The 72,089-nt window shown below is 41.1% G+C and overlaps 2 protein-coding genes across 3 annotated transcripts; one reads left to right on the forward strand and one right to left on the reverse strand.

Annotated features, from left to right (window-relative positions):
* Positions 1–4,572: 4,572 nt before the first annotated feature.
* On the reverse strand, positions 4,573–24,150 carry mrps36 (mitochondrial ribosomal protein S36). 2 transcript variants are annotated; one of them, XM_012962955.3, is made up of 4 exons: positions 24,074–24,150; positions 19,915–19,978; positions 6,013–6,224; positions 4,573–4,882 (listed from the first exon to the last, which is right to left on the reverse strand). In XM_012962955.3, the coding sequence occupies exons 1-4, from the start codon at positions 24,122–24,124 to the stop codon at positions 4,865–4,867; spliced, it is 345 nt and encodes a 114-aa protein (XP_012818409.1). In that variant the 5' UTR covers positions 24,125–24,150; the 3' UTR covers positions 4,573–4,864. The 2 variants fall into 2 exon arrangements, with proteins under 2 accessions (XP_012818409.1, NP_001015969.1); NM_001015969.2 differs by having other exon boundaries at positions 24,086–24,138.
* A 178-nt stretch (positions 24,151–24,328) lies between these two features.
* Positions 24,329–41,929, forward strand: LOC100497061. Its single transcript, XM_031902035.1, has 10 exons — positions 24,329–24,487; positions 26,755–26,823; positions 28,287–28,413; positions 29,981–30,123; positions 34,373–34,483; positions 35,021–35,173; positions 37,164–37,803; positions 38,288–38,506; positions 38,657–38,832; positions 40,135–41,929. The coding sequence occupies exons 2-7, from the start codon at positions 26,767–26,769 to the stop codon at positions 37,437–37,439; spliced, it is 867 nt and encodes a 288-aa protein (XP_031757895.1). The 5' UTR covers positions 24,329–24,487; positions 26,755–26,766; the 3' UTR covers positions 37,440–37,803; positions 38,288–38,506; positions 38,657–38,832; positions 40,135–41,929.
* Positions 41,930–72,089: the final 30,160 nt, after the last annotated feature.

Consider the following 72,089-nt stretch of genomic DNA (forward strand, 5'->3'; position numbering starts at 1 on the left):
TAATTAAGGCTGATGTCCCAAGCAAAGATTAGTCGCCTGAGACAAATCTCTGCTACCGTGGACGACTAGCCTTCGGAAAACCAAAGTGATGTGTAGGCTTTCCACCAGCGCTTCCCTTTGTTGCCGGTGGAAAGGCATTTAGGAGAGATTAGTTGCCCATAGTAGCAAAGATCTGTAGATCTACTAAGAGATGAACATAACATCATTCCACTGAGTAGCGCCGAGGTGTCCACAGTATTAGATTATGAGTTTATACCATTTTTGTTATTTTTTATTTCAAAATGGTTACCCTGTAAACAGTATTAAATTACAAAGTAGCTGCAACAGAGAACCCAACAGTGGGCACAGTATATAAATAGCAACCAAAAACAGTACACATCATATTAATATACTAAATGTCTGTACCCTAGTGACCTTGATAAACTACAGAAGTGCCCACAGTACTACACATTTTAGAGGCTGCAACATACTTTACTGCAGAGCTAAACCTGGTAACGGTTAGTGTAGCTTCAACCTGGCAGCGCACAGGATAATACTAAGTGACTATAACCTAGCAACCATAATAACTGGAGAAATGAATATAGCTGCAAAGCAAATGAACTGTGGACCAGCACAGCATATTGCTAGGTGACTCTGACATAGCAGCAATTATAAACTGCATTTTACTGGCCTGGAAACAGTTATCAAGTATCTGCAGTTGTGCATAGATTATTGCTGAATAGCACAGAATAACTGCCACATAACAGCAATGACAGCTAAATTAACCCGGTGTCAATACATTAAGTAGCTATTGCTGATAACTGCAATTATACACAGGATATTGCAGAGTAACTAACGTTTAGCAGTGATCAACTGTACATTAAGCACAGTATTAATACTGAGGAAAGGAATAACCAAGTAACTGTACAGATGCAGAGTATTCCTGAATCGAGGTTGACATTATGTACACAGATTGCTTATAAGATAAAATGTATGTAATAAGATCAACTGCAAAAGTGTGCAGGACTTTAACAAGCAGCTGTAACAAAGAAATTATAGAAGCCCAGCCAGTATTAATATGCTGAGTCGTTGCATGCTAATGGACTGCAGAGCCAGTATTTAACACTGAAAAGCAGTAAATTTCATATTACAGTTCCTTTGTAGTGGTTATGAAGTCCCCACATCAACTAAAGCAAAAAAGCATAACATGCCATAGCTTTCCTTCAGAGCAAAATACTGCCAGAGGCACTTGTGCAAAAGTAGCATTAACTGGGGTGTAGGCTGAAAGCACCCCAAGCATGGCTGTCCTGCGTTTAAAGGAGACAAATTATATATAGTTCGTATTCAGTTATAATATTCACCCTCCCTTAAAATGTGAAATGATGCCGAAAAAAGGATGTTTTGAATCAGTCATTATATGAGAGCTACATAGACAACCTCTCAAGTCAGAAGCCAGAGTGAAATGAAAGATGGGAGTGTCGCTTCAGTCTCCCACAGGAAGTGGTCACAGCACTGACCGACAGGCTTTACTCAACAGTAGCAGGGAAAACCCCTCCCAGTTTCCTCCTTCTCTGTCTCTCTGCTTTAAGTCAATCAGGGCTGGCAGCTAACAGCCACATACTGAAGAGTCTAAATCTGAAGCTTGCAAAAGGGATGGGTAGAGCACAGTTTTCAAGCAGTTATGGACATATTTGAACCCAAAGGTATTAAAATAAAAGCACTTACTTGTATTTTACATGGTTCAGTGCAATGTAAAAATTTATGGTATATGTTGCCTTTAATTCCTTACAAACAGCCAAGGTGTCAGCCAACGAAACCTGCAAGCTGCAGGTGAATTCAGTAAGTTCTTAGCAGGCTGCTAATTAGGCTGCACAAGCCGCTTGTTCTCTTAATTTAGGGCAAATTGCAGAGATTACCTACCAACCTTGCACTCTTATAATCCATTTCTCTCACTGAATGTTTGGCAGCATTACATCAATGATCCAACCAAATGGTTTGGAAAGTGTGAACTTTAGGTAAAGCACGTATGCACAGATGACAACAGTATCCTGCACAATGCACGTTTTCATATAGCATATAGAGGCATAATCTGAAGGTGGATCGAATTAACATTTCATATTCAGGGGGCACAATCATCTGAATGGTGCCCTGTTATAGCCACAGCAGTTAATAAGATACTGCATTAACAGTTCATATTCATAGTTACATAGGGTTGAAAAAAGACCATTGTCCATCAAGTTCAACCCATCCGAGTAAACCCAGCACACAACCTATACTAACCAATCTATACACTCACATACATAAATATACATATTCAGTGGGAACAATAATCTCAATGGCGCCCTGTTGTGGCAACAGCAGTTAATAAGCATGAAGGTGGACTGAAAAATAAGCCACTGCATTAAACATTTCATATTCAAGGCCACAGACATCTGGGGTTTTCTCACCACTTGACACCGGTGGGAACCAGCTCAGGATCTTGTACTCTGCAGGCAGTGGTCACAATTTTGCATTTCATGCACATGGCCATTTGCAGGATATTTACAACATACCAGGCACTGAACATCAGGATTTACTGGCTTTTTCCATGTAAGGGATAATTGATTTACCCACACAAGTAAGAGGCTCCACAAACTGTTTTTCTTGACTATATTTACCCCCGCCTGCAGATCCAGATACCAACTATTAATTCCTCAATAATGTTGTATCAGGAGCAACCACAGAAATCTCCCCATACACGCTACCCTAATCAGACAGCAAATAATCAGGCGATGCACTCCTGACCTGCTAGGTAGGAAAAACATTGATGAATTCCTTGTGAGGGTTTTATAGGGTGTGGTTGAAGTTTAAGGGAGGTGTTTTTCCTACCTTCCTTAAGACGTAAGGGAAAAGATGTTTTGAATCAAAAATCCCAGTTCCTAGTTTGCATTTTCCTGCAGACCCAATGCTTTCCCAATATTAAAAAGTAAAAACATAGCTTCCAATGGAGTAAATAAAAGCAGAAGGGGAAAAAAAGATGCTATAGGGAGGGTGGGGATATCCCAGTGAGTGATGGAGTACATCCCGGCAAAGTTAAATCACGGTAGGTATGATGTAATATTTTTTCCTCATTGTACTATCTAGCAAACAGACTCCCAAGGAGGGGGTAGGGGAAAACAGGTTGTGTCTGAGAGGGATAGATTGGAAAAGAGGCTGTGTGAGACCAAAATGGGTATTTTTCTTAATATAAATATATTTACAATATTTTCTGGGGGAAGGGCAGCAGAAAAAAAAATTCAGGATCAGGACCTCTGTGGAGTCCTTGTGAAGGTGGTAGGCAGGCTCCCACTACATAGATCTGTGCAAAGGATATGTAGCCAAAAAATATGTAAGCCTGAACATTTTAAAGAAGCAGATATATGCTAAAATAATATACAGAATAAGCATTGGTCTGCCAGCTAGTGATACAAATAATGCTGGCATATCTGAACTCATCACTATGATTTGTTTCTTCTAAATGATAAAACAAGATGCTGATAAAACTGACCTGCTAAATTAACTGCCGAGAATCATGTTTATTCTGCTGTCTTTCATTGAGTGAGCAAAATGTGCTGATATAAATAGTAATACATTTTGGGAGATGGAATTCTTAGGTAGTGCCCTTGCACGGTGAGAGTCCAGAGGCTTCCAAGGGTAACATAGATGTCCTCATCTATAATATAATATCTTGCCACCATTGCAGGAAATCCAAAAGAATACAAACAAAGAATAATGTAATTCTGAAGGGCAAAACTAGCTAAAATAACATGTCCAAATGAAGCAGTTGTATACCAATTTAGTTCATAATTTGGAGAGTAGTAGTCAGCACCAAGCCTTGTGATTAGTTAGAAGTAGTGAAGGTTCCCCAATGGCCACTTTCCATCGGCATATCCTGGTACAGAAGAACAGGAACAGCAGTTCAACTAACACTTAAAGATACACATTGATCACTTAATTGTAACACATGAGTGTCTACTTAGCTACACTGCTGTTTTATACATTGTTGTAATATAGGAACATCTCCACTAGAGGGTGCACAGGGGATAAAAGGTGCTGTGTGTAATTGCCAATTAGCTTGATAAAAGGTCTTTTGTGACCTGAAACGTTGCTGCTATTGTTTGCCCCCAAAAATTTTGCAATAAAGGCATTTTAATCTACAAAGACAAGAGGTGCTGTTCCTGTTCTTCTGTACCAATTTAGTTCATAGCAAGGCAAAAAACAAATATACCCGTGTTGACATTTTAGGTTGACTCTCCCTATAATGCTTATATGGAATCTTGCCACAATTTAATCGCAGACTACTATGTGTGAAAATAGCTTTGTTTGTTGCCTACTGTATTTCTGGGTTGCCTTTTAACTGATATTTATTCTAATAATCAAGTTAATAATCAAGCAATATATATTGTGGATTATATACTGATTAATAATATTCATTGTTATTAAAATAATATTCATTGGTATTAAAAAAGAATAAAAAGAACACAAACTTCAATTGTGTTATGCCTATGCACTGTATTACTCTTTTTGCCTGATCATTTGGTAAATACCCAATGTAGTAAACATTTCTGGACTAAATTAAGACAAATAGTCAAATTCATTTAATATTTTTTTAAGCTTTACAAAATGCAAATACGTTTGTTACAGTTACTTCTTAAAGAAAAAAAAAGCCTTTTCAGAGATATAAGAAACTACAGAGGTTATTGGCTTCCAACTTGTGTAAGGAACTACCATTGTTATATATTACAACTACTACTTTACAATTGTTCATTGTTAAATATTTATAAAACTTAGAGTCTTGGCATGATGCAGTTGCAAACTTTGAATCTTGCTCAGGAATCTTCAAACTTTGAATCCTGCCCAGGATGACTTATTCAGGACCCCCACGCTGAAACAAACAAGTGAAATGTGTTCATAGAAATATTTTTTTTTGTAATCAGAATAAAGTTGTTCAAAATGTAGGATATAGAGTTTTTGCAAAAAATAAATAAAACATATATTTTTAGATTTTTATCAATGGTCTATTTTTTTATGTTTTATTTATTTTTTATTTTTATTTCCTAACTGCACAACTGCGGTGATATAGAAAGACTTGGAAACATATATTTTTAGATTTTTATCAATGGTCTATTTTTTTATGTTTCCAAGTCTTTCTATAGCACCGCAGTTGTGCAGTTAGGAAATTATCTCTCCAAAGCAGTTATATGATCACATACATATGGTGTTAAAATGAGACCTTTTGAAAGGGGAACGCTGACTTCTGAACCAAAATTTGTTAAAGAGCCTCACACAACACAGAAACCCCTCACTGTAATCTGTTCCTTTAAAAAGTATGAATAAATACCACTTTTATATGCTGAAATCCAGCTGCAAACCAGTTCTTCTCTTTATGCATCCTGGCAGGGGACAAGGTACAAAGCACCTGTCTGGCTGCTGTGACTTTGTTTAAACTTTAAATGGTATCAGTACCAAGATTAACTGGCCTCCTTCATTGTTCACACCTCAGATTCAGGCTGTAAATCCCTGTATTGCTTATACCCGTGATCCCCTGTTCACACCTTTTAGTCCCTGCATTGTTCTCAACTCAGGCTCAGACTGTAAGCGCCCACATTGTTCACACCTCAGACAGGCTGTAGGAGCATTGACAGCATTGTGTCACTGTATGTACTGCCTGCCCTATGCTGCCTGTGTGTGCCATACTCAGCCTGCCCTATGCTGACTGTGGGAGGTGAACCTGGCAGGGGTTTGTTTTGTTCTGAGGTCCCTAAGGTGTGTAATTATGTGCTGGGGGGTTTTGTGCTATGCAAAGGGAAGGCATATGGATTTAAGTGTATGTCTTAATATGACATAATAAACTTCTTTCACATATGAATGAAGGGTGATAAAACAAAACAAACCCAAACTGTGTTACTCAACAATGTAAAAACTTCATAAAGTAGGTACTGACCATGTCATGAACTGAAAGTAAGGCACGCATTTCAAAAATGAATACAAGACACCTAGCTTAATTTTGCTTACTTGAATATATTCCATTTCTTCATTGCTCACTATCTTTCTTCTGTATTTCTGAGGCAGTGGTTTTATTAAATCCGTTGTGTCTAGTTTACTTAGAACTCTGTGTACAGATGGGGTATTCTGAGCACCTGGCGAAGGGTTACCAGCTGTACCTTGATGTGGTATAACTGAGGGAGCACTAAAGGGGTAGATCATGGACTTTAAAGCTTCTTGTACTGAAAAATAAAGTTTATTTTAATTAAGTTATCTGTTTTAAACAAACCTAAACATAAAAATTAGTTTTCATAAAATTAGTTTTTTGCAGTTGTGCATTATATATTGGAACTTTTGAGCTATTTTAAACAATGTACCAGTTTTGTCAAAATATTTTTAGTGTTTGCAGCAGAGCACCATATAAAAAAAAAGCTGTAAAACAATTGTTAAAGCTTATCTTATTCCTTATAGGCATCCTAAAATAATCAGGACAAAATGAATTTAGAATTTACAACTAAGGGTATTTGTGTTTATTTCTATGTAAAAGCACCTTAAAGAACTGAAGATGCTAGCAAAAGAAGAACATTGTCTGTGTGTGCCACACCGGGCATTGACAAATAAAAAAAAAAAACAAAAAAAGCAGAAAACTTTCTAAGAGGTAAAAGAAAAGCATGAGAAATGTCCAGAGACCCTAATATGCCTCTGTCCACTATACACAATGTCTGCAGAGACGAAAACTGCAAAGAACTATTTGAAATGTGTCAATAATTCAAAGGGTGAAAGGGTATTCAAAGGGTCAATAATAATGTAATAATACAATTTAGTAGTTAAACCAAGTTGACCATATCTCAAGGTACAGGGCAAGCCTGTTTATCAACATTCATCATTAATCTGATTAACTAGATTTTCTTGGGTTGACAATAGAATTTAGAATTAACAGTTGCAATTGCCAGTAATGGTAGAAAGCAAAAAAAAAAAAGGAGGGGAAAGATTTGGGTCCCTTGGGGGGGGGGGGGGTGATGTATCATGATTATAGGTCAGATAAAGGGTTAATCCTATGTAGGTTATATCTTTTCTATGTCCTAGTGCTGGCTATATAGTAAGCCCATCTAGACCAGACCTTCTCCCATTGTTTGTGTCGGTCGTGGATATTGGCCGTCATGTACTCCATCTCCCTCATATCTCTCACCCTCGAGAGCATATCCCCAAGTTTGGGGGGTAGATGATTCTTTCACTTTTTGGTAATCGCAAGTGTAGTAGCTGTTAGAATAAAGTCTGTGAGCCTCTGCTCCACAGCTGTATTGTCTGGAATTGGCCTACCCACTAGAGCAGTGTAGATATCTAGCCGAGTGTCTTTGAACATAATACGGCATAGCAGGCCCCCTATTTCCTTCTACAATGATAAGATCGTGCAGTGCCACATTATATGCTGAAGAGTTCCCCGTTCGCCACAATTTCTCCACCATAGTGGGGAGCTACCTGGGAATATATGGCTAAGTTTTACAGGTGTATCATACTAGAAGATTGTGGAATGCAGAAGTCTGCCCACCCCTGGGTTAGAGTATATATGCTGAATAGCTCTGAGGAAAGTCCCTTTAATGCCAATTTGTTTAAGGAGTTCGAACATATAATCCCAATTGAGGCAATTGCCTTTTCGGCATCTAAGCCAAGTAATAGAGCGGGGGTCTGGGTTTTATTTAAGGCATCAATAAGATCTATGGACCTGCGGGTGTTATCCCCTGCCTGTCTGCCATAAATGAAACTCATTTGATCTTTTTGGTTTGATGAGTTGGGGCATAAGTGGACCTAGTCTGTTAGCTAGAAGTTTAGTGAACATTTAAGATCTGAATTTAGGAGGGCAATTAGTCTGTAACTACCATATAAGTTTGGGTCCTTGCCTTCTTTATGTAATAATGTGAGGATTGTATGTGGGATTGTATTATCGGTCATAAAGGAGTTGAAGAGTTTTACTAAGTGTGGGGTTAGAAGATTAGAGAAATTTTTTTAATATGCATATGTGTATCCATCTGGGATAACGTCATCCTCCGATATTAATTTATTTAACTTGTCTATATTGTGTTGCATGAGGGTGGTGTGTAATCTTGGATTCTTGTGCCTGGGCTACAGGTTGTAAAGTCTGGTGTAGTATTTCTGAAAGGCCCCTGCAATCTCCTTAGGGGAGAATGTTCTATCACTATTGGCCTTATCTATAGACGCGGTGCGGGCAGTCTGTTCTCTCAATTTCCTGGCTAGTAGAACTTTAGATTATTGAACCTAGCTTCAGAAAGCTTGGTGTCCATCGCAGATTATGCGTCTTCCAGCAGGACAATGACTCGTAGCACACTTAAAAAAGGACCCAGGGACCCAGTACTGTACTGAAGTGGGCAGCAATTCAGATCATTAAACATTTGTGTACAAATATTTAAAAAAAAAAGAAGCCTTCCTTTAACTCTTTTACTGCCAACGACGTATGGGATACGTCGTGGCAGTAAAAGGGCTTAAATGCCAACGACGTGTCCCATACATCGTTGGCATTTAAAGGCTGCTGCAGAGAGTTTCTATCGATGACAGCCCCCCTGGGCAACGTGCCAGGGGGGCTGTCATGAGGGTCCTGCAAAGCGATCGTGTCGCAGGACCCTCCAGGAAGCAGCAGACGTGATTCCTGCTTCCTACTTCCCCCCCTAGCGCCGGCCCACTGGAGGAGGAGGCGATCGGGTGCTGCAGACAGGTAAGGTGTTTGGTTTTTTTTGCATTTAAACACTTACACACACACACACACACTTACATACATTTACACACACTTACAGCACACATTTTAGCAGTTTTTTTTTTTTCCCATTTTTCACTTTTATACACTTATTTACACTCATATACACACTTACACACTATCACACAACTTTTACACATGTAAACACATGTATACACAAACACTTTGGTTTTTTTTTTGTTTGTTTTTTTTCATTTTACCACTTTGTTTTTAGTTTCTTTTAGCTAAAAACTGTTTATTTTGACAGCGTGACTATTGGATTAGATATTCTGACCACTAATTACACTGTCATGTGACTTATTTTGTTGTTTCACTGATTTGCACAATTTGTGGTTTTATCGCATTTTATCCCTGTATAAGTGTTCCTAATCTGTTTTTAGCGTAGCTTTGCCAGGTGTAACTTTGGTGTACAAAAATAACTTTGCCTATTTTGAATTCATCAGAATGTGTACTTTGCAAAAATAATGAGAATTTCACTTACCTCTTATCGTAAATTCCATTTCTTCTAGTCCCAACATGTCAGTACGCATGGGCAGTATTGCCCCCACAGCTAGGAGGTAGGACCTATATACCAAAGCCAATCAAAATTAGCCCTTACCTAGAAGACCATGTGACTTCCTCCTCACCACAGTTATACATTTGCCAAGCAATACAAGCAGCAAATAATTGGGATGGGAAACCCCGTACTGACATGTCGGGACTAGAAGAAATGGAATTTACGATAAGAGGTAAGTGAAATTCTCATTTTCTTCTTCGTCCCTTCCATGTCAGTACGCATGGGATGTACCAAGCCATGCCCCTAAAATATAAGGGGTGGGAACAATAATATCAACAGATGCTAAAAACAAATCAAGCATCACAAGAAAAAACTGACCATTCCCGGCTACAAGAATCCTCTCAGGGACCAGAGGGATTTCCACACTACGGTTGCCATAAACATCCAAGCCCGGCTCGGAAGGATCCTCTGCCAACAAGAAGAAAATGGTCACAATCATAACTCTGACACTGGGCAGCTAGCTGGTGTTACCAGCCCCGCAGCAACCGACCAGTTAACCACAACTCTGATGCATTATCCACTGGAGCTGCCTCTATGCCCCCGATCCTTAGCACTAACCTGGGGCCCTAGAAAAATAATCCAAGCACAGATCTGAAGCAATGAACAGTGAAAGGGCACACTAGCCATCAAGCCCCCCTATGGCACAAACAAGCTAGGGACTCCAGCCTGTAACAGAGCATGACAGGCTGAAACCCAACTTCCTACCACTCACTGTAGCTACCAACCTTGAGAGGCTACCTAACCAGCAATGTTAGGGCCAGGTTTAGGAACTGTACACGACCTGCAGATGGAAGTTCAGCTAACCAGTATAACATGACTGGAATCAACTGGAAATCATGCATGGAATGACTGGTGCACAGCCAGCCCATACCCAATGTACCATCTAGCCACCCTGCATGAAAGTCAGAAGCGCCATATACTATGCATGCTAAACAACCAGCGGACAAACCAACACCCTGCCAGAAAGCAGCGGTGGACATGTCAAGCAAAGCACTGGAGAACACGCCAGCTGCCATCCCTGCATGCAAGAGCCCAGAGTGAAAGACAGCTAGCACACAAGCAATAGCAAAAAGCTAACGCTGTGCTTGCAATACATGACTCTGCAACTACTGATGGACTGTTCAGATACTGTAACTGCAAAGAAACCACTCCCCAAACTAGCCACTGCTAGTAAGGAGTGGAATACAAGGTGAAAAACAAGCACCCACACATGCCAAGAAAGCAGCTAAGGTAGACAGCCACAAGCGCCAAGGCACACCATGACATGAACCAAAGACCATATCAAAGGCAGCCAACCACATGCCTGTACCAAGGACCTCAGCATGACTGGCAACCATATACGCCAAGGACTAAGCCAAGGCCAGCAGCCCCCTGCGCCAAGGAGCACACCAAAACTGGCAGCCTCATAAACAATTGCCAGCATCCTATGAGCCTAAGTACCTAACCAGGGCCAGTCTCCCTGAGAGCCAACGGACAGAAAACAGGGCAAGTTGGCAAGTAAACCAAGGCTAAAACCGGGGTCAAATGAGCCACAAACCAGGACCAAAGGCCAAAACTGGGGTCAATCACCAAGCAAGCCAAAGGCCAGAACTAGAGCCAATGGCCAAGCAAGCCAAAGGCCAGAAACAGAGCCAACAGCCAAGCAAGCCAAAGGCCAAAACCAATGGGCAAGCAAGCCAAAAAGTCAAAACTGGAGCCAATGGCCAAAACCTGAGCCAATGGCCAAGCAAGCTGAAGGCCAAAAACAGAGCCAAAAGGCCAAGCAAGCCAAAGGCCAGAGCCAAGCAAGCCAAAGGCCAGAGCCAAGCAAGCCAAAGGCCAGAGCCAAGCAAGCCAAAGGCCAGAGCCAAGCAAGCCAAAGGCCAGAGCCAAGCAAGCCAAAGGCCAGAGCCAAGCGGCCAAGCAAGCCAAAGGCCAGAACCAGAGCCAAGCGGCCAAGCAAGCCAAAGACCAGAACCGGGCCAACGGTCACACAAGCCAAAGGCCAAAACTAATGGGTAAGTGAGCCAAAAGGTCAAAACTAGAGCCAATGGCCAAAACCAGAGTCAATGGCCAAGCAAACTAAGGCCCAAAACAGAGCCAAAAGGCTGAAACCAGAGCCAAAGGTCTGAACCAATGGACAAGCAAGTCAAAGACTAAACTAATGTCCAAGCGAGCCAAAGGTCAAAACTGGAACCAATGGGCAAGCAAGCCAAAAGCAGATCCCACTGCCGAGCAAGCCAAAGGACAGAACTGGGAAAAAATGGCTAAGCAAACCAGAAGACAGAACCAGCGGCCAAGTGAGCTAAAAGCCAGAATGGAAGAAGCAGCCAAGTGAGTCAAGGCCAGAACCAGGGCCAGCGACCAAGCAAAGAAAACGGCCAAACCAAGGACCAGTGGCCACTCAAGCCAACAAGGACCAGCAGGCAAGCAAGCCAGAGTCCAAAACAAGGACCAGCAGGCAAGCCTATAGCAAAAATTCTGCTGCCAGGGGTGAGAGGCAGTAGCAAAGCAAGCCAAAGGCCATAACCCAGAACCACAGCCAAGGGCAACAAAAGCCATAAACAGACCCAACAGCCAAGCAAGCCAAAGACCATAATCTGGGCCAACAGGCACACAAGGCAAAGTCCATGACAAGGACCGGCAGCCAAGCAAGCCAAGGCTATAGCAGAAAGTCTGATGCCAGGGGTCAGAGGCAGTAGACAGATGAGCTCGAGGCCATAAGCAGAAACTGCAGCCAAGTTAGGCCAAGGCCATAGACAGAACCAACAGCCAAGCAAGCCAAAGACCATAATCAGGGCCAACAGACACACAAGGCAAAGTCCATGAAAAGGACCAGCAGCCAAGCAAGTCAAGACTATAGCAGAAAGTCTGATGCCAGGGGTCAGAGGCACTAGACAGATGAGCCGGAGGCCATAAGCAGGAACTGCAGCCAAGTAAGGCAAAGGCCATAGACAGAACCAACGGCCAAGCAAACCAAAAACCATAATCACGGCCAGGGTCAACAGGCACACAAGGCAAAGCCCAAAACAAGGAACATCAGTCATGCAAGCCAGAGACATAGCAAAAAACTGGCTAACAGGGACCAAGAACAGTGGTCACGCTGACCAAAGGCCATAACCAGGACAACGACCAACAGGCACGTAAGCAAAGGTCATAGCACAAGCCGGCAGTCATGCAAAATGACAGTCACATAGCAATCAAACATTAGTAATGTTGGCTCCTATCATGCTAGCAGACAGAAATAGACCTGTAAACACACCAGAAAGAAAAAGGAGTTGTTGAACTACAACTCTGTTCATACCTGGTAGGAAAAAACTGCCTTTTAAGCCAAAGACCCAACCAGGGCCTGCAGAAATAAAATAAGCAGGAAAAGGTACAACACTACCACAGCAGAAACCCCAGTTAAACCAGGAAGCCCCTGATGAAATAAGAGCTGCTATACCTGCTGTGTCTGCACAGTAGATTTGACTCACAAGGAATTCTACATATATGAAATAGCAATAACAAGGAGCCCAAGAAGCATACAAGCACCTAACAAGATAACACTGGCTTGTAGGTAAAAGGCAAACTCCAGTCAGAACCCTGGAGAAAGACTGGTTAAAAGGTGCAGACTCCCTGCGAGAAAAGGAGACACTATACTGCTACAGCAGCAACTCCCAGCCAGTCTGGATGTACCCGGTGTAATAATGAGCTCCCAATACCTGCAGAGTCCGCATGGTAGACTCACAAAGAAAAGCTCACAATATGAAACAGCAATAGCAAGGAGGCCTAGAAGCATACAAACACCTTACAGGATAAAATTGGCTTGTAGGCAAACTCCAGTCAGATCCGTGGAGAAAGTTTAGTTATAAGGTTCAGACTCCCTGAGAGAAAAGGAGATACCATACTGCTACAGCAGTGCAACTCCCAGCCAGTCTGGATGTACCCAGTGTAATAATGAGCCCCAATACCTGCAGAGTTTGCATGGCAGACTCGACTCACCAGGAAAGGCTAACAATATGAAACAGCAATAGCAAGGAGGCCTAGAAGCCCACAAACACCTTACAGGATAAAATAGGCTTGTAGGCAAAATGCAAACTCCAGTCAGAACCCTGGAGAAAGGTTGGTTATAAGGTGCAGACTCCCCGTAAAAAAAGGAGATACCATACTGCTACAGCAGTGCAACTCCTAGAACAGTCTTGGAAGCACCTGGAGTAAATGAGCACCCATACCTGCACCCATACCTGCTGTGTCTGCACAGAGGACTAAAGGTGGCCATACACGTGGCGATCCGACGATGTTTCGTACGACCATCGGTCGCACGAAACATCGTAAGATCCGCCACACACCATTCAGGGCTGAATCGGCAGGTAAGGAGGTAGAAACAATAGGATTTCTACCTCCTTCTGCCGATTCAGCTCTGAAGGGAGAATTTTGGTCAGGCGCCTTCTATGGCGCCCGATCAAAATTTTCAAACTTGTCCGATCGGCGAGTCGTCCGATATCGGCAGCTTCCTGCGATATCGGTCGACTCGCTGACATGCCATACACGCACCGATTATCGTACGAAACGAGGTTTCGTACGATAATATCGGTGCGTGTATGGCCACCTTAAGGCTTACAGTAAAAACACTAAAGATATCAATAGCAAAGTGCCCTAAAGGAGCACTTACACCTTACCAGATAGCAGTGAGTAGTCAGCACAATGGCAACTCCCACAAAAACCCAGACAGCATTCAGCTGAGGGACATAATTAGCTCATTAGTATGCAGGCTTCTCAGTGCACTGAGCATTTCAAACACACAGTGGAGACTGAAGATTCATACTCACCAGATTCAGGCTTAGTTATCACTAGCCCATATCCATACCCATGGCCCCTTAGTCCGATATCAGTCTTCAAAGGCTCAAAACACCATAGGAAAAAGGAGACTCAATTGATCGCAGGCAGGAATGTGGAAATACCCACGCCTGTATACTTTCCCACTAAGCAGCTGTTCGCATACTGTGCATACATGGGAATAGAGCAGGGGGGCTATTTTAGCACAAGGCTAGGACCATGGGTATGCCCACACCTGCATTTCTTCCCAATAGGTGAAAGTTTGATTACTTTACTTATTGGGGCATCAGGTAAAATCTTCTCCATTACCTGGGAATCATCCCTCTATGTATACACAGAAGTAAAAACTAAAATAAATAAAATGACAAAAACAAAAGAAAAATCAAACTGTGAAATCACAAAATGGTGAGGAGGGAGATCCTACCTCCTGTTCAATAGGACAAAAAATAACTGAGGTGAGGAGGAAGTCACATGGTCTTATAGGTAAGGGCTAATTTTGATTGGCTTTGGTATATAGGTCCTACCTCCTAGCTGTGGGGGCAATACTGCCCATGCGTACGGACATGGAAGGGACGAAGAAGAAATATGGTTTTGTGGGGGTTTCTGTATAGTTAGGGGAAGTTTCGGCACATAATACACTGAAAGGGGGCTCTGTGTGCAAAAGCTGAGTTGGCAGGCGAGAAATCCATATGCGCTATTTTCATTTTGGGGTCAGTACATACCGCAGACTTTGGTATATCTATGCATATTGGGCATCAAACTGTTCAGTAGACCTTAGGTGTTCCTATTTTGGGTGATTTGCCTTTGTACGCAAGAAATTGTGTGAGATAAATGCGGCAAATTGCAACATTTTTAGGCGATTTTCTGAAATGTCATAAAAACCAATAACTTTAGGAAAGCTTTGCAGATTGGTACTTTGGTGTAGAAAGGACTCTTTACCCTTGTTGGATTTGTCAGAATGTGAACTTTCCAAAAATATATGGTTTTGTGGGGGTCTCTGTATAGTTAGGGGAAGTTTCGGCACATAATACACTGACAGGGGGCTCTGTGTGCAAAAGCTGAGCTGGCAGGCGAGAAATCCTTTTGCGCTATTTTCATTTTGGGTTCAGTACATACTGCAGACTTGGGTATATCTATGCATATTGGGCATCAAACTGTTCAGTAGACCATAGGTGTTCCTATGTGAGAGATAAATGCGGCAAATTGCAACATTTTTATGCGATTTTCTAAATGTCATATAAATCTGCAAACTTAGGAAAGCTTTACAGCTTGGTACTTTGGAGCAAAAAGAAATGTTTACCCATTATAGATTCGGGGGGATGTGTACTTTCCAAAAATATATGGCTTTCTGGGGTGAGTGTACTTTTTTTGTAGCATTATCCCACATAAAGGATGTAAATGTGTTTTTTCAGGAGCTGAAATGATACATCATATGGGAGTATGTTCATATTGGGGCCCCTACATGCCACATACTTAGGTAAACCTATACATATCGGGCATCAAACTGTTCAGTGGACCCCTGGCGTTCAAATTTAGGGTGTTTTATCTTGGTACCTAACACTATGTGGGAGATGAGATGCTGCAAACTGGAAGCTGAGGGGATTTTTGGAAATGTCATAAAAATTGCTAAATTTAGAAAAGCTGTGCGGCTTGGTACTTTGGAATAGAAAGACATGGGAACCCATTTTAGATTCGGGGGAATGTGTACTTTCCAAAAATATATGATTTTCTGGGGTGAGCGTACTTTTTACTAGCTTTATCCCACATATAATGATGTAAATGTGTTGATTTTGCTGGAGCTGAAATAACAGAAATGATTGATCATATGGGGGTATGTTCACATTGGGGCCCCTACATGCCACATACTTAGGTAAACCTATACATATTGGGCATCAAACTGTTCAGTGGACCCCTGGCGTTCATATTTAGGGTGTTTTATTTGGTTACTTTATGACCTGTAGGAGATAAGATACTATAGACTGGAAGCTTTGAAGCGATTTTTAAAAAAAATCACAAATTTTGATAAAAACCCATAACTTTAGGAAAGCATTGCGACTTGATAGTTTGGAGTAGACAGACAGTTGTGCCTATTCTGTATTCCCCAGAATCTGTTCTTTCCAAAAATGTACAATTTTCTGGGATAAACCTTCTGTCCTTGAAATCTAAAGTATGCAGCTTTCTGGAGCAGTGCTTTGGAAATTTGGTAGTGTACTGCTGGGCGTTTTTGACCTATACAAGTGACAAATCTCCATAAAACTATATATATTTGGTATTGGCACATTCAGGAGACATGGGACTTTCCAAATCAGTTGTATATTCGTGCATAAAATAATTTTTGTTTCTAGTATGTGTGTTTATATTATGGAAAATTTGATTTTTTTTTTTGCTTTTTTAGATATTTAGAAGCCTATAATCTTGTTACAGAATTGGAATTACACAAAAATTCTACCATATTTTGAAAGCTTAGGTTGTTCTGAAAAAATCGATATATTGTTTTCCTGGGTAAACTAAAAGTCACCCCGAGGAAAGGCCCCTAAAGTGAAACAGCGCAAAATGTTCAAAAACTGTCTGGCAATACAAGTTCCACTTTGACCAAAACAGCTGGCAGTAAAAGGGTTAAAGAGAACTGGAGTGGATTTTATGGCTACAGCAATTGCTTTATTTTAGTTATTTTTAACAAATAGTGTGCTACCAAATTATTAAAGGGTCGGTAACCCCTTCTTGAAATTGAAATTTACTGCCTACACAGCTACAATAACCCATTAACGCAATACATATAATTTTGCCCTGGATCCCAATTATAGCGTGGTGAGGAGAGCTGTTGTCAGTTCTTTTCTGGTTACCTAAGCATCTCCATCATATTCCACCTCCTGAGGTTTGCTCCTAGCAAGCATGAACACTCTTAAAGCTTACTTCTGTTCTACAGGGATGTGATGAAATTCTTGTTTAAATACAGTTGTGTTAATGTGCCTTAGTTAAGAGTGACAAAACTTTTTCCAGTGTTGTTTGTTTTCATATCTGAAAGTATTTATTATAGAGACACTAAACCCAACCATAAAGCTATCCCTCTATGCCCCTTGTTCTTAAAGGACATGTAAACCTCACACACAAATTTAATCAGTGAACAGCCCCTTTGAAATCTTTCAATACCTGCCACAATTGTTGTCCAGAGATTAATAGTAAGGCTGCAACATCTCCTTAATCACTGAGATTTCCTTCTCCTCCTGTAACTCACTCAGCCTTTGTTCTTTGTTTGCAGATTTAAATGTATCCGATTATGTATCAGAGGAAAAATGGCCACCGGGTGAAAGCTGCTATTTGCTTTAGGAAAATGTGATGGTACTGGCAAGTGGAGGGGATATATGCAGTACAAATAATGCTAATTGGGTGGGAGAGACATGCCTAACTGAAATACATTATAGGCAAATGTAGGCTTCACATGTCCTTTAAGTTGCCAAAAACTTAAAGGGGGCCCGTCACCCTAAGATAGAATTCCAAATCCATTTAGATCATGTTAGTTGAGCAAAATAAATATTACTTACATTATAAAAATTATTTTAATGTTGTTTTCTTCTGTCATGGAACAATCACAGCAAGCAGGCAGGCGCCATTTTGTGGACACTGTTATTAGAAAGTTGTTTAACCCATTGTGCACCACAATGGGGGAACAATGCCCAGGCTTCACAATTATAGAAATGTGAGTAGTGTAGTGATATCTAAGAAGTGCTGAAGGTAAAGTCAAAGTAATTGACTTCCTTACCTCCATGCCTCAGGCAAAGGGGAGGGAAGGAAATACATACATTTATAACAGGTATGGATGTTTTATTTAATGAAAATAATCTGGGTTTCATGTTTACTTTGAAAAGGACTTTTATTATACAGCTTATTATGTCTGGGTGACTGGTCCACTTTCAATTATAGATGCAAGATAATACAGAGAGTACATCATTTTTTTATTTTGATTACATTACACCACCCTTTAGTTATTAAACATGGTGTAATACATATTACTGAATGAAATCTGATTGGCTGTTGTTGGCTCCACACAGTTTTTCTAACCTTGGACCACAGTTATATAGTAAAACCCACTGTGCAAAGTTTGTGGACCCTGGTTTTAATAGTGTCTGAATGGCAGCAATTTAAATTTCCCCACTAAAAGTCAATGAGTGACATCCAACTGGCGGTTGGTGGCTACGCCCACTTTTTATAACCTGGAACTGCAGTTACCCAGTGACTAACTCTGCAAAGTTTAGGGACCCTAGGATTAATAGTTAAAAAATGGCAGCAGTTTAAATTTAAACCAATAAAAGTCAATAGGGGAAATGTGATTGGTGGTTGTGCCCACTTTTTCTAACCTTTGAAGTCCCCCAATGACAAACTGGTTTGGGCACCCTGGCATAAATAGTGTGAGAATGAAAGTATTTTATATTTAAGCCAATGAAATTCAATGGATGAAATCTAATTGACTATTAGTGGCCCAACCCACTTTTCCAATTTTTGAACTGCAGTCCCCCAGTGACTGCAAAAAATTGTGGGACCGACAGCATTGGTGACTCCACCCACTTTTCCTAACTTTGAAAAGCAAACACCCAGTGATTAACTTTGCAAAGTTTAACAATATAAACCAATTAAATTTAATGGGTTGAAACAGATTCGCTATTGGTGGCTCCACCCATTTTCCTAACCTTTAAACTTAGTCCCCCAGTGACTAACTGTAAAAAGTTTGGACACACTGGCATTAAACATATGAGAATGGCAGCAGTTAAAATTTCCCCACTGAAATCAATTAAAGAAATGTGATTGGCTGTTGGTGGCTCCACCCACTGTTTTGAACCTTGATTTATTGTCACCCAGTGACTAACTCTGCCTAACTAGTATATGAATGGCAGCATTTTATATTTAAACCAAAAAAATTCAATAGGTGAAATCTGATTGTCTGTTGGTGGCTCCTCCCACTTTTTCTAACTTTGAACCACAGTTACCTGGTGCCTAACTCTGCAAAGTTTGAGGATCCTGGCATTATTTTGCGAGAATGGCAACATGTTTAATATCCTCCATTGAAAATCAAAAGGTAAAATCTGATTGGCTGTTTGTTGCTCCGCCCACTTTTGGGTATCCAACAAATATTATATTTTTTATTCAGGCTGACCCCATGACTGTGATTTAAGTTTGGCAAGTGTAGCCTCTAAGAGTAGCAGCAGTTTCAATTTTCCCATTAAAGTCAATGGGTGAAATTTGATTGGCTGTTGTTGGCTCCTCCCATTTTGGGTCATCCAACAAATGTTGCTGTTTCATTTGGGGTGACCCAATGATGAGTGGGGAGTGTAGCTTGAATACCTGTCTAAAAACAATGGAAAATTAGGGTGTTCGGAGCGGCGCCACAAAAAGACTATGCTATAGGACTAAAGAGTGTGGAGGCTCTGGGTGTTGTACCCCTAAAACTGTAGGAGGAGTAGAGTATAGAAAGTGGGGGGCGCTAAGAATAAGAAAAAGAAAGAAGAATAAGCTGAATTAAAAAAACAGTATGTTGTTTTTTTTAAACTAACATAAAAATAAATAAAAAGAAAAAGAACATTAAGAAGCGGAAGAATAAGCTGAAGTTTAAGAACAGTATGTTGTTTTTTTTAATTATTACAGTATTTTGAGCAGCTGCACAAAGAGGACTGATGATATAGAAAAGTCAATAAATCACACGGACCAGCATACACTGGTGTTCTAAGCACAAATGCAAACTGTGGCAACCAGTACTGTTTTTATTCAAACAAACCAAAACTGTTAAATCTACCATGTGTATAGAAACTGGCAAACTCACCACTAGGCTTTGGACTGTTCTTTCTATCAGGAAATCTAATCGCTGGCACATGTGGCTTCACAACCTGCAATAATGTGCAAATGGGTTAGTTTTGAGTAACAGTCAATAAACAAACAAGCACAATATGAAATTCTGTCCTATCTACTGTTTCATACTATAGTAGTACTGACTTTTGGGAGATGTGTTGATTTTTTGTTCATCTGTACATTGTCCTTTACATCATCACACATCACTTAACTACTTAGGTTAATGTCAGACCAGGCGTATGGCATATATTTTCAGCAAGCTAAAAAACGCTTGCCGAAAATACCGCCATATGCCTTCTACCTATGCCTGCACCCGACTGAATGGAATACACTTGGGTGCAGGCACATGTAGCCAAAGTACGCATAAAAACGTTCATACTGTTCTTTCCAGAAGCAGAGTAGGAGGTCAGTAGTCAAACACAGTGTTTTATTCACACAGGATAAGATTGGCTGCGTTCCTTGTCAGGTCCACCTTGCTGATTGACCGACATCCTGCAGTCCAAAATGCTAATAGCAACTGGCTAAAAGCAGCCAGCAGAAAATGAAACAGATATTTTTAAAAATTTTAATTAAAGCAGCAATAAATACAAAATTTAACAGTACATCCCTTATATATTTAGAAGAGTAAAATGCAAAGGAACATTCTTGTTCTTACAAAATATGTCCCTTTAAAAATAGTCCCTTATCAGCATTTGCAAGGAGTTTGAGGAACAACTACCACATTACGAGTCCACATTTGCCTTTTGGTCCACTGCAAAGGTCTGGCAGGAACCATTTGTGAAGGTAAACTAAGGTGCTAATAAGACATAAAGATAGAAATAAACAATGCTGGCAAATATGGTTCTGTTTTGACATCCGAGCAAATGCTGATAAAGAGCTTTGTTTATAATAGTATCAAAATAAAGGTTACATTCTAATGTTTAGTGAGTGCCCAGTTTTGACAGTGTATGCTTTTCTAGTAATTCCAGGTCTCAAGGGACACAAAGGGATTTATAAATTAATAATGTATATGGTTTCTTAGTGCTTTAATTATATTTAGTTTCTAGGCTTTGTATAATTATGTCAATTTATTATTATGTACATTTAGCAAGAGAATGCCTCTTTGAATATACCCTTTCACCACAAAAGTGTTTGTAAAATTAAAGGAACAGTATGTTTATAATGGGAGAAGACATTAAGTGAAAAAAAAAATCCAATTAGTTCTTTATAATGGCATTCTGTCTATTAGTAAATGGATGGACAGAATTAATTTTCAACACAAGTTTTATTTATTGTGCTCTTTTTATGCAAACCTGTTTTTAGGTCTATATTGTCACTTTAATGCAAGTGCTAGGTTACATGAAACCAGGGCCGCCATCAGAAATCACGGGGCCCCTCACAACAAAATTTTCTGGGCCCTCCGCCTCCCACGCCGTGCCCCCAATGGCCCCTCCCCCAGTGCAAAGGACACACAAACATTGGTAGCCAGGGCCCCCCTAATACATTGGTGCCCAGCAGCAGTGCCCCCCTAATACATTGGTGCCCAGCAGCAGTGCCCCCCTAATACATTGGTGCCCAGCAGCAGTGCCCCCCTAATACATTGGTGCCCAGCAGCAGTGCCCCCCTAATACATTGGTGCCCAGCAGCAGTGCCCCCCTAATACATTGGTGCCCAGCAGCAGTGCCCCCCTAATACATTGGTGCCCAGCAGCAGTGCCCCCCTAATACATTGGTGCCCAGCAGCAGTGCCCCCCTAATACATTGGTGCCCAGCAGCAGTGCCCCCTAATACATTGGTGCCCAGCAGCAGTGCCCCCTAATACATTGGTGCCCAGCAGTGCCCCTAACATTGGTGCCCAGCAGCAGTGCCCCCTAATACATTGGTGCCCAGCAGCAGTGCCCCCTAATACATTGGTGCCCAGCAGCAGTGCCCCCTAATACATTGGTGCCCAGCAGCAGTGCCCCCTAATACATTGGTGCCCAGCAGCAGTGCCCCCTAATACATTGGTGCCCAGCAGCAGTGCCCCCTAATACATTGGTGCCCAGCAGCAGTGCCCCCTAATACATTGGTGCCCAGCAGCAGTGCCCCCTAATACATTGGTGCCCAGCAGCAGTGCCCCCTAATACATTGGTGCCCAGCAGCAGTGCCCCCTAATACATTGGTGCCCAGCAGCAGTGCCCCCTAATACATTGGTGCCCAGCAGCAGTGCCCCTAATACATTGGTGCCCAGCAGCAGTGCCCCCTAATACATTGGTGCCCAGCAGCAGTGCCCCCTAATACATTGGTGCCCAGCAGCAGTGCCCCCTAATACATTGGTGCCCAGCAGCAGTGCCCCCTAATACATTGGTGCCCAGCAGCAGTGCCCCCTAATACATTGGTGCCCAGCAGCAGTGCCCCCTAATACATTGGTGCCCAGCAGCAGTGCCCCCTAATACATTGGTGGTCAGTGTGCCCCGCAGCCCCCCCTAACACATTGGCGACCTGCAGCGGTTTTACTTCTCCTCTTCGGCTTCTCCGGTGGCTCCTCCATCATCTTCAGCGGCATCCTCGGATACTTCACGGGCGACGCCTCTGCACTTATGTCTCCACGCGAATGGACACAGGCCTTTTTATAAGGTTGCGCCCCGTGCGTACTGACGTCACATGTACACATGGGGCGCAACCATCCAGATGACCAATGACAGGGCCCGGATTTTATTAAAGGGGGCCCGAGCGACTAAGAAAACTGTAGCACCACCAGGCCCCCTTTAAAAGTAAAAATTGCCCGGGCCCAGGACAGCTGTCCCCGCTGTGCCCCCCTGATGGCGGCCCTGCATGCAACACCCAGTAAAACTAATGGAAAGCATCCAAAGACAGTTAAAAATAAACTATACCCCCCCCAAACAATGTAGACCTTTATAAAATTAAATTGCATAAATCAGCTCATATTTAATCCTCTGCTTCATCTAAATAAACAGTTTTCATAAAAATATACTTTTTTTTAGTATGTGCTTTTGGGTACTCCTAATTGGAAAATTGCCATTTTAAGAATTAAGGGTCACCCCTGGGATCATAGGATTCAATTAATGGACAGAGTTCTGCCTATTGCTTCCACAATTCTTCCAGTTAGTTAGAGCTGCATTATTTCTGGTCATGTGATCTCTAAGGGAGCCCACAGCCCATCACTAAATGGTGGATCAAGTAAAAGGATGTAAAAGGGTAATATTTACTGATATATATTCCAGGTTGGCGAGATTCTTTAATAGGTCACTCTACTGTACAGCGCTGCGTACATAAGTAGCGCTTTATAAATAAAAATCTACATACATACATACATACTTAACATAATATAAACTGTTGGTTAAGTATTCATTCTGGGGGTATATTTTTCTTGTAAAACACTGCATGCCAAAGCTTTTTGATTTACTGTTGTAAAAGCTATACTTGTAATTTAAAAAGGGGAAATACAGCAGGATATAGAATACCTTATACTATTTGTTGATGAATACATTGAGACTGAATTTAAATCAGCAGTGAAAAAACAGCTATCACAAACCTGTAACCTGTTGTAGGAGATGATAACTAAAAATCAATGCTTTTTCCATTCAGTTATCTTTACGGCTGCCACCTTTTCCTACAGTTTTTTTTCTTTCATCCCGATTATTCAAAACGGCATAAAACATCAGTTGTAATCTCACATACCAATAACTTCTGCCCTCCAGCTGTAATAGAAATTTAACTCACAGCAAACAGCCTTAACATTCCAGCTGATTCTAAGAGATGAAATTTAAAGGTGAAGGATGCACAGAGCTATTTAGTAACAGCTACTAAACAATACCTAGAAATGCCTCTACACAGGGACACAGAGACAATTATCGGTAAATGATGAGCACTGTCTATTTCTATAGACGTGACAAGTAGCTACTACTAGTAGCTCCGTGTGTCTTCACCTTTAAAACTGGAAGGCACAATGCCGCTCTCCCATAGCATACCCTCGTTACTATATAACCCTCGCTTCACCTCTAGCAGCGTGACCACCCTAATCTTCCCTTACAGAGAACTGGCTCAAGCCTCAAGTTATGTTAGTGCTTAGCTGGTCACACTAGTTTACAGAAGGTTATGACATAAGACGACTCATCCATTTTTCCAAACTTTGTAAGCTAAGTATCTTCTTACCCTTATACCTACCTGAACGACCCTGCTGGCCGCCGCCATCTTACTACCCATGGCGAATATCTGTGACAGTACTTCCGCTTCGGTAGCTGCTAGTTCCTAGTGCCTTTTGGAACGCCGTAAACGTCATTGACACGTGACACCCTGCATCATCCTCACGTGCTACACGTGCTGTATATAAGTTCCACCTACTGGCGGGACTCTGGTAGTGCGCAGTTTGTGAGTTCACAGAAGTCTTCCGTGTTTAGCTAAATCGCTGAGCTACCCTGTGAGCTACCCTGTGAGCTACCCTGTGAGCTACCCTGTGAGCTACCCTGTGAGCTACCCTGTGAGCTACCCTGTGAGCTACCCTGTGAGCTACCCTGTGAGCTACCCTGTGAGTTACAGATACAGAGCTCTGAGAAGACTATCGTTTTTGTAAGTATTGGGTAACGCAGCCAGAAGGTGCTTGTGTGTCCGCTGGGAGAATTGGCTGGGGCAGCCTTAAGAGGGTTAGTGTTACGTATGTGGCTTTTGGTGGGGGAGCCCTGGGAGGTTTGGTGGGGAATTGGGTGGGGCATCCTTCACAGGGTGAGTGGCAAATGTGACTTTTGGTGGGGTATTGGGTGGGGCATCCCTCACAGGGTGAGTGGCAAATGTGACTTTTGGTGGGGTGGCCTGCCTGCGCCCCCTACTGTCTGCTCCCTGCTTGCGCCCCCTACTGTCTGCTCCCTGCTTGTGCCCCCTACTGTCTGCTCCCTGCTTGCGCCCCCTACTGTCTGCTCCCTGCCTGTGCCCCCTACTGCCTGCCTGCCCTCTGCTCCCTGCCTGTGCCCCCTACTGCCTGCCTTCTGCTCCCTGCCTGCGCCCCCTACTGCCTGCTCCCTGCTTGTGCCCCCTACTGTCTGCCTTCTGCTCCCTGCCTGCGCCCCCTACTGCCTGCTCCCTGCCTGCGCCCCCTACTGTCTGCCTTCTGCTCCCTGCCTGCGCCCCCTACTGCCTGCTCCCTGCTTGTGCCCCCTACTGCCTGCTCCCTGCCTGTGCCCCCTACTCCCTTCCCGCTGCTTCCTGCCTGTGCCCCCTACTCCCTTCCCGCTGCTTCCTGCCTGTGCCCCCTACTCCCTTCCCGCTGCTTCCTGCCTGTGCCCCCTACTCCCTTCCCGCTGCTTCCTGCCTGTGCCCCCTATTGCCTGCCTTCTGCTCCCTGCTTGCGCCCCCTACTGTCTGCCCTCTGCTCCCTGCCTGCGCCCCCTACTGTTTGCCCTCTGCTCCCTGCCTGCGCCCCCTACTGTTTGCCCTCTGCTCCCTGCCTGCGCCCCCTACTGTTTGCTCCCTGCCTGCGCCCCCTACTGTTTGCTCCCTGCCTGCGCCCCCTACTGTTTGCTCCCTGCCTGCGCCCCCTACTGTTTGCTCCCTGCCTGCGCCCCCTACTGTTTGCTCCCTGCCTGCGCCCCCTACTGTTTGCTCCCTGCCTGCGCCCCCTACTGTTTGCTCCCTGCCTGCGCCCCCTACTGTCTGCCCCTCTGCTCCCTGCCTGCGCCCCCTACTGTCTGCCCTCTGCTCCCTGCCTGCGCCCCCTACTGCCTGCCCTCTACTGCCTGCCCTCTGCTCCCTGCCTGCGCCCCCTATTGCCTGCCCTCTGCTCCCTGCCTGCGCCCCCTATTGCCTGCCCTCTGCTCCCTGCCTGCGCCCCCTATTGCCTGCCCTCTGCTCCCTGCCTGCGCCCCCTACTGTTTGCCCGCTGCCCCCTGCTTTGCCTGCACCCCCTACTCTGCCTTCCCTCTGCTCCCTGCCTGCTCCCATCATGTGCACCATGCTCTGCCTGCACCCCCTACTCTGCCCGCCCTCTGCTCCCAGTGTGCACCCTATGTTGCATGTCCTACGTTTCCTATGGGAAGTGAGTCTGGTGAAGTTTCTTGTGTATAGTTGTTGGGGTGCCCTAACGCAGCGGTCCCCAACGTTTTTCCTCCCAGGGACCGTTGCAATGGATGTAAATATTTGGTGCTTGACCGCAGCTCTTCATCTTTCAATGTGTGTGCATCGCGGCCCAATCGTAGCATGTCCGCAGTCGGCTGGTGGGCTGGGTTTGGACAGGTTGGGGATCCCTGTCCTAACGTGTTATATCATATTTGGTGGGTTGCTGTGCTATGCACTGGGGAAGAGGAGACATATTGATATAAGGGTATGTGGATATGGTCTTAAAATATGTTGTGATAATATGGATGAAGTTTAAAGTGTGTACGGCTTAAAAATTGGGAGTGGTGAACACTGGCTTCCATTATTGACCATCTAGACCATATAGGCCAGAATATTTCCAGATACTTTGGTAATCCTTTGCAGAATGTGCATCACACTGTCCAGTGGACCCCTAGCATTCATAATCATGATTTTTTTTTTGTCTTGGTACCTGGTGCTGACTTTTCCAAAAGCTCAGAATGTCCTTAATTGGCTGCCTACACACATTATTACAGCTTTAAAATTGTACATTTATTAGTTCAAGAAATTAATTTTCAATGGTATTTGTAATTATAGTTATATTTGTGCAATTTAAAAATAAACAATAAATACACCATAGAAATGACGGAATCCCTTTGTTTACTATGTGAATTAACCTTTTTAATAATAATCTAATTATGCATACATTTTTAAATGGCTATAAAATTTAAAATGACAACTAATATTTAATTTGGTATATATTTTAATAGAAAAGAGTCAGAATGAACTTGATAGATGATAGTGAGACTGAGCATAAATTCAACAAAGATCAAGAGATGGTAAGAAAACATTATGGTTTTATAAAATGTTTAGATGTAATCTTTTACTTTCAAGTACTCCTATATGCTTGTAATTAGTTTCATTAAGTTATGTAGATGCTGTGATTAGCATTGCTGCTATATTCCTATGTTCATTTTCAACACTGGATGAGATCGATTTAATGTTTTGTTATAAGAACAAGACCTTGTATAGTGGTTACATTTCAACAGCCAGACAACACCCATTAGTTGCATGTTTAAATTTTTATTTATATATATAGGGGGAGATTTACTAAGGCACAAACGCTTCGAATGCATTTTTTTTGTAATGATCAGTATTGTTGCGACTTTTTCGTATATTTTTCGCGACTTTTTCGTCGCCGTCATGAAAAAATCGTATTGTTGTGCCGAGTACTAAAGTTTCGGATTCATTCAAGCTTCAGTATCATGACTTTCCTTGGGCCAGGTTGGAGCTGCAGAGTGCTATTGAGCCCTATGGGAGACTTTCCTTGGGCCGGGTTGGAGCTGCAGAGTGCCATTGAGCCCTATGGGAGACTTTCCTTGGGCCAGGTTGGAGCTGCAGAGTGCCATTGAGCCCTATGGGAGACTTTCCTTGGGCCAGGTTGGAGCTGCAGAGTGCCATTTATTCCTCTGTGAGGCTTCAAAAATCATGCAAAGTCGGAAAGGTTTTTCCGCCGTATACGATCGTTCAATACGATAAAGTCGTGATTGCGACAAAATAGTCGCGCCAAATACGATAAAGTTGCGACAAAAAAGTCGCAAAATTTTTGTTTCCGGTGCGAATTTTTGCTATTCGGGATTCAAATTCGTGCTTTGGTAAATCTGCCCCCATAGTGTTACATGAGCTTGGAGATGCAGAGAAAATACACAAGTTATACCAGTTTAATAAAAGTCCCCATGAAAAATGTAAATGTTTAAATTATTTTTTTACTAGTCATAAGGTATGAAGACTCAAATTGCAGAAAGATCTGTTATCCACAAAACCCTAGGTCCTGACAATTCTGCATAACCGGTTCAATTCCTGTATATGTAACCAAAAAAATTATCTTTGTTAGCAATAATGCATAATATATAGTCCTGTTTGTTACTTGTAGCTAAAAATTATTTTAAACAATGGCCCCTTTATTGGTGCTCCTTATACATCTGTGCTACAGTCATTGTCCATGTTTCAAACAAGGGGTGGTCGTGTCCGAACGGTCCCTGGCAGAAGCACAGTAGCATGGGACAGCCAGGCACAGCTGGCTTCAGTTCCCTATCAGGTAAGCCTAGCTGATTTGGTTCCCATCCTACAGTGCTGAGTGCTGCTGCTCCCCTGCACAGCCAGACAATTCATCAAACAGGACTGGTTGGGTTATGGGGGGATTATTTCAATAAATCAGCCACAAACACATTTTTTAAGCACTTTCTTTAATGTAATATAAAATGGTTGCATGATTTGTTATACTGGAAAACTTTCTTCCTAGGTGTCTGAAAAATCTCTAGTGAAAAAGTTTGCCTCACTGGATGAAGCAATGTATGCTATAAATGTATTTGAAGAAAGTAGTAAGACCAACTTTATTGTTATTGAGAAGAAAAATTTTGGTAATAAAGGTAAGATTTAAGTAATATTTCAGGGGAAACCTTTTATTATTTTAGACTGTGATATCAGTGGTTAACTATTAGTATACCTATATTCTAAATCCTTTGTATCCTCTTTTACATAGAAGAGTAATTAGCTATAAGCACAAATTGTATTGGTGGCATTTTTAATCTTTGACCTGAACCCTGTCAACTTGCCTTGAAGTCTACAGGTCTGCTACAAAAAAATTTTAAGTGCTTCTTTTTCTGGCTGGTAAATGTTGCACTAAAAAAGCCCCCACTAAGCCTGTGTGCCATGAGCTTTAATGCTTATGGGCAGATTTAGCATGTCGAGTAGTGTTTTCAAAGAAATTTACATTTTCAAGGTGATTTTTCATTCAAAAATTTTTCAGGGAAAAAAACGTCAAATTTTTCTAGATTTATTATACCCCAATCGTGTACACCATCTAAAACCTTTTCAGGTCCTTTCAACTATTTTAAAATGTGAATAGCCTACATGATAATTCTACTCAAACTCTTATAATTAGAGCGAATTGACGGTTTTCCCAATTCGAGTTTTCAAGTTCTTGACCCTGACCTCATTGATAATTTTTTGCATGGTACTAGACCCCTCCCTTATTGCCCTCTTAACCTGTGCCACCATCCAGTGCTTCTACATAAAATATTTAGTCCCCTCCCTTATTGCCCTCTTAACCTGTGCCACCATCCAGTGCAGCCACATAAAATATTTAGCCCCCACTTCCTGATTGCCCCTCTCCTGTGCCACCATCCAGTGCAGCCACACAATTAGCCAGTACCTTCCCTTGCTCCCCAAGAACCTGTGCCAGCATCCAGCATTAGTGTGTAGCCATATACAATATTTATTTAGCCCCCACTTCCTATCCGTGTACCTGTGCCAGCATTAGTGTGTAGCCATATAAAATATTTAGCCCCCACTTCCTGTCCCGTGTACCTGTGCCAGCAGACAGCCCACCACATAAAATTGCTCTAGTTCAGTGCCAGACTGTGCGCTCCACCCCTGCTCTTATCTCACCGGCAGCCGTTGATTGACATTAGTACGCACGCATGCTCATGCTCCATCCCTCTAGTGTCGGATTTCCATAGCGTTAAGGTAAAGGCCGGCAGCAGGGGGATGGGGGGGGCGCAAAAAGAACATGTGCAGAGGGAGTTGGAGCCGGCAGACGAGCCCTGTATTAACATCCATCGTACTATTAAAGGGTAAGTAAACCCACTAAAGATGATACAAAAAATTATTTCTCCTGAGAAGTGCGCCCCCTAGTGATTGCGCCCTAGGCAGGTGCCTACCCCTAGTTCCGGCCCTGATTTGAGTTGTGATTTCATTCAATGCTTAAAAAAAAAAAAAAAAAAAAAAAAAACTTGCATAACTAGAATTAAACCTTATATAAATATCCCCTTTGTGTTGCTGCTGAGCTGTGCTAAGAACTTAGGGCTTACAGCTCTGTGCTGCCAAAGAAGCCACATCCATACACTCTACAGCCTAATTTGTGTTGTAAAGGACTGTGTGTGTGTGTGTGTCTTAATAAAACACCTTTGTCTAATCCACTTTGATTGTTTTCAGATTTTTGGCCATGCATTCCCATTACAGAGTTCACTGGTGTCCCACATGTAATTGTTGGAGGAAAGGTTTTTAATTGCCATCTAGGAAAAGATATGTCCTTGACCAAAAAGAGAAAATATGTGGAGCAAAGAGACAAGAATCAGGTAACTTTTAAGAAAACTTTAGTTGCATGTTAACTTTTCTTTACTATGGGTATACGCCTTTTTCTGCAGATTTTTAATTACAAAAGGAATAATTTTGGTCCGTCAGTTCCAAAATAATACTAATGATGTGCATTTTTTTGTATTTTGCAAAAAAAAAAAAAAAAAAATCATTAATAAATAAGATGTTAAGTACATATACTGTTGGGAACTTTTTTTCTACTTAAGAAACATATATATATATATATATATATATATATATATATATATATATATATATATATATATATATATATATATATATATATATATATATATATATATATAATAAATAAATAAAAATTCTATATTAAATTTAAATTGCATGCTCAAATATCCTCAAATATATATACTTAGCCTTGCTAAAGGAGTTTAAAAAAAAATGCCTGGATGATTCAAAATGTCATAATTAGTCTACTCCATATGAAGGAATAAACCAATGATATGCTTTCCTTGTTTTATATACTTAATGACAAAGGTATACTGTAGCTTGTTTTGGAAGACCCTGTTACACTCGACTGTGAATTTATTGTGAGTTTATTCAAAGCAATGTTTCACTGACAAAATAATATATATAATGAAATATATAAGTGTGTATATGATTCTAGTTTTTGACATGCCCTTTAACACATATAATTTCCACTAATAAAACAGCCCTATAAACACAATTTATTTGGAACTGTTTGAAGAACTTTACAAAATAAAAACTTTTTTCCGTTTAACCCTTTAAATTATCAGATCAACGAATCTACGATGTGTTTATTAAACAGACCGAAGCTCCACAACAAACTGTAGTTTGTACTGCCTGAGACACAACTCTGAGAACAGAAAATTACATTACATTACATTTACATTAACATTTATTTATAAAGCGCAAACATATTCCGCAGCGCTGTACAATAAGTGGGTTACATACATTGGACATACAGAGTAACATATAAAGCAATCAATAACCAATACAAGAGGTGAAGAGGGCCCTGCCCAAAAGAGCTTACAATCTACAAGGAGAAAGGGTTGAGACACAAGGTGTGGGGATGGGCATGACCAGAGTTGTGAGAGGTGGGGCACAGGGTATTGCTAAACTAGATTAGGGTAAGCCTCTCTAAATAAATGTGTTTTTAGAGATTTCTTGAAGGCAGAGAGATTGGGAGAAAGTCTGACAGTTTGTGGGAGCGAATTCCAGAGAAGGGGGGCAGCCCTTGCAAAGTCTTGAATGCGAGCGTGTGAGGAGGGAATGAGAGAGGAGTTGAGGAGCAGGTCAGTAGAGGAGCGTAACAAGCGGGTTGGATGGTACCTAGAGATGAGTTCAGAGATGTAGGGTGGGGCAGAGTTATGGACTGCTTTAAATGTGAGGGTCAATAGCTTGAATTTTATCCTGGATGGTAGGGGAAGCCAGTGCAGGGATTGGCAGAGCGGCATGGCAGAGGAGGAGCGGTTGGAGAGGTGTATGAGCCTGGCAGCAGTATTCATTATGGACTGGAGAGGGGACAGTCTTTGGAGGGGAAGGCCAATTAATAGGGAGTTACAGTAGTCCAGGCGAGATATTATAAGAGTGAATAAGAATTTTGGCAGCATCTTGGGTGATAAATGATCGGATTTTGGAGATATTTCTAAGGTGAAAGTGACATGATTTGATAAGTGATTGGATATGAGGGGTGAAGGACAGGGCAGAATCAAGGATAACCCCAAGGCACCGGGCCTGGGAAGATGGGGTGATGGTAGAATTGTTAACCGTTATAGATACCTCGGGAACAATGTGGGCGTTGGATGGGGGAAAGAGAACCAGTTCAGTTTTAGAGAGGTTTAATTTCAGGTAACGTTGGGACATCCAAGTGGATTGGCATTTAAAGCTGATCATTCCCCCGGCCATAAAATTTGAGCACCTTGGGGGGTGGAAGCAGTGGCTTTTGGGGTGTGATTTACACAGACAACACCAGATTCCTGAAAAATGTTTGTTGTAGTCTCCTATTCCTACAATTTCCCGGCTGTTCCCTTCAGATCCTTTGGCCATCCAGCGACTTCAGCTACATTGTCTTTCTGCACTCAGGTTTGTCTTGTTTAGGCTCACTAAAACTTTTTTTTTTTGTACATGTACACACCTGTTTTATACAACGCCGCATACTTTGTGTTTTTTTTTAAATTTTTTTTTTTTTTACTATTCACCTTTTTGCACTCTACATCATTGCTTATGCAATTTTTAATTTATTTTTTTTTATCCTGTTAATATTGCGCAATAAAATGTTCTTAAGACCTCCTCTTTTGCATTTATATTTAGCATCTAAAATTCTAAAATCAGAAATACTAAATTCTCAATTGGTATACAAAATAATTACTTGGAATATATTAAAGGGATTCTGTCATGGGAATATATGTATTTTTCAAGACTAGACATATTGTCCGTTTCCCAGCTGCCCCCAGTCATGTGACTTGTGCTCTGATAAACTTCAATCTCTTAACTGCTGTACAGCAAGTTGGAGTGATATCCCTCCTCTTCCCCCCCCCCCCCCCCCCCCCCCCAGCTTAAGGGCTCTGGCACACGGGGGAGATTAGTCGCCCGCGATTTAACTCCCTGTTCGCGGGCGACTAATCTCCCCGAGTTGCCTACCCCTGCCATCCCACCGGCGAACATGTAAGTCGCCGGCGGGATGGCAGACGCGGCGGCGCGATTTCCGCAAATCGCCGCGTCTGCCATCCCGCCGGCGACTTACATGTTCGCCGGTGGGATGGCAGGGGTAGGCAACTCGGGGGGGGTTTGGTCGCCCGCGAACAGGGAGTTAAATCGCGGGCGACTAATCTCCCCCATGTGCCAGAGCCCTAACAGAACAATGGAAAGGGAACCAGACAGCAGCTCCCTAACACAAGATAACAGTTCCCTGGTAGATATAAGTACAACACTCAATAGTAACAATAGCAATTACATAGTGTACCACTGACTTTCTGAAATCACATGCCCGTGCAATATAAATTGAGATGGCTTTAGAAATAAAAACGACATCATCAAAATCATGACAGAATCCCTTTAAAATGTAGTTTTGACATGTGCCTTTTAAAACTTCGACAATCTTTTCCAATAATAAAATATCCCCATAAATATGATTCATTTAAAACTGAAGAACTTTACAAAATAAACATTTTTTCTGTTTAACCCTTGAATTATCAGATCAACAAATCTACGTTGGGTTGATTAAACAGGCTGAAGCACCACAACAAATTGTAGATTCTACTGCCTGAGACACTTACAGAATTAGCTTTTAAAGCTGATCCTTCATTCCCCTGGCCATAACATACGAGCACCTTGGGGGGGAGAAGCAGTGGTTTTTGGGGTGTGATTTACACAGACAACACAAGACCCTTGAAAAATGCCTGCTGTCTATTTCTACAATTTCCAAGCTGCTCCCTTCAGATCCTTTGGCCATCCAGCGACTTCAGCTACATTGTCTTCCTGCACGCAGGTTTGTCTTGTTTCGATGCACTAACATAGATTTTTAAAATGTACTCGATAGTTTTTTCTTTTCATGGGGACAAGGTATGTACATCTGCTCATGGCAGATTTATCAAAGGTAGAATTTTATTTCCTTTTTTACTCACAACTTGGAGGTTATTTAAGATTAAATTTAATACTTAATCAAATATTCTTTCGAATTGTCCCTCCAAAAAAAAAAACTCAAAGGTCTTCAAACTGCTTAACAGACCTCTCCCATTGACTTCTACATAAATTTGGCAGGTGTTAGGTGGCGAATATTCAAATTAGAACATTTTCCAGGGTCAAGTTGTAATAAATCTTACAATCAAATTTAGAATCTAATTGGGGGATCAAAATTCAAATGTGCGAAAAAAATCTAAAATTTCTATTTAAATATTCTATTTGACACTTAATAAATCTGCACCCAAGTGTGTGCACAACTATTTATTTATTTTTTGTTTGGTTTGCATATGTTATTATTCTCACAACTTTAAAGATATATTTAAATTTTTATATGCACATCGCTGCATATTAATGGTCTTAAAATGTTAAATGTGAACGTTAACATTGCATAACCTTTAACATTCCATAACTATAATTGCTTTTATTATAAACAAAGGGTTAATAAAAATGATTGCTCAAAAATAAATACTATACAACCCTTCTCTAAAAGTATTATACAATGTACTAATGCTACAGTCGTCTGTAAATCTATAAACTATCTGCATTTAATAACTTGCTTGTTTTTAGGGGGAAGACCATGTCTTCATAAAAAGAAGACAATGTCTGCAAAACACCAAAAAAATGGACTGTCCAGCTAAGATCTTTGTGTATCATTTAATTAGTTTTCCTGGGTTCCAGGTAGGTTTACACAATCCATTAACTTTTTATTTTTTTCTAAACTCATTCTGTTCAGTAAATTTTTCTAACTTCCTCTGGCTAGCTGCATTTCTGTCCACTACACTGCTGAAACTATCAATGAAGTACAGTGCATTCGGTAAAAATGTCAATTTTAACATTACATAAGTATTGCTGCAATGAATTTACATTTGTATCAGTAAGCTTAGCAGTTGCTCTGTTTCAATGCATAATATACATTTTATTTTTTATGCTTTTATTTTTTAATAAGTGCAGTGTAAATTTTCTACAATTGCTATTATGTATACACCTTTCTTCCAGCTAAGTACTCTAAGTAGGTGAAAAGCTCCACTGTAGGGTTTTCAATGAAAGAATTTAATTTGTAACTGGTAGTTACCTTAGTAGAAAGCAGTGATTAAATTTCATGATCTTGTTATTTAACGTTACCTTTCAAAATGAGGGTCATTGGCACATTTGAAAATAAATGTTACAAAAATGATTATATGACTATTATAAAGCGCGAACTATTTTTGTCTTTAGCTGGAAAAAGACAGTACAAGAAACAGAAAAGTAACCGCGCAAACACTTAAAAATAGTTTTGAGCAAAATATTGACAAGGATAAAGGTATCCACAGTTACATGATAAAATTTCCAAAATTAAGTGACCATAAGAACCATGCTACATCAGGCGAAGTAAATTTTGGTTTGGTAACTAAGCTAGTCTATGATGTAGCTGAAGTATGATGTCTTCAGCTTATAGCAATGTTAAATTGTTTATAAAGATTGTAAATCATTTGTTTTAAAACTATGAGCATACATAAACATATATATATACATACATACATACAGTGGTGTGAAAAACTATTTGCCCCCTTCCTGATTTCTTATTCTTTTGCATGTTTGTCACACTTAAATGTTTCTGCTCATCAAAAACCGTTAACTATTAGTCAAAGATAACATAATTGAACACAAAATGCAGTTTTTAAATGAAGGTTTACGTTATTAAGGGAGAAAAAAAACTCCAAATCTACATGGCCCTGTGTGAAAAAGTGATTGCCCCCCTTGTTAAAAAATAACTTAACTGTGGTTTATCACACCTGAGTTCAATTTCTGTAGTCACCCCCAGGCCTGATTACTGCCACACCTGTTTCAATCAAGAAATCACTTAAATAGGAGCTACCTGACACAGAGAAGTAGACCAAAAGCACCTCAAAAGCTAGACATCATGCCAAGATCCAAAGAAATTCGGGAACAAATGAGAACAAAAGTAACTGAGATCTATCAGTCTGGTAAAGGTTATAAAGCCATTTCTAAAGCTTTGGGACTCCAGCGAACCACAGTGAGAGCCATTATCCACAAATGGCAAAAACATGGAACAGTGGTGAACCTTCCCAGGAGTGGCCGGCCGGCCGACCAAAATTACCCCAAGAGCGCAGAGACAACTCATCCGAGAGGCCACAAAAGACCCCAGGACAACATCTAAAGAACTGCAGGCCTCACTTGACTCAATTAAGGTCAGTGTTCACGACTCCACCATAAGAAAGAGACTGGGCAAAAACGGCCTGCATGGCAGATTTCCAAGGCGCAAACCACTTTTAAGCAAAAAGAACATTATGGCTCGTCTCAATTTTGCTAAAAAACATCTCAATGATTGCCAAGACTTTTGAGAAAATACCTTGTGGACCGACGAGACAAAAGTTGAACTTTTTGAAAGGTGCGTGTCCCGTTACATCTGGCGTAAAAGTAACACAGCATTTCAGAAAAAGAACATCATACCAACAGTAAAATATGGTGGCGGTAGTGTGATGGTCTGGGGTTGTTTTGCTGCTTCAGGACCTGGAAGGCTTGCTGTGATAGATGGAACCATGAATTCTACTGTCTACCAAAAAAATCCTGAAGGAGAATGTCCGGCCATCTGTTCGTCAACTCAAGCTGAAGCGATCTTGGGTGCTGCAGCAGGACAATGACCCAAAACACACCAGCAAATCCACTTCTGAATGGCTGAAGAAAAACAAAATGAAGACTTTGGAGTGGCCTAGTCAAAGTCCTGACCTGAATCCTATTGAGATGTTGTGGCATGACCTTAAAAAGGCGGTTCATGCTAGAAAACCCTCAAATAAAGCTGAATTACAACAATTCTGCAAAGATGAGTGGGCCAAAATTCCTCCAGAGCGCTGTAAAAGACTCGTTGCAAGTTATCGCAAACGCTTGATTGCAGTTATTGCTGCTAAGGGTGGCCCAACCAGTTATTAGGTTCAGGGGGCAATTACTTTTTCACACAGGGCCATGTAGGTTTGGATTTTTTTTCTCCCTAAATAATAAAAACCCTCATTTAAAAACTGCATTTTGTGTTTACTTGTGTTATCTTTGACTAATAGTTAAATGTGTTTGATGATCAGAAACATTTTGTGTGACAAACATGCAAAAGAATAAGAAATCAGGAAGGGGGCAAATAGTTTTTCACACCAGTGTGTGTGTGTGTGTGTGTATGTGTATATATATATATATATATATATATATATATATATATATATATATATATATATATAATATATCTTTTGCCCAGGTCAACTTCAACATTTAAATCTGTTGAATGAGTTAATTTGTATTGGTCTTTTTTTCTGTAGTTTTATTTTAGTTTTTTTTTTTTTCATTTTGTTTTGTATGTTTTTTACCTTACCAGTTGGCAAACATCAGAGAAAAAGTTGACCCGAGAGTAAATAAAATCGTGGAACTGTACCGAAGTGGTGTCAGGAAAGCAAGTGAAATTAAGAGACACACTGACACATATGTTCGTCATGAGCTCTTTCCTGGTGGTGATCTTCCTGAAGACTCGAGAAGAAGGTTCTATCCAACACAGAAAGATATTTCAAATCTTATGTCTAAAGATAGATATGAAGGAAAGAATTCCGTGCTTGACCAGCAAAATGTTGTTGATCTTGTAAGCAACTGGCAATAAGAAAAAACATCAAATATATTTTTCCGCCCACACACCATTAAAATAAATGGAGATGGTCATCATTTTCTGTTTTGCTATCAAACAGAATGGCAGCAAAGGCCGTTACAGAAATATGGTAATGAAATTACACTGCTAGATGCAACCTACCGAACAACAAGATATGCTCTTCCACTGTTTTTTCTCTGTGTCAGAACAAATGTTTGTTATGCTGTGGTTGGAGGTTTTGTGGTGCAACAGGAAACTGCAGCACATATAGAGGAGGCCTTGCGGATGTTTCATAACTGGAACAAAAAATGGAATGCCAAATATTTCATGGTAGATTTCTGCCTTGAAGAAATAAATGCAATATCTAAGGTTTTCAAAGGTAATTGTTTACATTTTTATTGTAATTGATAACTGTAAGCTTGTTTGTTAACAAAGTATGTTTGACCAAACTGTTATTATACTAAGGACTAGACATTAATTTAATGGTAAATTCAAATGTTTTTTGGTGTCAACATTCACACATATTCTAATTGTAATCCTCCAATTTGAATGTGAGATTTATCACACCTCGACAATTGAAACCGTTCTTAAGCAAATGTGTCGCCTAAAACCTGCCAAATTCATTTAGAAGTTAATGGCGGAGGTCTGTTGAACAATTTAAAGATGTTAATAGCCTTCCTGACATCAGTTTTTCAGAGGGCAAACTGCATTCCAATGTGATTAGAATTTTCCAATTGTTCCTTTTCCAGCAAATATTAGACATTTGAATTTTTACTTAAATAACCTCTCGATCGAGTTGTGAGTGTCACATATATTTGAAATTCTGCTTTTAATAAGTGTTAATTCAATATTTCTGTTTTTAGACACTGAAATAATCTTGTGTGACTTTCATCGTGAAAAAGCTTGGTCAGAATGGCTGAAAGACCATGGTGTTCAAAATGTAAAAATGACATTACAAATGATCAGAGATGTTGCAAAAGCCACAACCATGGAAAGCCATACCAAAGCTCTGGGTACTCTAACAAAAAGCCAGGCCTGGAAGAAAAATTAAACTTTTAGAAAATGGTTTTCCTGAAATCAAGGTGATAATCTTTTTATGCTATAAAAATAAGTCATTATAGTGATTTACACACCAGAACACACTGTCATAGATTATTCTCTGTCCATTTAATGGAATTATTTCAAGATTGTTTCTTTGATGGGTTTTTTTTTTTTTCCCCCTTCAACATCAGAAATGGGCCCATGTATATAGGAACTCTACTCTGCATGTTTGGATAAACACAAACAATGATTTAGAACGGCAAAATGAAATTCTAAAACATAACTTTTTGGATGGATACAAGAACTGCACATTAAGTGAAATGCTAACCGTTCTGCATTATAAATTTTTTCCAATGCTGTACAAAAAGTAAGTATTACTATATTATTTCCATTGGTATTTAAAAGTAGTAATAACCTTTTAAATGTATTTTTACAGCTAAGGTTACAATTATGTCAATGATATGGGGCAAAAACACAAACTAGCCTATGCTAGTCTGGCAGTGGGCACAAACATATCAACTGAGCACTGTTTTGCCCTATTTAGTTTGACAACAAACCGCAAAGTGCTTTAGTGGAATCATATTTGTATTTATTCAGCCAGCTCCCTTTCAGCAAGTAAAGGTGGCTCTGACCAGTCACATACACACTGTGGTCAGTAGAAATTCGATTTTTTTTTAATGGAGATTTTGTATTACAACTGTATTCATTCTGTATTCATTCTTCTAATACACAACCAGTATCAATCACTTTACCTCCATAGAAGAGCACACTTTGTTTGAATAAGAGAAACTAAGCTTATATGATGGGAGCAGGACTAAGAAAATGTCTGATTTTGTGTTGTAGTCTCACTCAGTAGTATGCTCTAGTACAGGTATAGGATCCCTTATCTGGAGACCTATTATCCAGAAAGTTCCGAATTACGGAAAGTCCATCTCCCATAGACTGTTATAAGCAAATTCTAATTTTTAAAAATGATTTCCTCTTTTCTCTGTAATAATAAAACAGTACCTGTACTTGATCCCAACTAAGATATAATTACCCCTTATTGGGGGCAGAACAGCCCTATTGGGGTTATTTCATGGTTAAATGATTCCCTTTTCTCTGTAATAATAAAACGGTACCTGTACTTGATCCCAACTAAGATATAATTACCCCTTATTGGGGGCAGAACAGCCCTATTGGGTTTATTTCATGGTTAAATGATTCCCTTTTCTCTGTAATAATAAAACAGTACCTGTACTTGATCCCAACTAAGATCTAATTAATCCTTATTTGGAGGCAAAACAATTCTATTGGCTTTAAATGATGTTTAAATGATTTGTAGTAGACTTAAGGCATAGAGATCCATATTACATAAAGATCCCTTATCTGGAAAGTCCTAGGTCCCGAGCATTCTGGATAACGGGTCCTATACCTGTATTGCTTTATTTTATTTGTTTTTCTTTTATGTAGCTATGTCAATACTGAAGGCCTAGGTTTTATAAAACAAAGCTGTTTATAGATAATTGTAATTCATGATTTGATTTTTTTATCTTTTTATCTTTTTTTTTTTTTTTTAACCATAGAAGTATATCCAACTTGCAGGATGTCACTCATAGTTCCAGCAGAAGCCTTTTAAAACATACTATGTGCTATTTAAATAGTAATTGTATTTTATGGTTTCTCTTAGATATGTTCAGCTAAATGTACAAAGTTCCCAGAATTATTGGAGATATTCAAAAGAAATACCTAGTTTTCTCAAGAGCCGTCCAAGGGACTTTGTTCTGCACATAATGAAAAGATACTGTAGTACACTGAATGAAAAAGATGTAACAGCTGTGGATGAAAAACATGGCATTTTCAAAGTTAAGAGTGAATCAGGGAATGCTGAATACCTGATTCATTTAAATGGACAGGTACCCTCATGTACATGTGAAGACTTCACACACTTTTTGTTGCCATGCAAGCATATCTGTTGCATTTTTCAGTACTTGGGGATGGGACAGACTTGACCCTTTATATACAAACAACCCACTGTTTGTACTTGACTCTGAGTGCTTCTCTGAAAACATCGAAGTAATTGATGCCGATAGGGAAGATGCCAGTATCCAAGATGCCAGTAGCAGCACCACAGAATTACCAACTGAAAAGCTTGAAGCTCTTCAACCGCGGAGGAGAATGAAACGCACCATTCTAATAAGGCATTGTGCACAGGGCATAAAAAATCTTTTGGATTGTGTTTACTTGATAAAAGATGAAGTGTACTTGGAAGATCTAGAGGAAAAAATCAAAGAAATGGTAGAAGAGGTCTCTCTACATATTCCTCGAGACCATGGATTGGCAATCCTTGAAACTCCACAAAAAAAAAAACTAGACCGCAGGATTAATATCCTGCGGTCTAGTTTTTTTTTTGTGGAGTTTCAAGGATTGCCAATCCACTGCCACTGCCTTCGCGAAAATATGGCAAACCAAAACAGTTAGGATTTCAAAGATTTGGTTCAAAGGCAGAACATCAAAAAATGGAAGTTTGGAAAAGTGTGGAGGTTGAAAATACGGATATGTCTGTAGCACCATGCACTCCTGAAAGCCACAATGGCACGTGGGTAACAATTAATAACATTAAATTAAGCTACCAAGACAAAGATGACATTGACACTGACAAATGGATAGATGATAATACAATTAATGCCAGTTTACATCTTATCGCTCAAAATTACCCATGTATTGCTAGTCTCATAGACACACTTATTCTTGCTACTTCTGCAGTTGATGCCCTTAGTGGTGCTAACGTTATTCAGATACACCACTTGGGAAACCACTGGGTTGTGTCACAGAGCAATGGAAAATGTGTGACAATTTATGATTCTTTGAGGTTTACAGGCTTCTCGGAAATGCTAAAAACACAGATTCTTAAGCTTTATGCCCCTTTGTTTGTCGGTGAACATCAAATTATTGATGTTTTCTTTAAATGCACACAAAAACAACATGGACCAAATGATTGTGGGCTGTTTGCTGTGGCTAATGCTGTTGCACTTGCAGAAGGTGTTGAGTTAGCCAACATAGAGTTTTTTCAAGAAGACATGAGAGCAGATTTGATTAAATGCCTTGGGACTGGGCAAATGACAGTGTTTCCTCACAAGCTATGCAAAGTTTTGATTAAAAAAATACAGATGACAAGGTTTTGCTCCTGTCATATATACAAACCTAAGCAGAACATGATTGAATGCTCAAAGTGCAAACTATGGTTCCATTTCCAATGTGTTAAAATGCAAAAAGAGGACAAGTGTGTTACTACTAACAAAGAATTCTACTGTGATAACTGTGAACAGTAGCAGACTCACCAGCAATTTTTATATTTTTTTTTTAATACAACTTCAAAAAAAAGTTAACGATTTGGTCGTATTATTAAACCATTTTGCTCATTATTTTTATCGGTGTATTGGTTCAGTATTTTCGAGCTTTATAAATAAATGTTGATGATAATATTTTGTTTTTTATTCATAGTGATGAGGCTAATCTTGCCAGTTACATTCCAGCCTAATAAAGTGGGTAGTAATAACCAACATTGGTCCCATGTGCCACACGTTTCCACATATATAAGTGAATCTATAACATTACACTGCATTTATTTCTCACATAAGAGAAACATGCTTAAGACCAAATAGCCTTATGGCAAACACTCCATTACTAATTCTTCTTTTCCTACTAAATTATTTATTTCTTTATAACTTGCTGGATTCAGCCTTTATAAAATAGACTTGATATAAAATACACTAGATCTATAGGTTTACAACCGTAATGTCCAACTGGTGGTCCACAGGCTTTAAGCACCTACACTATTCACCTACTCATACCTCGGACAGAGGAGTAGCTGCAGCATTGGTGACACTAGATGAGGCAAGCACTCAATAGGTAGATTAACTGTTGTGATTTAGTGTTTATTACAGACTGTCAAACACAACATGTTTCAGCCCCTTAAGGTGGCCATACACGAGCAGATCCGCTCGCTTGGCGATGTCGCCAAGCGAGGGGATCTTCACCCGATATCCCCACCTATGGGTGGGCAATATCGGGGAGAATTTAGGTAAAAAAAAAAAAAAAACGATCGGATTATGTGGGCAGCAATGGGGCAGTCGGTTCGGGCCGATGCGGTCCCCGATCCGACCAGATTTTCTAACATGGCCGATCGAGATCTGGCCAATTTCAGGCCAGATATCGGTCGGCCAGGCCGCTCTGCTCTCCCCATACACGGGCCGATTAGCTGCCGAATCGGTCCAAGGGACCGATATCGGCAGCTATAGTCGGTCCGTGTATGGGGACCTTTAGTTGTGGCACTAACTACTGGAATCACAAACAGAACATAGTTATCAAAACATTTTCTTATACTTGCATGTGCCTCCATTTTTTTTTTTTTCCACATATCCCACCATCCACATATAGACCAAATGCAGTTTTAGCTGTAACATAACAGTTTGTCATTCGTGTTGCAGCTTAGACTGTGTTAGCTTATGCTCTTTCCTGTCTCCTGCCATGGGTGGGTTGGTGGGTTGGTTGGTTGGTTAGTCAGTCAGTAATGACTGCGGGAGGTGAATCCGGTGGGAGTTTCCAAGCATTTTGAATTAATTGTTATGGAAGAGGGCCCCCAAAGGTGTCTCATGCTGGGGGTTACGGTGTCCATAAGGAGGCTTATGGATTTAAGGGTATATCATAAGTATAAAGAACAAGTTTACTAAAAGTGACTGATGAACATCAAGCTTTTTTGCGTGTGTGTGCGCTACCACAATTATGTGAATATGGATATGATAATTTGGAGGTGGTTTAGAAAACAGGAAGTGGTCAACACCTTTCCATTATCTATCTTCCATGACGTAGGGCAAAAAACAAATGCCAGCCCTCCGCACCACAGAAGTTTGACAGCAGTGTTTTATAGTATAATGTGCTTAAATTGGTTTAAAAAAAGTGGAGGGATGGGGTATGTGCCACCTGTAGTGTAAAAAAAAAAAAATAGGCCATGCCCATAATAGCCACACCCACTGTTTAATAAGCCTCGCCCACCCATTATTTTGCTATTTCCATGATTATTAAAAAATGGTTTCTGTAAGAGCTAAATATTGCAAGAAATGTATAGAAAACAGTATTCTGTTTTATGCCTAAAGTATGCCCACTTTTGGCCACACCCCAAACACACCCATTTTACCTAAACACAACCCAGACATCCATTTTACTTAAGGATTTAACAGCATATTAACCCTAGGCATACCAGTATAACTGCAGGTAAATTGATACTGTGTTTATTAAGCCAATAAGAACTATATTAACTGCAATCATGCCAGTAGGGCCAATTTGGGAGGCCACCCTGCTTTCAAACCACTCCCTATGTTACAGATACACTATCAGCCAGTGGCAATTTCAGGTATTACTTCAGAATTCCTAGCAAGGTGGTACAGTTGCAAAACCCTTGTATAAATACCCTCTATACTCATAGCAGGATGGCAGATTATTTCATGTATACGTACCCCCAGAATGCATAGCAGGATGGCACAGAGATTACATCATATACAAAGGGAGAAAGGCAAGTCAGAGAGAGAAGTAGAAAGGGTAAGTCCAACTCATGGGGTGGTGACTGACTAGACGGAGAGTCGGTAAGTAAGGCAAGATGGGTGTGGGAGACCAGGGCATTATTGCACAAGCTGTGGTGCTGCGTCCTCTGAGCTGACTGCAACAGCGCCTATCTGGTAAACGCTTCCTGCTCAGTATGGGCACATCCAAGTAGCTTGAGGGAGGGGGGGATGACATGGCACGCTGCCCACCAGGATGGAAACTAGCCATTTTTGAGAGGTACCGGGATGGCCTCCTGCCACAAATCAAGCACTGATAGTATAACAATAAAGAGGATATCCCACTGGGAAATACCCACTTTATTCCATAAAATAGACTAGTTGATTATAGAACCAGTAGAGCAAAACATAGTTCACAGCAAATCTTAATGTGTAGCCCACTAGGAAATTGACTCTTTCTATAAAATACACTAGATCCTAGAGAATTTTAGTTTTCCAGCAAAGCAGAACATGGAATCCATTCACAGCATCCCATAGTGTTTAACCCACTGGGAAATAGACTCTTATCATGAAATACACTATATCCTACTGCAGTGCTGTCCAACTTCTGCGGTGCCGAGGGCTGGAATTTCTCTTGCCTACGTGGTGGAGGGCCGCTAATGGAAGCCAGTTTTGACCACTCGAGAGAGGCACTGTGAAGGTGGGGGGTTGACACAGAAGGACGCAGGGGGGGAGAGTTAAGATGGTGGCACCGTTCACTGAAACAAGTATGTAGAATGTAGCAGGTGTATCTCTGTAAATCTTTCATTAGGCAAGCTAGAAATATAGCATTTTTACATAGCAATATAGTACTATTTATTAGTGTGCTTAATAGATTTTGACTTTCCTTCTCCTTTAAGACGTAACCTTAAAGGACAAGGAAAGGCTAAGTCACTTGGGGGTGCCAAAATGCTAGGCACCCCCAAGTGACTTTAATCGCTTACCTTGTACCCCAGGCTGGTGCCCCTGTTAGGAGAAAACAGCACGAGCCCGGGGCACCTGGGGCGATGTGCTTCCTCCTTCCTGCTTCGCTAAGCTGTGACTGTGAGTCCGGCGCATGCGCAGTAGACTGAAAAGCCGACTTCTCTGTTAAAGTTCCACTATTCACTCTACTGTGCATGCGCGCGCGGCGAGACAGGAAGAAGGAAGCGCTGGCAGCTACCCTGGCTGGGGGTATTCTCTCCCAACAGGGGCACCAGCCCGGGGTAAAAGGTAGGCTATTAAAGTCACTTGGGGGTGCCTAACATTTTGGCACCCCCAAGAGACTTTGCCTTTCCATGCCCTTCCATACGCCTCCTCCTTCTCTGTGGATAGCACAGCAACCCCCAGCATATATTTACACACCTTAGGGACCATTTAATGGCTATTTCCAACTGCTAACAAACTCCCAAAACAAACCCCTGCCAGGTTCACCTTCCACAGGCAGCATAGGGTAGCCAGAGTATGGCACACACAGGCAGCATAGGGCAGGCAGAGGCACACACAGGCAGCAATCTGCTGTCTATGTGTGCCATACTCTGCCTGCCCTACGCTGCCTGTGTGTGCCCTACTCTGCCTGCCCTATGCTGCCTGTGTGTGCCATACTCTGCCTTCCCTACCCTGCCTGTGTGTGCCATACTCTGCCTGCCCTATGCTGCCTGTGTGTGCCATACCCTCCCTGCCCTATGCTGCCTGTGTGTGCCATACTCAGCCTGCTCTATGCGGACTGTGTGTGCCATACCCTCCCTGCCCTATGCTGCCTGTGTGTGCCATACCCTCCCTGCCCTATGCTGCCTGTATGCGCCATACTGTGCCTGCCCTATGCTATCTGTATGCGCCATACTCTGCCTGCCCTATGCTGCCTGTGTGTGCCATACCCTCCCTGCCCTATGCTGCCTGTGTGTGCCATACTCAGCCTGCCCTATGCTGCCTGTGTGTGCCATACCCTCCCTGCCCTATGCTGCCTGTGTGTGCCATACCCTCCCTGCCCTATGCTGCCTGTATGCGCCATACTCTGCCTGCCCTATGCTGCCTATGTGCCATAGTCTGCCTGCTCTATGCTGCCTGTGTGTGCCATACTCTGCCTGCCCTATGCTGCCTGTGTGTGCCATACCCTCCCTGCCCTATGCTGCCTACACACAGACAGCATAGGCCAGGCAGTATATACAATATCTGAGGTGTGAACAGGAGAACAATGTGGGTGATTATAGCCTGAGCCTGAGGTGTGAACACTGCAGGGGGTGAACAATGCAGAGATTAAAAGGTGTGAAAAACACAGGGGATTACATGATTAAACAATACAGAGGGATTACAGCCTGAATCTGAGGTGAGAACCATGCAGGGGGCCAGTTATTCTCAGTACTGATACCATTTAAAGCTTCCACAAGAGTAAGCCATCAAAGCAGCCAGACAGGTGGGGGGCCGCACAGAGGGGGGTCGCGGGGATCCGCCAGTTGGACAGCACTGTCCTAGTGGATTCTATTATCCCAGTAGAGTAGTACAGGGCATCTGTTCACACTATCCTGCAGTGTACCCTGTCACACAAGTTTGACATATTGGAGACTGGCACAAAACAGGGACACACCACACTCTGGGAACGGCTTACACAGGGGCTTTATTACACCAGGTTATAACAATAGGAGAAACATGAACAAGGTGATATCACATAAGAGCAACAGGATGATCACTTGAAGTCCCATAAAACAGTCCACAGTTGAATTGGATACAACTCCCATGGGGGCAGCCTGAGGTTTCCAAATGAAGCCCCCCTTATTGAGTCCAGAACACAAGGTTCCTTCAGGCAACTCCACAAATAAAGGCACAGGATTCCTCTATGGTATAACAATCCCTTTAGCTGCTGAGTCCCACCAATAAGCCTCCTTCTCAGGGGTAGGGAATTCAAACTGTTGGAGGGAGTCTTCCTGCCGCAGCTAGGTTAGATTCCAGGGAGATGCCCTTCTGTAGCCAGGGTGCTCCCCAGTGTCTGAAGAAGATGCCCCAAGCCAGGAGCTACACGTGCAGCTTCCTCAGCCCCTGCTGCACCCACAACAACCCCCATGGTGGGGAGTTTGCCAGACCTCCTAAGATATACGGATATGCCAGCTATGTAGTTGGGCAAGTACTGTTCTCTATGGGAAAGGTAAGAACACATTCTAGGAGCCAAACCACATGCCCTTTTCTATCTCTATATTCCTCACATAGCCTACTGGGAAATACACTTTTTTTTAAAAAAAATATTAGATCCTAGTGGATAGTATGGCTGTAGGGTAAAGATGTATTTAGCCAACTAGGAAATAGACTGCTTGTTTAAAAATCTCTAGATCCTAGTGGATAATAGTATCCTTGTAAAGTTATGATGTAAATAGGCAACTAGGAAATAGACTGTATGTTTAAAAATCATTAGATCCTAGTGTATATTTGTTTTCTTTTAAAGCAAAGATGGAAATAGGCAACTAGGAAATAGCTTGTTTGATAAACACTAGATCCTAGTGGATAATAGTAACCTTGTAAAGCAAAGAAGTAAATAGGCAACTAGGAAATAGACTATTTGTTTAAAAAACTCTAGACCCTAGTGGATAATAGTATCCTTATAAATCAAAGCTGTAAAATGGCAACTAGGAAATAGATTGTATGTTTAAAACACTCCAGGTCCTAGTGGATAATAGTTACTTTATAAATCAAAGCTGTAAAATGGCAACTAGGAAATAGACTGTATGTTTAAAACAGTCTAGATCCTAGTGGATAATAGTATCCATGTAAAGCAGAGAAGTAAAAGAGCAACTAGGAAATAGACTGTATGTTTAAAACACTCTAGATCCTAGTGGATAATAGTATCCATGTAAAGCAGAGAGGTAAAAGAACAACTAGGAAATAGACTGTATGTTTAAAATAGTCTAGATCCTAGGGGATAATAGTATCCATGTAAAGCAGAGAAGTAAAAGAGCAACTAGGAAATAGACTGTATGTTTAAAATAGTCTAGATCCTAGGGGATAATAGTATCCATGTAAAGCAGAGAAGTAGAAGAGCAACTAGGAAATAGACTGTATGTTTAAAATAGTCTAGATCCTAGTGGATAATAGTATCCATGTAAAGCAGAGAAGTAAAAGAGCAACTAGGAAATAGACTGTATGTTTAAAACAGTCTAGATCCTAGTGGATAATAGTATCCATGTAAAGCAGAGAAGTAAAAAAGCAACTAGGAAATAGACTGTATGTTTAAAATAGTCTAGATCCTAGTGGATAATAGTAACCCAGTACAAAATAAATATAATTGTCTTTATAAAATATACTAGATCATAGTCGCTAACAGTATGAAATAAGAACCAAATTATATTGACTGAAAAGGAGGAAACATTTACAATTTGATATTTATAATATTTTAATACTGTTGAATTTATGAGTGGAAATAAAATGTTAATTTATTAATTCTCTTTATTTATTACTTTATTATATGATTATAAATTCTCTAATTAGCTATAAACAGGCTAGTTGAAATACTTTATTTTACTATGGGACTGCATTTTTAACCAGGATAAAATTACAACCTCTTTTACAATTATGATTAAAATTACTCATTTAAAATTAGCTAAATTATACCATCCAGTCATTAGAAGCACCAATAACAAGTAGGATCTATCCTGCATGCACTATATTTTATAATTCCTAGAATATAGTCCAACTTTCAAATAATAGTCTATTTCCTTAAATGTAAAGCTACACTGTTCCATAACCACTAGAAAACTAGATATATCTGACCATATTATTTAGTTTCTATTACTGTTCCTTTTCCCACTAGATGTTAGCAAAACTTTACTGACACATCTATTTCCTATTCTGTAAATCACCACTGTTCCATTACCAACTAGGAACTAGATATATCAGTTCAAATTGTCTAGTTTCTATTCCTGTTCTTTTTCCAACTAGAATTTAGCCCAATTGAACTGAAATGTCTATTTCCTACTCTATATTTGTACACTGTTCTGTTTTCAACTTGGAACTAGACGCAACCATCTTACTACCCATGGCGAATATCTGTGACAGTACTTCCGCTTCCGGTAAGCGTTCATTGAAAGTCTTGGCACGCTTTTTTTTCAACAAGAACTGACGCTTAAATTCTTTGACTTACATGTAGTACCCAAGGCGACTCTTATCGGCTACTGACCCCTTTTTTTTTTTTACTATCCTTCAAGTCGCAAATTCGCCCTGGAAATAAAGAGACACCCCTGATTTAGAGTTCCGATTCCTTCGAGATAAAGCCCTTACACCACCGACAGAAAATCAACGCCTCACACCACACCAGCCTCCCCATCTTGCCTACGTACTTTGGTGTCCTCGTTTCTTGTTATCCGCTCTTTCCCACTAGTGCGTTAACCTGTTCAATTCTGTCGCCCTATAAAAATCTAACTGAACGCTGCAGCTATTTCCCTGCACCTAAAAATTAACAGGAACAGCTGTTTGCCTGTGGTTGTCCTATCCACAACTCAATGCATACTGCTGTATGGCGCTTTACTAAGCAATTCTCCAGCTCTCCCCCATGCATCCTTCAGCTCCCCCCCCAGGCATCCTCCAGTTCCCCCACCTAGCGTCCTCCTGCTTCCCCCAGGGCGCCCCCCAAGCATCCTCTGGCTCCCCCCCAGTATCCTCCTGCTTCCTCCAGGGCCCCCCAAGCATCCTGCTGCTTTCTCCAGGGCCCCCCCCAAGCATCCTCCAGCTCCCGCCCATGCATCCTCCAGGGCCCCCAAAGCATCCTTCAGCTCCCCCCAGGGCCCCCCAAGCATCCTCCAGTCCCCCCCCAGCGTCCTCCTGCTTCCCCCAGGGCCCCCCCGAAGCATCCTTCAGCTCCCCCCAGCATCCTCCAGGGCCCCCGAAGCATCCTCTAGTTCCTCTCCCCTGCGCCGGCTCCCCTGCGTGCTCTGACTTCGATGACGTCTTCCATTATGTCCTGCTGCTACCCACTCCATCTGCGCTTATATAAGGTTGCGCCCCATACGTGGGACGTCACTACGCCCTCTACTGCAAGTTTACTCGGGAGGATGCCAGAGGGTTGGCTTGTGGGTTAGTAATTTCTGTAGTTACACCTCTGGTTTCATTTTATTAAATTTTCTATCAAGCACACACACTGCCTAATCTTTTTCACACTGCTCCCTCCAGCTAAAACTGCATATGATCCATTAATGTGGAAGATATTGTGGGTGACCCACATGGGAACCACATCCTTTTTTGATTGACTATTGATTAGTAAGTTTCCATTTAACATAATTAAATTACTTAAAGGAACAGTAACACCAAAAAATTAAAGAGTTTTAAAGTAAATTAAATATAATGTACTGTTGCCTTGCACTGGTAAAAGTTGTGTGTTTGCCACAGTAACTCTACTATAGTTTATATATAATAAGCTGCTGTGTAGCCATTTTGAATAACAGGTCCCATACCTGTATTTTAAAACAATTCTAGAAATTATGTTGTTTATAATTATTTAATGCTGCTAATTTAATTTTATTTGAAGTAGTGAATATAATGCCTGTTGGTCAATCATGGATAGCTCTTGTTTGACTGTATAAAAAAAAAAAGAAATTATTATATATAAAATCATGACAGAGGGCACAGCACAATATAGACACTCACTCTTCCAAGCATACACAGCACAAATACACACATTCGTGTGCGTACGTACGTACTCACTCTTACAAACATATGCAGCACAATTGCACACACTGACACACACTCTTAACAAATATAAACAACCACATACTCTCACACACAAACACTTTTAAAAACATACACAAATACACAACACAAATACATTACCTGACAAAAATACTCTTACAAACATACACAACACAAATACGCTCAAACCCACACACTCTCTTTTACCAACATACGCAACACAAATACATTTACACACATACTCACGTTTACAAACATACACATATACAAAAACTTACACACACGTTACAACACAGCTACAAAGTTGGCTGATGCTCTCCAAAATAGTGCAAGAATATACCTGGCCAGGCCAGATATTGGTCAGGCAGTACCGTCGGTAGTGCCCATACACGGACCGATCAGCTGCCAAATCGGTCTAAGGGACCAATATCGGCAGCTAGAATTGACCTGTGTATGGGGACCTTTAAGCAAATGTGTTGGGGGAGGAGACATGCTAGGCTGCAAGCAATAAGCTAGCTAGAAGAGGTAGTCCATTGAAGCAGCTGTTGTAGTCATTAAAAGTGTGGAAAATAAAAAGACAATTGGAAACCTACCTTCTAGATCAGTGTCAGTGTGGTCATGAATTTTTCTCCTCCTGCTGCATGATCTCCTTCATCTTGCCGTGGGTTTGGACTTGATATACAGCACTAATACACACTTCAATTCTCACTCTCGCAGCTGTCTGTCTCTCTCTCCTACTCTCTCCTCCTGTCAAGGTTTCTATGTCACAAGGTTACTGCTGTCTTATGTGAAATTACTGTTCTCTATTGCCCATATTTTTATAATTTATGTTTATTCTAATGGCAGGGGTTTGTTTTCTTTTTGTTTGTCTATATTATTCTCTGCATTTATATGATACAGACATATTGTTTGGAAAAATTTTGTTTAAGATGTATTTGATTATGATTCTGTTGCCAGATTGTAAGGTAAAGGATTTCTATACATGCTCACCTAGACCTTTCCTTCTATTTCCGCCTGGTGCTCTGTAATCGTGTAGGATGGCACCCTCACCAATACTAATTTGCAAAGAAATTACTACCACAACATGTCGATTATATGCAGAGCTTCCACCTTTGCAGGTTTATTGCAGAAAGGATGTAACGTTTTGGTGGTTGCCCAGATATAACCATTCAGTGAAGCAGTAAACTATTTATAACACACAGGTAGTGATATCACTTAAGTCATTAGCAGTGACGGACTGGCCCACCAGGATACCAGAAAAACTCCCGGTGGGCCCTCTTGCTTCTAACTATGTGGCCAATTGCATGGTCATTCCCTAGTAAAAAGTACATTCACCCCAGAAAGTCATATATTTTTGGAAAGTACACATTCCCCCGAATCTAAAATGGGTACCCATGTCTTTCTACTCCACAGTACCAAGCCATAAAGCTTTCCTAAGTTTGACGATTTTTATGGCATTTCCAAAAATCACCTCAAAACTTCCACTATGCAGCATCTTATTTTCTACAGGTCATTAGGTACCAAGACAAAACACCCTAAATATGAACCCCAGAGGTCTACTGAACAGTTTGATGCCCAATATGTATAGGTTTACCTAAGTATGTGGCATGTAGGGGCCCCAATGTGAACATATACCCATATGTACTGTCATTTCTGTCATTTCAGCTTCTGCAAAATCAACATTTACATCATTACATGTGGGATAAAGCTAGTAAAAAGTACATTCACCCCAGAAAGTCATATATTTTTGGAAAGTACACATTCCCCCGAATCTAAAATGGGTACCCATGTCTTTCTACTCCACAGTACCAAGCCATAAAGCTTTCCTAAGTTTGACGATTTTTATGGCATTTCCAAAAATCACCTCAAAACTTCCATTATGCAGCATCTTATTTTCTACAGGTCATTAGGTACCAAGACAAAACACCCTAAATATGAACCCCAGAGGTCTACTGAACAGTTTGATGCCCAATATGTATAGGTTTACCTAAGTATGTGGCATGTAGGGGCCCCAATGTGAACATATACCCATATGCACTGTCATTTCTGTCATTTCAGCTTCTGCAAAATCAACATTTACATCATTACATGTGGGATAAAGCTAGTAAAAAGTACATTCACCCCAGAAAGTCATATATTTTTGGAAAGTACACATTCCCCCGAATCTAAAATGGGTACCCATGTCTTTCTACTCCACAGTACCAAGCCATAAAGCTTTCCTAAGTTTGACGATTTTTATGGAATTTCCAAAAATCACCTCAAAACTTCCACTATGCAGCATCTTATTTTCTACAGGTCATTAGTTACCAAGACAAGACACCCTAAATATGAACCCCAGAGGTCTACTGAACAGTTTGATGCCCAATATGTATAGGTTTACCTAAGTATGTGGCATGCAGGGGACCCAATGTGAACATATACCCATATGTACTGTCATTTCTGTCATTTCAGCTTCTGCAAAACCAACATTTACATCATTACATGTGGGATAAAGCTAGTAAAAAGTACATTCACCCCAGAAAGTCATATATTTTTGGAAAGTACACATTCCCCCGAATCTAAAATGGGTACCCATGTCTTTCTACTCCACAGTACCAAGCCATAAAGCTTTCCTAAGTTTGACGATTTTTATGGCATTTCCAAAAATCACCTCAAAATTTCCACTATGCAGCATCTTATTTTCTACAAGTCATTAGGTACCAAGACAAAACACCCTAAATATGAACCCCAGAGGTCTACTGAACAGTTTGATGCCCAATTTGTATAGGTTTACCTAAGTATGTGGCATGTAGGGGCCCCAATGTGAACATATACCCATATGTACTGTCATTTCTGTCATTTCAGCTTCTGCAAAATCAACATTTACATCATTACATGTGGGATAAAGCTAGTAAAAAGTACATTCACCCCAGAAAGTCATATATTTTTGGAAAGTACACATTCCCCCGAATCTAAAATGGGTACCCATGTCTTTCTACTCCACAGTACCAAGCCATAAAGCTTTCCTAAGTTTGACGATTTTTATGGCATTTCCAAAAATCACCTCAAAACTTCCACTATGCAGCATCTTATTTTCTACAGGTCATTAGGTACCAAGACAAAACACCCTAAATATGAACCCCAGAGGTCTACTGAACAGTTTGATGCCCAATATGTATAGGTTTACCTAAGTATGTGGCATGTAGGGGCCCCAATGTGAACATATACCCATATGCACTGTCATTTCTGTCATTTCAGCTTCTGCAAAATCAACATTTACATCATTACATGTGGGATAAAGCTAGTAAAAAGTACATTCACCCCAGAAAGTCATATATTTTTGGAAAGTACACATTCCCCCGAATCTAAAATGGGTACCCATGTCTTTCTACTCCACAGTACCAAGCCATAAAGCTTTCCTAAGTTTGACGATTTTTATGGAATTTCCAAATATCACCTCAAAACTTCCACTATGCAGCATCTTATTTTCTACAGGTCATTAGTTACCAAGACAAGACACCCTAAATATGAACCCCAGAGGTCTACTGAACAGTTTGATGCCCAATATGTATAGGTTTACCTAAGTATGTGGCATGCAGGGGACCCAATGTGAACATATACCCATATGTACTGTCATTTCTGTCATTTCAGCTTCTGCAAAACCAACATTTACATCATTACATGTGGGATAAAGCTAGTAAAAAGTACATTCACCCCAGAAAGTCATATATTTTTGGAAAGTACACATTCCCCCGAATCTAAAATGGGTACCCATGTCTTTCTACTCCACAGTACCAAGCCATAAAGCTTTCCTAAGTTTGACGATTTTTATGGCATTTCCAAAAATCACCTCAAAATTTCCACTATGCAGCATCTTATTTTCTACAAGTCATTAGGTACCAAGACAAAACACCCTAAATATGAACCCCAGAGGTCTACTGAACAGTTTGATGCCCAATTTGTATAGGTTTACCTAAGTATGTGGCATGTAGGGGCCCCAATGTGAACATATACCCATATGTACTGTCATTTCTGTCATTTCAGCTTCTGCAAAATCAACATTTACATCATTACATGTGGGATAAAGCTAGTAAAAAGTACATTCACCCCAGAAAGTCATATATTTTTGGAAAGTACACATTCCCCCGAATCTAAAATGGGTACCCATGTCTTTCTACTCCACAGTACCAAGCCATAAATCTTTCCTAAGTTTTTTTTTTTTAACTTCTTTATTTTGCTTGTACAACAGTTACATTTGTAAATTAACATTTGTGATGTATACATATGTTGCTAATCTTTAGCTTTATACATGTTTATTTTCTTTTCCAGGAAGGAAAAAGGGGAAAAGGATTGCATCGTAGTCTTCTTTTAGTGGTCCAGGTAAGAAGGGAAGGGTAGGTAAAAGGGAGGGGAGGGTAGGGACTGGGGAGGGTTAAACAGTAAACATATAACATATAACTTGCTAGAATTGTTAGAATTATACAATTGTTTGTTTAATTTCTGTATTGACACCGGGTTTGTCTTTTCTTTGTTAGGTATTATTGAATTGATTGAGCTTTAGCTCTCTGGGGGGGGAAATAATCATGATAAAAAGGAGAAGTGGTAGTGCTATGGGGGGGGATAACTGTTTTCCTATTTTAGCCCACTGACGTGATTCTGCCGTCAGGTGCTTCTGTATTATTTTCTTTTTCTTGATATATAGTCCATGGTTGCCATATCATATTGCATTGCTCTTGTTTGTTTTCTTTTCCAGCCGCCATTTTTTCCATTGTTGCTCTCTGGTTCAGTCCTTGTTTGATTTGATTGATATCACAGGGGCCTCCTGTCTTCCAGTGTTTTGCAATGTGCATTGTTGTTGTGTTGAATATATGGAATAACAATTTTCTCCATGTTTGTGATGTTTTTTCTGGTAAATATAGTAGTAGAGCTACTTCCGGTTTGTTCGGCAGTGGTTTTTGCAGGTCTATTGTTATTAGTTTATATACCTGTTTCCAGAGTTCAGCTATTGGTGGGCATTGCCACCACATATGCAATAGAGTGCCTGTGTGGCCACATCCTCTCCAACATAAGGGAGAGTATGTATTTGTGATTTTATTTATTTTTGTTGGGGTTAAATGCCACCTGTAGAGCAATTTCTTGTATGATTCCAAGTGGTTGGTACATCTTGTTGCTCCAGATGTCACTTCCAGTATAGTGGACCATTGCTCTGGGGTTATTTCAATTTGTAGCTCTCTCTCCCATTTTTCCATAAATGGGTGTTTGTGTTCAGAGGGCAGTTCAAGGAGGAATCGATAGCATGCGGATAAAATTCCTCTTGGACCATTCTGTGCTATTCTGCATAGTTGTTCAATTCTGGTAGTTTGGCGTATCTTTTTATAGGTTTGTATGTTTTTATGTAGAAAATTTGTAATCCGATTGTAGGTGAAATATTCTTTGTCTGGGATTTGGTATTTTTCTTGTAATTGTTGGAATGTTAGATAGGTGTTAATTGTGTATAAGTCTGCTATTGTCTTAATACCTTTGTCAGTCCATTTTTTTAAAGAAAGATCTTGTATCAGTAGTTGCATGTTGGTAATCGGAGTTATCGGAGAAGGGAATTGTCCCAATTTTCCATTTTTGTTGATTGTGTCCCAGTTTTGTAGAATTAGTTTGGTCGTTGGTAGTATCGTCTGGTTTTTCGGTCTGTGTTTAGGCGGCAACCATAGTAGCTCTGGTAATGTCAGGTTATTAAGAAAGTTCGTTTCTATGGCTATCCATTGTCTTTGTGCTGTTGGAGAATGCATCCTGACGGCAGTTTCAAGCAGTGAGGCTTTATAGTAATATAGTATGTTTGGGATCCCCGCCCCCCCACTAAGGTTAGGTTGTTGTAGCACTTTGGCTGCTACTCTTGGTTTTTTCCCCTGCCAAATGAATGCATTAATTTGGGATTGTAATAGTTTAATGTATCTAGGGGGGAGTTGGATCTGTACCGTTCTGAATATATAGAGAATTCTAGGTAATACATTCATTTTAACCGTAGTTATTCTACCCCACCATGATATGTTTTGTGACTTCCAACTGTGGTAATCTTTTTGCAGATTCTTTTGTAGCGGTGTATAGTTCATAGAGAACATCATTTCAGGGTCTTTGGGTATCTTAATTCCTAGATATGTAATGGTTTTTTCTTTCCATTCAAATTTGTATGTTTGTTTAAGTGTTTGAAGAAGTTGGGGTTGGAGATTTATTGGTAATGCTTGTGTCTTTCCCGGGTTGATTTTATACCAAGAGGTGTGGTAGAACTCTGATAGTTCTTGCATAAGGTTAGGTACTGCTTGGTTTGGGTTTGTAAGTGTTAAAATGATGTCATCTGCAAATAGTGCGATGTTTTGCTGACTGTTTTGTGTTGGGATCCCTGTGATTTGGTGGTTCTGTCTAATTTTACATGCTAAGGGTTCAACCATTAGTGCAAATATAAGGGGCGATAGGGGGCATCCTTGTCTGGTTCCATTTGAGATTTTAAAGGCATCTGACAGGATGCCGGAAGTATTAACTTTCGCTGTTGGGGTTGTATATAGGGTTAGAATTGCTTTAATAAAAGTGTTTCCCAGTTGAAATTTACTTAATGTTTTCTTCATATACTCCCAGTGGATCCTGTCAAATGCCTTTTCAGCATCTAGTGATAGTATTAACGCTGGGAGTTTTTGTTGTTTAATTATGTGTAATATGTTATGTAACTTTCTGGTGTTGTCTGGTGCTTGCCGATTCATAATAAATCCCACTTGATCATTGTTTATTAATGAGGGGAGAATTCTGTTCAGTCTTTGAGCTAGTATTTTTGAATATAGTTTAAGGTCTGTGTTCAATAGAGCTATGGGTCTGTAGTTTGGACAGCTATCTTGTGGTTTACCTGGTTTGGGGATAGTGGATATATGTGCTTGGAGAAACTCTGGGTTTATGTTCCCTGTGTCCATGATAGCTTGGAAGGTTTTGAGTAGGTGTGGCGCTATTATATTTTTGTAGGTTTTGTAGTACATGTTCGTAAATCCATCTGGACCTGGGGCTTTTCCTATCTTTAGTTGGGTGATTGCTTGTAGTACTTCTTCTAGGGTAATTGGGGCGTTGAGGTATTCTTTTTGGGGGGGGTAGGGTGGGGGAGATGTATTGAGTTGAGGTAGTCTGTGATTTGCGTTGGTTCATTCCGTTGGTTTTCTAAGTTATAGAGGTTTTTATAATATGATGCGAATTCATTAGCTATTTGTGTTGGGTCTGTTATTTTGCTGTTGTTTTTTGTTAGGTGTGATATTCTATGTTTGGCTTGTTGGTTTCTTAGTTTATTTACTAATAAGCGATTCGTTACTATGGGTATAATAGTATTGGTTCAACCTTTTGAGTCTATATTCTGTTTTAGCTAATACTAACTGTGTTAGGTCGTTCTTATCGTTTTGTATTTGTTTTTTAAGTTTTTGTGTGGGGTTTTTATGGTATGTCATTTCTGCCTGTTTTATTTTTTTTTCAAGACTTTTTTGTCTTTTTTCATTTTGCGTTCGTATTCCTTTTGATATGTTTATCAATTCCCCTCTTAGGGTTGCTTTATGGGCCAACCAAATTGTTTGTGGGTTCATGTCTGGAGTAGTGTTATGTTTAAAGTATTCCTGTATTGTTGTTTTGATTTGTTTTTGTACCTCTGTATTTGTTATTAATGTTTCATTTAAGCGCCAAGGCGCCAGGTGTTTTCTTATATTGGTTGGGTCGGTTTCTATTCCCACTGGGGCATGGTCCGACCATGTTCGTAGGCCTATCCAAGCTTTAGTGGTTGTTGTTGTGGTTTGTCTATCTGTTAGTATGTAGTCTATTCTAGAGTACATATCGTGTCTGGGAGAGTAAAACGAAAATTCCTTGTTTCTCGGGTTTTTTGCTCTCCAAACATCTACTAGCGCTAGCTTGTGAAATAGATCTCTTGTTTTTTTAGTAATTTTTTCTTGTTGTTTAGCGGTAGTGGTTTTGATATTTCTTTGTATGTCTAGGTTGGGATCTAGTATGCAGTTGAAGTCACCCGCTACTATGCAGCTGCCTTTTTGATGATCTAGTAAGCTTGTTAAGGTTCTTGTTATGAATTGTAACTGGTTATCGTTAGGGGCATATAGGTTTATTAATGAGTATTGTTGATTTTCTATTGTCGCAATTACCATTAGATATCTGCCCTGTGGGTCTGCTATTACTTGGTGTTGTTGGAATGCTAGCTTAGAGCTGATCAAAATAGATACCCCTTTTGATTTCATTTTGGAGTAAGCATGGAAGTTGTATGGATAGTGCTTGTTCAAAAAGTTAGGGTGATTTGATCTTTTGAAATGAGTTTCTTGGTAGAAAAGTACATCTGCTTTATGTCTATGAAGATTTTCATTCATCCAGGTCATGGTATATCTAGTATAAATAAATTTGAAGCAACTGGACTTGTTTAGTAATCATTGAAGACGTTTCACTACTCATCCGAGCAGCTTCTTCAGTTCAACTGACTGGATGAGTAGGATGAGTAGTGAAACGTCTTCAATGATTACTAAACAAGTCCAGTTGCTTCAAATTTATTTATACTAGATATACATCTGCTTTAGCTTTGAATGCCTCATGAAGTGCTAAATTTCTCTTTTGGGGTGTGTTTAACCCCCTAGCATTTAATGAATAAAACCTTACCATGATTATGTAAATTCTTGTGTTGTGCTATATTCAATACATAACAACATTTGTTTTGGACAGTGACCTGGTGTGTTTTGATCAAAAATAGACATTTAACATACATAAAATAACATAACTTGATTAACTTTTTTACCAAAATATTCTCTTTTGGCATGTGCAAGACAGGCATTTAGATATAACTTTCTTTTAGAATGGTGTTTAAGAGTTGCTGTCTTGTGGCGCAGTGGTGTTTTAGTGGATCTGCGCCTTAAAGTGTCCTTAAGCTTCATGGCTTGTGGACTGGGGGGGTGAGACTGATGGTTAGTCTCCCGGGTTGGTCTGAGTGTTTGTCAGCCCTTAAATGTTCCGCTGATTGTGTCTATGTGGGAATAAAGTTGTAACCTCGGTTAGTTTTTATACTCACGCCACCTGCCATTCTTTGTTTAGTTTCCTTGGTGATTATGTATTTGGTGGGGTACGTCTTGTTGGGGATTTGTTGAGATCCAAATCCCAGTTTTGCATAGCTTTTTGTGCTTCTTCAGGCGTGGACAATGTTGTTAGGGTTCCATTTCTGATAACTATCAATTTCACAGGGTAACCCCAACGGTATGGGATTTTCTTTTCTCTGAGTTTCGTTGTGGTATCCATGAACGCTCGCCTTCTGGAGAGTGTTGTTTGTGATAAATCTGTAGGTCCGCGTACTTTGTTGGCCAGTTTTCTTTTTTCCTTGCTGTCTGTAAGAGTTTTTCTTTGGTTTTGAAAAAGTGTATCTTTGTCAGTACATCCCTCGGTGCGATTCCGGTGCAGTTCTGGGCTTTGGAATGCGGTGGATCCTATCGATCGTTAGGTCCATTTGGGGTGTCTCTGGTAAAATGGCTTCTAGTAGCCATTTTACCTAGTAGGTAAAATGGCTTCAAGTACATCTCTAGTTCATGTGGGGGGATCGATTCTGGGATACCTTTTAATTTGAGGTTGTTTCTCCTAGAACGGTCTTCCAAGTCCGCCACTTTATCTTTTAGTTTACCTACTTCAGATTCTAGCCGCGCATGCGAGTCTGCAAGATCGTTATGAGCCGCCGCGTATTCCGCCATTATGGTTTCTATATGCGCTGTGCGGTCTCCTATGTCTTGCACTTCTTTACGTATATCATTTGCCAATTGTTTTATATCGGCTTGCAGTGTGTTTTTTAAGTCCAGTATCATGTGTTTTAGATCATCTATTGGGGATGTGTCTGAAGACTGCGCAGCATTACCTTCATGGAGCTCTGTCTGTGTATCCAAGATGGCGTCCGCCTGCTGCAGTGTCCCAGCCTGTGGAGCAAAGTAAGCCGTCACCTGCTGTGGTGACCTTTTGTTTTGGTGTTTTGGAGGCATGGCGAGTGGCGATCGCTTATTGATCTTTTAGGGTAACTTGTGCTCGTTTTGTGACGCTTTTTCCCACAGCTTTTGGACTCACGCGTCCATTCTGGATGCAGGCTAGCTCCGCCCCCAAGCTTTCCTAAGTTTGACGATTTTTATGGCATTTCCAAAAATCACCTCAAAACTTCCACTATGCAGCATCTTATTTTCTACAGGTCATTAGGTACCAAGACAAAACACCCTAAATATGAACCCCAGAGGTCTACTGAACAGTTTGATGCCCAATATGTATAGGTTTACCTAAGTATGTGGCATGTAGGGGCCCCAATGTGAACATATACCCATATGTACTGTCATTTCTGTCATTTCAGCTTGTGCAAAATCAACATTTACATCATTACATGGGATAAAGCTAGTAAAAAGTACATTCACCCCAGAAAGTCATATATTTTTGGAAAGTACACATTCCCCCGAATCTAAAATGGGTACCCATGTCTTTCTACTCCAAAGTACCAAGCCGCAAAGCTTTCCTAAAGTTGGCAATTTTGATAACATTTCCAAAAATCCACTCAAAGCTTCCAGTTTCCAGAATCTTATCTCCCACATAGCATTAGGTACCAAGATAAAACACCCTAAATATGAACGCCAGGGGCCCACTGAATAGTTTGATGCCCAATATGTATAGGTTTACATAAGTATGTGGCATGTAGGGGCCCCAATGAGAACATACCCCCACATGAACTATCATTTCTGTCATTTCAGCTTCTGCAAAATCAATACATTTACATCATTATATGTGGGATAATGCTAGTAAAAAGTACATTCACCCCAGAAAGTCATATATTTTTGGAAAGTACACATCCCCCCGAATCTAAAATGGGTACCCATGTCTTTCTACTCCACAGTACCAAGCCATAAAGCTTTCCTAAGTTTGATGATTTTTATGGCATTTCCAAAAATCACCTCAAAACTTCCACTATGCAGCATCTTATTTTCTACAGGTCATTAGGTACCAAGATAAAACCCCCTAAATATAAACCCCAGAGGTCTACTGAACAGTTTGATGCCCACTGTACATAGGTTTATCAAAGCACCCCCAAATATACCTTGTGCACACTAATTTCATGGCTTATCTTTACCTAATTCATAAACACATGGCAGTTTTATGAGGGGTAGAAGCTGCAGAAATGTAGGGTGACCCCTAAATTCCCTATATTTTTGGAAAGTACACATTCTGACAAATCCAACAAGGGTAAAGAGTCCTTTCTACAACAAAGTACCAATCTGCAAAGCTTTCCTAAAGCTAGTGGTTTTTATGACATTTCAGAAAATCACATAAAAAGATTGCAATTTGCCGCATTTATATCACACAATTTCTTGCGTACAAAGGCAACACACCCCAAATAGGAACACCAGAGGTCTACTGAACAGTTTGATGCCCAATATGCATAGATATACCAAAGTCTGCGGTATGTACTGACCCCAAAATGAAAATAGCGCATAAGGATTTCTCGCCTGCCAGCTCAGCTTTTGCACACAGAGTCCCCTGACAGTCTATTATATGCAGTAAGACCCCCAAACTACACAGGGACCCCCAGAAAACCATATATTTTTGGAAAGTACACATTCTGACAAATCCAACAAGGGTAAAGAGTCCTTTCTACACCAAAGTACCCATCTGCAAAGCTTTCCTAAAGTTAGTGGTTTTTATGACTATTGAGAAAATCGCATAAAAATGTTGCAGTTTGCCGCATTTATCTCACACAATTTCTTGCGTACAAAGGCAACACACCCCAAATAGGGACACCAGAGGTCTACTGAACAGTTTGATGCCCAATATGCATAGATATACCAAAGTCTGCGGTATGTACTGACCCCAAAATGAAAATAGCGCATAAGGATTTCTCGCCTGCCAGCTCAGCTTTTACACACAGAGCCCCCTGACAGCCTATTCTATGCAGTAAGACCCCCAAACTACACAGGGACCCCCAGAAAACCATATATTTTTGGAAAGTACACATTCTGACAAATCCAACAAGGGTAAAGAGTCCTTTCTACACCAAAGTACCCATCTGCAAAGCTTTCCTAAAGTTAGTGGTTTTTATGACATTTGAGAAAATCGCATAAAAATGTTGCAGTTTGCCGCATTTATCTCATACAATTTCTTGCGTACAAAGGCAACACACCCCAAATAGGAACACCAGAGGCCTACTGAACAGTTTGATGCCCAATATGCATAGATATACCAAAGTCTGCGGTATGTATTGACCCCAAAATGAAAATAGCGCATAAGGATTTCTCGCCTGCCAGCTCAGCTTTTGCACACAGAGTCCCCTGACAGCCTATTATATGCAGTAAGACCCCCAAACTACACAGGGACCCCCAGAAAACCATATATTTTTGGAAAGTACACATTCTGACAAATCCAACAAGGGTAAAGAGTTCTTTCTACACCAAAGTACCCATCTGCAAAGCTTTCCTAAAGTTAGTGGTTTTTATGACATTTGAGAAATATTGCATAAAAATGTTGCAGTTTGCCGCATTTATCTCACACAATTTCTTGCGTACAAAGGCAGCTCACCCCAAATAGGAACACCAGAAGCCTACTAAACAGATTGATGCCCAATATGCATAGATATACCAAAGTCTGCGGTATGTACTGACCCCAAAATGAAAATAGCGCATAAGGATTTCTCGCCTGCCAGCTCAGCTTTTGCACACAGAGCCCCCTGACAGCCTATTATATGCAGTAAGACCCCCAAACTACACAGGGACCCCCAGAAAACCATATATTTTTGGAAAGTACACATTCTGACAAATCCAACAAGGGTAAAGAGTCCTTTCTACACCAAAGTACCCATCTGCAAAGCTTTCCTAAAGTTAGTGGTTTTTATGACTATTGAAAAAATCACATAAAAATGTTGCAGTTTGCCGCATTTATATCACACAATTTCTTGCGTACAAAGGCAGCTCACCCCAAATAGGAACACCAGAGGCCTACTGAACAGATTGATGCCCAATATGCATAGATATACCAAAGTCTGCGGTATGTACTGACCCCAAAATGAAAATAGCGCATAAGGATTTCTCGCTTGCCAGCTCAGCTTTTGCACACAGAGCCCCCTGACAGTCTATTATATGCAGTAAGACCCCCAAACTACACAGGGACCCCCAGAAAACCATATATTTTTGGAAAGTACACATTCTGACAAATCCAACAAGGGTAAAGAGTCCTTTCTACACCAAAGTACCCATCTGCAAAGCTTTCCTAAAGTTAGTGGTTTTTATGACTATTGAGAAAATCGCATAAAAATGTTGCAGTTTGCCGCATTTATCTCACACAATTTCTTGCGTACAAAGGCAACACACCCCAAATAGGGACACCAGAGGTCTACTGAACAGTTTGATGCCCAATATGCATAGATATACCAAAGTCTGCGGTATGTACTGACCCCAAAATGAAAATAGCGCATAAGGATTTCTCGCCTGCCAGCTCAGCTTTTGCACACAGAGCCCCCTGACAGCCTATTATATGCAGTAAGACCCCCAAACTACACAGGAACCCCCAGAAAACCATATATTTTTGGAAAGTACACATTCTGACAAATCCAACAAGGGTAAAGAGTCCTTTCTACAACAAAGTACCCATCTGCAAAGCTTTCCTAAAGTTAGTGGTTTTTATGACATTTGAGAAATATCGCATAAAAATGTTGCAGTTTGCCGCATTTATCTCACACAATTTCTTGCGTACAAAGGCAGCTCACCCCAAATAGGAACACCAGAGGCCTACTGAACAGATTGATGCCCAATATGCATAGATTTACCAAAGTCTGCAGTATGTACTGACCCCAAAATGAAAATAGCGCATAAGGATTTCTCGCCTGCCAGCTCAGCTTTTGCACACAGAGCCCCCTGACAGCCTATTATATGCAGTAAGACCCCCAAACTACACAGAGACCCCCAGAAAACCATATATTTTTGGAAAGTACACATTCTGACAAATCCAACAAGGGTAAAGAGTCCTTTCTACAACAAAGTACCCATCTGCAAAGCTTTCCTAAAGTTAGTGGTTTTTATGACTATTGAGAAAATCGCATAAAAATGTTGCAGTTTGCCGCATTTATCTCACACAATTTCTTGCGTACAAAGGCAGCTCACCCCAAATAGGAACACCAGAGGCCTACTGAACAGTTTGATGCCCAATATGCATAGATATACCAAAGTCTGCGGTATGTACTGACCCCAAAATGAAAATAGCACATATGGATTTCTCGCCTGCCAACTCAGCTTTTGCACACAGAGCCCCCGACGGCCTATTATATGCAGTAAGACCCCCAAACTACACAGGGACCCCCAGAAAACCATATATTTTTGGAAAGTACACATTCTGATGAATTCAAAATAGGTAAAGTTATTTTTGTACACCAAAGTTACACCTGGCAAAGCTATGCTAAAACAGATCAGGAATACTAATATAGGGATAAAAATGTGCAAATCAATGAAACAACAAAATAAGTCACACGACAGCATAATTAGTGGTCAGAATATCTGATCCAATAGTCACGCTGTCAAAATAAACAGTTTTTGGGGGAAATAAAAAAAAAAAAAGAAGTAAAATGAAAAAAAAATAAAAACATTTTAAAAAGTTTTTGTGAGTTTGTGTATACATGTGCACATCTAAAAGTTGTGTGACAGTGTGTATATGAGTGTATATAAGTGTATATAAGTGTATATAAGTGTGCAAAGTGGAAAAAAAAAACCCTGTGCTTAATTGTGTTGTATGTGTGTATAAATGTATATAAATGTATGTAAGTGTGTGTAAAAGTGTGTATAAACAAAAATAAAGTCACACTTACCTGTCCTGAAGATCAGATCGGTTCCCTGCTCCTCCATGCTCCACTCGTCGAAAGGAAGTAAGTGGGAGGCGGAAGGGGAAGCAGGAAGCAGTACAAGCAGCCGATGCGATGCGATCGCATCTGCTGCTTGTAGGATGGTCCTGCGATAATTGCATCGCAGGACCATCCCCCCCAACCTTCTCCGCTCGTTGCCGAAGGGGTTTGGGTCACATTTGTCTCTCTGCACCGGCGGCTTTTGCCGCCGATGCAGAGAGAATGACATAGGGACAGAAAACGTAGGTACTACGGTGTCGGCAGAAAAACTGCCTTTTTTAAAACACCGTAGAACCTACGTGCTTGGCAGGGAAACGGTTAATCCCACTCTTTGAGAGAGAATAGCACCAACCGCTGACTCAGAAGCGTCCACCTCTAATGTGAAAGGTAGGGATGGGTCTGGATGACGAAGAATTGGAGCAGATGTAAAAAGTCTTTTCAAGATTTCAAAGGCAGTCTGAGCTTGACTAGTCCAAACAAATTTTAGATTAGAACGAGTTAATTCAGTAATGGGCAGAATTATTTGAGAAAAGTTTTTAATAAATCTGCGATAAAAATTAGCAAAACCAATTAGGCCTTGAACAGCTTTTCTAGAGGTAGGAGCCGGCCAGTTCAAAATGGAAGAAATCTTTTTAGGATCCATCCGGATGCCAAAAGGGGAAATGATGAAACCTAGAAAGTCTATGGTCGTCTTCTCGAAAAGGCATTTTTCAAGTTTCACAAACAGTTGATGGGCCCGAAGCCGTAAGAAGACTTTTCTCATATGTTTTCTATGTTCTTCTAGAGTCTTAGAAAAGAGTATAAGAATATCGTCCAAGTAAATGATTACAAAAATATCCAAAAAGTCCCTGAAGATGTCGTTAACCAGATGTTGAAAAGTTGCGGGAGCATTGCATAGGCCGAAAGGCATGACAAGGTACTCAAAATGACCGTAACGACTCCGGAAGGCCGTTTTCCACTCATCCCCCTTGCATATGCGGACTAAATTATATGCACCCTGAAGATCCAACTTGGAGAAGATTTTTGCCTCTCTGATCTGTTGAAAGAGTTCAGGAATGAGGGGCAAAGGATATCTGTTCTTAACAGTGATTTTGTTAAGCTCCCGATAGTCTATACAAGGTCTAAGGGAATGGTCTTTTTTTTCCACAAAAAAGATCCCGGCTCCAGCGGGCGATGTAGAACGACGAGTGAAACCTTTGGATAAATTTTCCTCTAAATAGCGGCGTAATTCCAGTAGCTCGGATTCGGCTAGAGGATAAATACGCCCAAATGGGATTTGCGCCCCAGGGAGAAGCTCTATAGGACAATCATATTCATGATATGGTGGTGATATCGAAAACGTCTTCAAATTCTCGATAAGGTTCAGGAAGGATGTCGGACTTGTCCGCTAGAGCACAAAAATTATGAGAAGTCCTTTCCCCACAGTTTTGAGAACAATAAGTAGAGCAGAAAGTCACTTTTCCTGAAAACCAATCAATGGAAGGGTTATGCACTCGTAACCAGGGTAAACCAAGGATTACTGGGAACAGAGGAGAAGCCACAACATCAAAACATAGACTCTCGGTATGCTTTTTATTAAGGGATACTTGTAAGGGTAAAGTCTCTTGTGTTACTGGGCCAAAGTTGATAGAAGATCCATCTGCCATATGGATTAACATGGGAATCTTCTTACGTTGAAGAGGAATAAGGAATGATTTCATGACCTGAGCATCAATGAAGCATCCACTGGCCCCGGAGTCAATTATCGCTTGTAGCTCCGCTGACTTGTCTTCCCACTGTAAAGTAAGAGATACTGTGAGGAGCGGAGCGGGACAAATTAGATTGACAGTTAAGTCTTTTGAGATCTTTACCCGGAATGGTAGGACGAGTGGGGCAATCCCGAAGAAGATGTCCAGCTAACCCACAGTAGAGGCATAACCCAAGGCGGCGACGTCTGAGACGTTCCTCAGAGGACAGAGAGGACCTTAGGGCACCAATTTGCATTGGTTCAGGATCGGGGAGAGGTGGAGCAAAAGGGACCACACGCACAGGAGGTGGAGCACGAGGTGTGACCCAGGAAGGAGCGGTAAGGGTCTGACGTTCCATCTTCCTCTCTCGAAGTCTCCGGTCTAGTTGGATAGTTAGTAGGATGAAATCTTCCAGTGACTCAGGAATACCAGTTCGAGCCAGTTCGTCCTTTAAGCTCTCTGTGAGACCAATGCAGAATTGATGCTTTAATGCTGCCTCGTTCCAATCGGTATCGGCCGCATACTTGCGAAACTCTAGGGTGTAGTCCTCCACTGGATGTTGACCTTGGTGAAGAGAACGTAGGGCAGTTTCAGCATATGATGTCCGGTGAGGGTCATCATAGAGGACAGCCATGGCTTGAAAGAAAGTCTCAACACGGGACAGAACCGGATCTTGCTGATCCATTAGCCGAAAGGCCCAGGTCTGAGGCTCGCCTTGTAGCAGAGAGATGACAGTACCCACCCGAGCTTGTTCAGAAGGATAAGTACGAGGTTTAAGCATAAATAGCAGTTTACAAGCTTTCATGAAAGAGCGGAAAACCTTTCTGTCCCCAGTGAAACGGTCAGGAAGAGGAATCTTGGGTTCCGCGAATCCCGCAGGAAGAGCAAGGCCGGCTTGGGGATCCCGAGGAGGAGCAGTTGCGGGACCTGCAACAGCAGCAGGGAGCTGAAGATCATTCAGTTGTTCTTGAATGGAGTTGTACCCTCCCTGCAACTCCTGTACCGCCTGGGTTAAGGCATCCAGTTGCTGGGACAACAAGGCAAGAGTATTAGGTCCCTCTTCTTGATCCATCTCTATGGCCTGGTTATTCTGTCAGGCTTACCGGGCAGGATCAAGTGTGTTGTTAGAGAGACCCACGAGCGCCCCACACAACCCCAAGCTCACCCGAGGATGGTACAGGGAGCTGAGAAAGTGACGGGTAGCCGGTGAGGCCAAAACGAGGTACAAAGGAAGAGGCGAAGGCTTGGTCAGGCGAATCCGGGTCGAGTCAGGCAGCAGAGGTTCTTAGACGGGGAACAGGCCAAGGTCAGGAGCGGAGAGAAGTCGGAAGGTCAAAGCGGAGCAGGGTCAAACAAGGTATTCAGGTGCAGGAACAGGCTAGGTATCCAGGAGTAGACCGTGATAACCAGGCAATGATAGGCATTGTGATCAGCCTTATATAGGCCAGGGGGACACGCAATCAGCGCCGAAAACCATGCTGATGGTGGACTGAGCGGCGAACACAGTAAGTATCCTTACAGCAACGTGCATTAAATAAAGTTGGCTGCACCTATTGTTTTCGTGCTGTACTCTGCTCTGCATTAATAATGTGTAACTTCACTCCTTAAAGGAGACGTAAAGGTAAAAACTAAGTAAGCTTTATCAGAAATATATAAATACAGCCATAAGCACTCGCAGAAATGCTGCACTGAGTTCTCTATCAAAAGAAACACAGGATTACTTGTCTCCTTTTTTGTAAACATGTTCTTCAGACTTCCTCTCTTAGAAAAATCCTTCATTCTTGGGACCCGAGTCTGCACAGCTCTCCTCTTTCTTCTTCTCCCCTCCTCTTTTTTTGCTCCCCTGCCCATCAGAATGTGTGATCTGAGCTACCAGCAGCTAGAGATTCAGCATGGATGCTACTGAGTCCAAGCTTAAATGGCTGTTGCTATCTTAAGCAAACAGTGGGAGCTTCTAGAGTTGTTTACTCAGGTATGGTAAAGCTTTCTGCAGAATAAATATAGTGTATAAATATAGGTGGCACCATTGTGACTTATCTATTAGCAGTAAAATGTCAAAATGCCTTTCCTTCTCTTTTAACAGCATAGACTCCTGTGGCTTGCCTTGAGGTTTGAACCCCTTGACTTTAAAATACAGGCTTTGTATGGTTTGGCAAAGGTATTTTTTCACTAATATACTGTATAGAGATGTATGTATATGTGTTCATCGACTTCAGCTTATTCTAAACGCTTCTCCTCCTACAGTTTTAGGGGTACAACACCCAAACTCTTCACTTTTATTTGCCCTATAGCGGAGTAGGTTGCTTGTGCTTTTCTAAGCGATCCCGCCCCCTGTCTTTTTGTGGCGCCGCTCCGAACAGCCCAATTTTCCCATTAACTTTGACAGGGAAGATTTTCAAACTGCTGCCACACTTACAGCTTTGAGGCTACACTCCCAAAACTTCAATCACATAGTCATGGGGCCAGTCTGAATGAAAATATCATGATTGTTGGATGCCCAAAAGTGGGTGGAGCTGTGGAGCAGATTTTATCTATTGACTTTCAGAGGGGAAAAAAATAGCCACCCTCCCGCTACCCCACAGCATGTCACAGAGCATCCTCTGCCACCCCCCCGTTCACCGCTCACCTGCCACAAACCCCCCCACTACCCCACAGCATGTCACACAGTTCACCGCTCACCTGCCAGTTTTGTAGTTCAGCAGAGTTTAGCAGAGTTTTGTATATATATTGTTTTCAGTGGGGAAATTTTAACTGCTGCCATTCTCATATGTTTAATGTCAGGGTCCCCTAACTTTGTAAAGTTTGTCACTGAGTGACTAAGTTCCAAGTTTAGAAAAGTGTGCGGGGCCAACAACAGCCAATCAGATCTCACCTATAGACTTCATACATTTAAATTTAAACTGCTGCCATTCTTTAAATTTTAATACTAAGGTCCCCAAACTTTGCAGAGCTAGTCACCAGGTACCTGCGGTTCAGAGTTAGAAAAAATGGGTGGAGCCACCAAAAGCCAATCCAAACTATTGATTATTAATGGGGAAATTCAACCTGCTGCCATTCTCACAGTATTGATACCAGGGTCACTAGGGGACTGCATTCACCTATTGACTTTTTTTTTTGTTTAAATGTAAAATGTTGCCTTTCTCACATTATTTATGGTAGGGTACCCAAACTTTGCACCGTCAGGGTGACTACATATTCAGGGTTAGAAAAAGTGGGCGGAGTCTCCAACAGCCAATCACATTAATTGATTTAATTGGGAATATTTTAACTGCTGCCATTCTCACACATTTAATGCCAGTGTCCCCAAATTTTTCACAGCTAGTCACTGGGGGACTAAGGTTAAAAGTTAGGAAAAGTGGGCAGAGCCACCAACAGCCAATCCATTTCCACCCATTAAAATTGAATTTTATTTAAACTGATGCCATTAGTTAAGTATTATTTCTAATGTTGTGTAAACTTTGCAAAGTTAGTCACTGGGTATTTGCAGTTCAGAGTTTGAAATAGTGGGCGGAGCCTGTATGTGTGTGCCATGCTGCCTGCCCTACCCTACTAGTGTGTGTGCCATACTCTGCCCACCCTGAACTGCTTGTGTGCGTCATACTCTTCCTGCCCTGCTGGTGAGTGTGCGTCATACTTTGCCTTCCCTACCCTGCCTGCTCTGCTCTGCCTGTATGTGTGTGCATCATACCTGCCTGTGTATGTGCATGCACCATTCTCTGCCTGCCCTGCGCTGCCTGTGTATGATTTATACTCTGGCTATCCTGTGCTGCCTGTGTGTGTGCATGTCATACTCTGCAGGTAGAGTATCTACTCTCTGCCTGTTTGTGTGAGCATCATACTCTGCCTGCCCTGCGCTGCCTGTGTTAGTGGCATACTCTACCTGCCTGTGTGCCTGCCTGCCCTGGCTTGCTTGCCCTATGCTGCCTGTGTGTGTGCAGCACACTCTGCTCATCCTGCGCTGCCTTAAGAAGGATATTGATGATCTGGAGAGAGTGCAGAGAGTGCAACTAAACTGGTAAAGGGGATGGAACATTTAAAGTATGAGGTTAGACTGTCAAGGATGGGGTTGTTTTCTCTGGAAAAAAGGTGCTTGTGAGGGGACATGATTATGCTGTACTAGTACATTAGAGGGGATTATAGACAGATAGGGGATGTTCTTTTTTCCCACAAAAAACGATCAGTGCACCAGAGGCCCAGAGGCCACCCCTTTAGATTGGAGAAAGGGAACATTCATTTGAAGCAGCGCAGGTGGTTTTTCACAGTGAGGACAGTAAGATTATGGAATGCCCTTCCTAGTGATGTTGTGATGGCAGATTCTGTTAATGCCTTTCAGAGGGGCTTGGATGAGTTCTTGAACAAGCATAGTATCCACAGATATTGTGATACTAAAATCTACAGTTAGTATTGATGTTGGTGTATATATGGTTTTTGTATGTGAGTGTATAGATAGGTCAGTATAGGTTTGTGTGTGCTGGGTTTATTTGGAAGGGTTGAACTTGATGGACTCTGGTCTTTTTTCAACCCTGTGTAACTATAATCTGCCTGGCCTGCCCTGCATGCATGTGTTTCCCATGCCTGCCTGAGGACCTATGTCCCCAGTGTGAGCAGCTTATGTGTGCCATACTCTGCCCGCCCTCTGCTGCCTGTGTGCGTGTGTTTGTGCCATACTGTGTCTGCCCTGTGCTGCCTGTGTGTGTGCGCCATACTCCATGCACCCTATGCTGCCTATGTGAGTGGCATACTCTACTTGTGCTGCGCTGTCTGTATGTGTACATCATATTCTGCCTGCCCTGCACTGCCT

Source organism: Xenopus tropicalis, chromosome 5 (assembly GCF_000004195.4).
Source record: "Xenopus tropicalis strain Nigerian chromosome 5, UCB_Xtro_10.0, whole genome shotgun sequence".
NCBI classification, from domain to species: Eukaryota; Metazoa; Chordata; class Amphibia; order Anura; family Pipidae; genus Xenopus; species Xenopus tropicalis.

Excerpts from the sequence above, each read along its gene's own strand:
- LOC100497061 (XM_031902035.1), top strand. The coding sequence starts at position 26,767 with ATGAACTTGATAGATGATAGTGAGACTGAGCATAAATTCAACAAAGAT. Across the intron at positions 28,414-29,980 it reads GAAAAATTTTGGTAATAAAG|ATTTTTGGCCATGCATTCCC; the intron begins GTAAGATTTAAG and ends GATTGTTTTCAG. Across the intron at positions 30,124-34,372 it reads AGCAAAGAGACAAGAATCAG|GGGGAAGACCATGTCTTCAT; the intron begins GTAACTTTTAAG and ends GCTTGTTTTTAG.
- mrps36 (XM_012962955.3), bottom strand. The coding sequence starts at position 24,124 with ATGGGTAGTAAGATGGCGGCGGCCAGCAGGGTCGTTCAGGTAGGTATA. Across the intron at positions 19,979-24,073 it reads TCGTTCAGGTAGGTATAAGG|GTTGTGAAGCCACATGTGCC; the intron begins GTAAGAAGATAC and ends ACATTATTGCAG. Across the intron at positions 6,225-19,914 it reads GAACAGTCCAAAGCCTAGTG|TACAAGAAGCTTTAAAGTCC; the intron begins GTGAGTTTGCCA and ends TTTATTTTTCAG.